General features: G+C 41.8%; 4 protein-coding genes across 14 annotated transcripts; all 4 read right to left on the reverse strand.

The window, feature by feature from the left end:
• Window positions 1-439: 439 nt before the first annotated feature.
• Window positions 440-11,094, reverse strand: LOC308661267 (uncharacterized protein). 4 transcript variants are annotated; one of them, XM_081316177.1, is made up of 6 exons: window positions 10,669-11,094; window positions 8,902-9,488; window positions 8,575-8,689; window positions 8,362-8,444; window positions 4,732-4,858; window positions 440-3,708 (listed from the first exon to the last, which is right to left on the reverse strand). In XM_081316177.1, the coding sequence occupies exons 2-6, from the start codon at window positions 9,418-9,420 to the stop codon at window positions 2,504-2,506; spliced, it is 2,049 nt and encodes a 682-aa protein (XP_081172303.1). In that variant the 5' UTR covers window positions 9,421-9,488; window positions 10,669-11,094; the 3' UTR covers window positions 440-2,503. The 4 variants fall into 4 exon arrangements, with proteins under 4 accessions (XP_081172303.1, XP_081172305.1, XP_081172304.1 ...); XM_081316179.1 differs by lacking the exon at window positions 10,669-11,094 and adding an exon at window positions 9,591-9,720; XM_081316178.1 differs by lacking the exon at window positions 10,669-11,094 and having other exon boundaries at window positions 8,902-9,855.
• Window positions 11,095-13,112: 2,018 nt separating this feature from the next.
• LOC308664474 (zinc finger protein 263-like) lies at window positions 13,113-21,775 on the reverse strand. Of its 3 annotated transcripts, none has more exons than XM_081321717.1 (6): window positions 21,714-21,775; window positions 20,496-21,086; window positions 19,502-19,604; window positions 19,173-19,243; window positions 18,716-18,845; window positions 13,113-15,545 (listed from the first exon to the last, which is right to left on the reverse strand). In XM_081321717.1, exons 2-6 carry the CDS (start codon window positions 20,988-20,990, stop codon window positions 13,912-13,914), a joined length of 2,433 nt encoding a protein of 810 aa, XP_081177843.1. In that variant the 5' UTR covers window positions 20,991-21,086; window positions 21,714-21,775; the 3' UTR covers window positions 13,113-13,911. The 3 variants fall into 3 exon arrangements, with proteins under 3 accessions (XP_081177843.1, XP_081177842.1, XP_081177844.1); XM_081321716.1 differs by having other exon boundaries at window positions 21,595-21,771; XM_081321718.1 differs by lacking the exon at window positions 13,113-15,545 and having other exon boundaries at window positions 18,592-18,845; window positions 21,595-21,771.
• A 7,011-nt stretch (window positions 21,776-28,786) lies between these two features.
• LOC308661703 (zinc finger protein 263-like) lies at window positions 28,787-37,642 on the reverse strand. Of its 4 annotated transcripts, none has more exons than XM_081316836.1 (6): window positions 37,581-37,642; window positions 36,364-36,954; window positions 35,822-35,924; window positions 35,493-35,563; window positions 35,040-35,169; window positions 28,787-31,880 (listed from the first exon to the last, which is right to left on the reverse strand). In XM_081316836.1, the coding sequence occupies exons 2-6, from the start codon at window positions 36,856-36,858 to the stop codon at window positions 29,749-29,751; spliced, it is 2,931 nt and encodes a 976-aa protein (XP_081172962.1). In that variant the 5' UTR covers window positions 36,859-36,954; window positions 37,581-37,642; the 3' UTR covers window positions 28,787-29,748. The 4 variants fall into 4 exon arrangements, with proteins under 4 accessions (XP_081172962.1, XP_081172961.1, XP_081172963.1 ...); XM_081316835.1 differs by having other exon boundaries at window positions 37,462-37,638; XM_081316837.1 differs by lacking the exon at window positions 37,581-37,642 and adding an exon at window positions 37,209-37,366.
• Window positions 37,643-44,572: 6,930 nt separating this feature from the next.
• LOC308663650 (zinc finger protein 263-like) lies at window positions 44,573-53,866 on the reverse strand. 3 transcript variants are annotated; one of them, XM_081320232.1, is made up of 6 exons: window positions 53,805-53,866; window positions 52,587-53,177; window positions 51,593-51,695; window positions 51,264-51,334; window positions 50,811-50,940; window positions 44,573-47,651 (listed from the first exon to the last, which is right to left on the reverse strand). In XM_081320232.1, exons 2-6 carry the CDS (start codon window positions 53,079-53,081, stop codon window positions 45,520-45,522), a joined length of 2,931 nt encoding a protein of 976 aa, XP_081176358.1. In that variant the 5' UTR covers window positions 53,082-53,177; window positions 53,805-53,866; the 3' UTR covers window positions 44,573-45,519. The 3 variants fall into 3 exon arrangements, with proteins under 3 accessions (XP_081176358.1, XP_081176357.1, XP_081176359.1); XM_081320231.1 differs by having other exon boundaries at window positions 53,686-53,862; XM_081320233.1 differs by lacking the exon at window positions 44,573-47,651 and having other exon boundaries at window positions 50,687-50,940; window positions 53,686-53,862.
• Between the last annotated feature and the right edge of the window lie 2,367 nt (window positions 53,867-56,233).

A 56,233-nucleotide genomic window follows, 5' to 3' on the forward strand; every position in this document is an offset into this window, starting at 1 on the left:
GAACACTGGTGTCATAGGAAGCTCAGAGGAAACTCACTTCCTGGTGTTCAGGATGCTGCTTATAAGGCCTATGTGCTTAGTGCTCAAAGCATTGTTAGAGACCCCACACACCTACTCTACCGTCTGTTTCTGTCGCTTCCCTCTGGGAGGAGGTTTTGAAGTATTTCTAGCAGGACTACCCAGTTCTGTAATAGCTTTATTCCCTATGTGCCACCCGTCCGGTAAACTTGCAAGATTTGTTTTTCTTGCCATGTACATCCAATCTAGACTGTGTTGTTTCCCTGTGTCATATATGTGGGTATATGCATAATTCTGTATATATTTATTTTTGAAATATTTATGTAGTGTACATTGGAGGTGGTGACCCTTTGAGAGCTGTAGGCAACGAAAATTCATTTTAATGTATGCTGATTAGTGTACATTCAAAGTGACATTAAAGTTATTATTCTATTCTATTCTATTCTATTCTATTCTACTCTACTCTACTCTGGATTCTATTCTTTCTCTGTTCTATTCTGAATACTATTCTATTCTAAAAGCTATTCTATTCTATTCTTTATTCTATTCTATTCTGTTCTGTTCTATTCTTTCTTCTATTCTCTATTCTATTCTACTCTACTCTACACTATTCTGGATTCTATTCTTTCTCTGTTCTGTTTTATTCTATTGTATTCTGAATTCTATTCTTTCTGTTCTATTCTGAATGCTATTCTATTCTATTCTTTATTCTATTCTGAATGCTATTCTTCTATTGTCTATTCTATTCTCCTATTCTCTATTCTATTCTTCTATTCTCTATTCTATTCTTTCTTCTATTTCTATTGTATTTTCTATTGTATTTTCTATTGTATTGTATTTTCTATTCTATTTTCTATTCTATTCTATTTTCTGTTCTATATTCTATTCTATTCTACATTCTATTCTACATTCTATACTATATTCTCCTCTCCTCTCCTCGTCTGCACACGGTGGGAATGCTGCATCTCAGCACCACTTGCACCTCCCTCCCTGCAACGTTTCCCTTCGTCTGCCAGTCGCAGGGAAAGGCGGGGAGGCAGCATCCCAGTCCTCGCAACAGGGGCCCCGGCCTTGCACCCAGGACCGCCAGGGTGACTTCCGGCCAGCCTTCCCCTCCCCCCGCCATGCAGAGGCTCCCCCAGGAAAAGGGGGAAAACGCCCCCTCCCTCCTGGCGCCCCCCCCCATTTCTCTCCTTTGCTCCACCCGCCCCCTTGCCTGGCCCCTGCCTGGGAAAGGGCGGCAGGGGAACATGGGACCCCGGACTCCCACCCCGGGGAAAGACTTGGCCCGTCTCCACACTCACCTCCAGCGCGGGACCCCTTTGCACGGGCAAAGCCGCCACTCACGGAACTCGGGAGTCTCGTCGGGATGCACCTCCACGCAAGGCTTCCCGGCAGCCTCTGCACCAAGCCCCCTTCTCCCCCCCCCGCCTCAAAGCGGAAGGAGGGGGGAAGAGAAAGAGCCTCTCTTATCCCGTCTCGGCTGGATAAATAAATGGCTCTCCCATCTTTTCTTAAAAACCCTGAGTGATGGAGCACCCACTGCTTTTGAAAGCAAGCCATTTCACTGATTGATTGTTCTAACTGGCTTTTTTCTATGTTGGATCTCTCATTGATTAGTTTCCATAAGACGGGTCTTCAAGCTTGGCCCTTTTACGACTTGTGGACTTCAACCCCCAGGATTCCTCAGACAGGCCCGCATTTTTGCACCCCTGGTTTTTGCGTGCCAAAGCGGCACTGAGAGATGCTTCCCTGCCCCCCCCCCAGGGCACCACAATGCTGATGCGGCCCTGGCACTTTGCAATAAATAAGTGGGGTTTGGGTTGCGGTTTTGGCACTCGGTCTCTAAAAGGTTCGCCATCACTGTCCTATATATTTCTGGAATGGTTTGTGATATTAGGACACACAAACTCTTTTGCTATTTAACTTTGCAATAAAAACAAGGAAAGAACACAAAAATCACCACAAAATTAGGATACATAGCCAATGAGCTCTATGTTAAAGTTCAGGTTGTATTTTCTAACCCTATGCTCCTTGTGGTTTTCTTTCTCAGATATTACTTTGCATTACATAATGAGAAGCAAGGATGGAAAGGCAGATTGTAACAATATTAAGCAAATGAAGAAATAGTGCAATCATAATAATTAAGGGTTGATTATCTGCCTGCAATTCTACTCAAGTGGATATATTCATCAGAGGGAATTCATAGAAATCTACATTTCTTAAATATTGTACTAGACACAATTAAGACACCATAAATACTCTTTAGCTGCACTTATTTCTTGCCTTGGAACCTCCTGAGTAAAAATTACAATTAGTATTGAAGATTCATCTTCCAGTCTGCTTTGGACTAGAAAGACAAAATATTCTCACATATTTGTATGTCTAATATTTATGTGCAATATTGCTCAACTGGACTCTTTCATGATATATTAGATTACTATTCTTGTTAAAAGCTCTTCTCTCATTCCTTGGACTGATATGGCTATTCTCCTGTGTGGATTTTTTTATGGTAAGTAAGAAGGCTACTCCTTCTAAAGCTCTTTCCACACTCTGTACATTGATATGGCTTCTCCCCTGTGTGGATCCGTTTATGGGCAGTAAGATAACTGTTGGTACTAAAACCCTTCCCACATTCCACACATTTATAAGGCTTCTGCCCTGTGTGGGTTCTTTTATGGTAAGAAAGATTACTGCTCCAAGCAAAGGTCTTTCCGCAGTCCATACACTTATAGGGTCTTTCTCCTCTGTGATTCCTTTGATGGCTTCTAAGGGAATAATTATCAGGGAAAATCTTTCCACACTCCAAGCAGGTATGCGGTTTCTCTTCTGAATGGGTCATTTCATGGGAAATGAGGTGATCAGATAGTGAAAAACCCTTTCCACAGTACATGCACTTATATGGTTTCTCCCCTATGTGGATCCTTTCATGTTCCATAAGAGATGGATTTTCACAAAAGCCCATTTCAAGTTCTCTACGTCTATATGGCTTGCCCCCTGTGTGGATTCTTTTATGTGAAGTAAGGTTACTGTTTTGACTAAAAGTCTTTCCACACTCCATGCATTTGTATGGTTTCTCCCCTGTGTGGATGAATTTATGAGAAGTAAGACGACTGCCCTGAGTAAAGCTTTTTCCACACACCATGCATTTATATGGCTTCTCCCCTGTGTGGATAAACTTATGAGAAGTAAGATGACTGCCCTGAGTAAAGCCCTTTCCACACTCCATACATTTATATGGCTTCTCCCCTGTGTGGATTCTTTTATGGGTGGCAAGAGCACCACTTTGAGTAAAGGTCTTCCCACACTCCATGCACTTATAGGGCCTTTCTCCATTGTGATTCCTCTGGTGGCTTCTGAGAGAACAATTATCACGGAAGGCCTTTCCGCACTCGATACAGATATATGGTTTCTCTTTTGAATGGGTCATTTTGTGGCGAATGAGGTGACTGGATTTAGAAAAGTTCTTTCCACACTCCAGGCATTTAAAAGGTCTGTCTCCTGCATGCATCTTTCTATGATAAGTAGGTCGAGTGATCCAAGAAAAGCTTTTCTTAATTCCACTTTGTGGTCGGTTTCTCCCATCACTTTTTGGTTCCAGCTGATTGGCAAACTTCCCTTTTTCCTCTTTTGGGTGCATTGCTTGTTGCTGTTCCTTGCAAGTCTTATTACCCTCTTGGACATTCTTTTCTTCAAAAAGAAACATAAGAAATTGTAGCAAGATTAGGAGCATGTTTAAAGATCTTTTTTTTTCTGAAATTTTGCCAAAGTATCATCAATATAATTTAGCGGTTTTGCTGGCTAATATGAAAGAACTTGATTTAAGCTTCTGCTAAAGATGCATTTGCAAGAGGGGTACTACCAAATTCATATATCCACAGCAGATCAGATTACAATTACCCTCAGAGAAAACACAGATCTAATCTTTGGCAACCAATGTGTGCAAGGCCCTTGATGACATGGGTCAGTTCCATGATGCCATGAACTCCTATGGTGCATTGTATCCTCTACCTGAGTTTCCTGCCTGACTAGATCTATTCTATTCTATTCTATTCTATTCTATTCTATTCTATTCTATTCTATTCTATTCTATTCTATTCTATTCTATTCTATTCTATTCTATTCTATTCTATTCTACTCTACTCTATTCTACTCTACTCTACTCTACTCTACTCTACTCTACTCTACTCTACTCTATTCTCAACCTATTTCCGAAATAATGGATGAAAAATAATCAAGGATTGAAGCAACCTAAACTAAGGAGAACTTTCCTAACGGTGAAAACAATTGACAGCTTATCTTCAGAAGTTGTCGGTTTTCAATCACTGGAGGCTTTTAAAAAGAGACTGGACAACCACTTGTCTCAAATGGTAGGGTTTCCTGCTTGAGCAAGGGGTTGGACTAGAAGACCTCCAAGGTCCCTTCCAACTCTGTCATTCTGTTATTCCTGGTCACTTCCTAATCATTCCTCTTGGGAATCTGCCAATTCATCATGGGCCAATTTGCTGCAGGACAAAACAGTGATAACTCACTGGGTGTTTGTGTTTTTTTGACATTATCTCAATTTTTGTCATTCACATTTGATTTAGTCCCTCCTTTAGTGATTTTTTTAATGATTCTAGTCCACCATTTCTTCAATATTAGTGTAACTCTTGTCCTGTGGCAAGTTGGCTGCGACGAATAAGAGATAAAACCACAGATAGAGGTTCTTACCCAGGGAAGCCAGAATCCTGGAATTCTCCTGCATGACCTCCCCATGAAGAGCTTTTTGGTCAGGATCCAGCTGAGACCACTCTTCCTCAGAAAAATACACAGCCACTTCTTCAAAAGTCACAAGATCCTAAACAAGGAAACAAATTTCCCCATTAACAAACAACCCCAAGAAGAATTTGAGACTTCTCTTCCATCAATGCCAGGGGAGATTCGCAATGAATGAAATGAGCAACGGCTGCAGAATTCCAAACAAGATCTCACGGCACAATATTTTATGAGGTTTACTGCAGGACTTTTCATGCCTTTCAGTGAAGCCAAGTCAAATAGTTTTATCAGCAGCTCCAATTCTTTCTATATGGGCAGAAGGTAATACTGGAGAAACCCATCTGACAAATGCCATGGTTCCGACAGATGAAACTCTTCAAAACAACTTCAAGGCATTGTTTACCTTAAAGCAGGAGGGTCAAACTGCGGGCCCGCGGGCTGGACATGTCATCTGGAAGCCACTCCCACCCCATTGCCGGCAATGGCAAAACAGTCCTGATACGTCTTGCAACATCACTGACATCGCAAGTTTGACATGTCTGCCTTAAAGAATCTTTTGAGAAACAAAGTATCAGCACTACATAGTGGAAACCAAAAACTAAATTCCCCTCCCCTGGATACAAGTATCAAAGCACAATTCCCTCCTCCAATCAACAGTCATAAATCACATTCCTCAATTAGCTTGAAGCATGGGCTTTCTGCCCAGCTCTCCAGACTGCCAAAACTCTATCAAGTCTAGGCCCAATGACCTTGGATTCCCATGGGTGAGTTATTATTGTTATGACTAGCTGGACTCTCATTCACATTCCCCCTCCCAGCATCAAGTAACTCTAGAAGCAACAGAGAAAAATGGCTGCATTTCCATCTGTTGCAGAGAAAGAACATCCAATGTTAGCAGTGTTGACAACATTTTTGCCAACTGCCTGCTTTATCCACTTAGGGCCACCAGGCTCACACTCTGCACTGCAATAAAAAATATTAAGAGAGCTTGTAATTGTGTATGGGATTGATCCTGGGAGACAGGAAGAAGAGCCTTAGCCGAACAACGGTATGCTCAATGAAATCTCAATTTCAGAAAACAAAAACAAGGGATGGGAGGGGGGATTTCCTTTAGACTTGCAACATTAAGTAGAGCTAGAATTCGTTGTCCTCGTTCTTGTCTGGACTATCTTGAAAGGCTAACAGAACTCATCCATGGATCTATGTGAGGAGTACCAAGAGGTGGGTGAGATGCAGCCCAAGATCTGGTTCTCCTTGATTTCCAGGGAAGCTGCTCACCTTCTGAACCACAGCAGTGAAGAACATTTCTTGAGAAGACGTGGTCAACACTGCTAACATCGGATGTTCTTGCTTTGACAACATATGGACATGCAACCATTTTCCTGCTTATGTTTTATTCTTAGAATTAGAGTTAGAATTAGATGATACTGGAGGGGAGGAGGAATGTGCATGGGAGTTGTTAGACATAACAATACTGCAACTAGTGTGAGAACCAAGGTTTTTGAAATAAAAAGATGATAAGAATTGGCAGGCTGAAGAACTGGAGGGAGAACCTGCATTTCATACTAATTGGAGAATGGGATTTATGACTGTAAATTAGAGGAGGGAATTGTGCTTTGATACTATGTGCTCAGGGGAGCGGAATTCAGATTTTGGCTTTGACTATGTACGTGCCAATGTTATGCTTCTCGAATAAAGATTCTTTAAGGTACACAATGCCTCGAGGAACAAATCAGGTTGTTAGAAATTCCTCACAAAGTTCTAAGTGCTTTGATTATGAACCACTTGGGCATACTCTTTATTCACAGATATTTTTGTTTGGCCATTTTATTAAACCTTTTTATAGTCTTGTATGCATCCATTCATTTTTATACACCAATATGGTTATGTGTTTAGGAAAAGAAGGTTGAATTCTTTCAAGGAAATAGAGAATGGAGGTTCCTTTTAATTGTTGCTGTCTAGTCACTTGAAATATTTTTTACACTAATTATAAGGAAAAAAAAGTTACAAAATGGTGGAGGGATTACAATATATTTTCTTTCCTGGTTCTCCACAACACTCTTGAGGCAGGCTAAAGTGGGTGTGAATGTTCAATGACTCAGTTGAAATTTTCCCATTTCATGTTGCTTTGAAACAGCAATATTGTGCCCTTTTTCTGGATTGTGAGGTTCTGAGCTGAATCATTCATACCCTAGTCATCTCTTGTTTGGATCTGAGCCGTGGTGGCGCATTGGTTCGAATACAACATTGCAGGCTATTTCTGCAGTTCAGCATTTTGATTCTCACCAGCTCAAGGTTTGACTCAGCCTTCCATCCAAGGTTGGTAAAATGAGGATTCAGACTGTTGGGGGCAATATGCTGACTTTGCAAACTGCTTAGAGTGGACTGTAAAGCACTGTGAAGCGGTATATAAGTCTAAGTGCTAGTGTTATTGCTATTACTGCAATATGCTTTATTTGGGGCTACTCTTGAAAAGTATTCGGAAACTAGAGCTGGAACAGAAATGCTTTGGTTGCTGGTTTGCTTCCAGATCCAATTTGAGCTGTTGGTTATCACCTCTAAAGCCCATCATGGTATGGGACCTGGGTTATCTGAAGAACCATCTTGCACCAATTAGATTGGCCCAACCCACTTTTTCAGATACACATCTGAAGTAATTTGGGCTAGTGGGGTCAAGGAGAACAGCATTTCCTGCTGTCATCCCTGCCATTTATAACATGGTAATCCTCAACATGAGATCGGTCCCACCCTTTTTTGCTTTCCTTAAAAACTTGTCTATGCTGTTCGGCCTGGGGCCTGAATGGGGACGTGTCATGCTGGAACTGACTGAATTAAAAACAAGATTTCCACCTCCACTCCTTTATAAAACTCCCTGTCTTAGATATTTCTTTGTTAACTTTAATGCTGTATCTATTGTTCTACTCTTTTAATCTTTCATAACATTTTAGCGGAGTGTATACTGCCCAAGTTGCATGTCAGTGAAATGGGTGGCGTATCAATGTAACAGATGAAAATAAAAACATTTTGCCGCTGGAGACGACATCTCCCTCCACTTTTCTGGCCGTTCAGAAAGGTCTGAAAACCTGACGCTGCCAATTGCCTTGGGGGTCTGATGGGGGCGGCGGAGGGGCGGCTATGCTGGAGGTAGTTGACTGAGTAAGAGACAAAGGTCCACCCCCCAAATGGTCCAGGCCACGGGTAGGCAACCTGGGCTCTTTTATGACTCGTGGACTTCAACTCCCAGAATTCCTGAATTTTGGGAGTTGAAGTCCATGAGTCATAAAACAGCCCAGGTTGCCTATCCCTGGTCCAGGCTCTTGGTTTTTAATCTTCATTTAATTGTTGTTAATTAGAATGGTTTTATATTTATGCTTTTATGCCATTCTGAGCTGCCCAGAGTCACACTGGACACCGAGACAAGAGGCATATAAATTTAATAAACTTTATTCATAAGAAAATTTATATAGCCATCCAATTCATTCTCAGGGATTCTGGATGGCTTACAAAATATATATATTGCCTTGAACTCCCTGACAAAATAAAACCCATCCAAGATTCATGGATCTTTTTCAATATTCCTCCTACCTGAGGCAGAGGTTCAATTGCTCTTTCAGCTACCTCACAAAGAGGAGGTGATTCAAAAAATATCAAGGAGTGCTTTTGGTTCTCTGTGAAAAGGAGAAAAAGTGTGATAGCAGATTCGTTAAAAAAAATGCGAGAAATCCCACCCAAGAACAGCAAAAGAATCAGTCAGCTTGATGTCCAAACCTCACATCACACAGCTGCAGCTTCCATTACCTGACATGGCATCCTGATTTTGATCTTTCTGAAAGATCTCCCCAACCAGTAGCTCTCGAGAGAGTTTGGATTCTTTCCTTCCCTTGACATACTCAGTGGCTGCTTCCAAGGATAGCTGGACATGATGTCCCAGTAGAAACAAGGAAGAGCAGAGAGAAAAAAATAAATTCTCATACTGTACCCTCAAGCTGGGAGACCCCCACTATGTGTATCATTGAAGGTGGAACATGGGGGTGGAACTGGCCTTAGCAGTTCACCATCCTAGAAAACTCTTGTCAGAGTGACACTGACAAATTCAGAGAGTTCGTTAGAGCTGTATTCTTATACCTGCAACTCTTCTTGCATCTTTTCCTCCTCCTGGCTCAGCAGGAACCCTTCGGCCAGGGCCACCGCCTGGGAACTCGTCTCTGCGCCACACTCCCGTACCCATTTCTCCATCTCTGGGGGAAGGACAGCCAGGAACTGCTCCAGGAGAACCAGATCCAACATCTGAGCCTTCGTGTGTCTCTCTGGCTGCAGCCACTGAAGGCAAAGGCGGTGAAGGTGACTGCAAACATCTCGGGGCCCAGTCACCTTCTGGAACTGTACTTTTCTGAAGCGGCAGCAATGGGCCTCTAAAGCGTTAGTTCCCACTTCCTGGACCTTCTGCCCAAGACTTGACCCATTCTTCCCACAGCTCCAAGCAAGAGGGTGTTTTCCAGTTCCTACATCTGCTGGTTGTTGTCCCTCCATCTTCTCTTTTTTCTCTAATCCTGTTGCAAAATGGGTCAATGGATCTCCAGAGGTCTTCCTATTCAGAAGAGTTGAATTTGACAATGAGGATCTGGTCAAGTTTCCCAAGGACATTCAGCCCTCCACACTTACAAGGTAGCTTTGTCTCTAGATGGAGCAGGAAAGGTTTCTAATTTTCATAGCTGAAAGGGAATACAACAGAAATTCCCATTAATTATAGAATAACTAATTTAACTACCGAGGATCCTTCTCCAAAGCAAAAATAAAAAATCTAATGAACCTACAAATGTCTGGAAAGAGGAAGGAGAATCTTATTAGGTGGGTTGATTTATATGGGTCTGGGGAAAATCCAGGAGAACCCTTCTGGATCAACTTCTACCAATGATTCAAAATACTGGAAAAAATACATAAAATATGAGGTTGAAGGTTTGTTCTCCAAGATTGTGGTTTGGCTTCCGAACGTTTCGTTACCAGGTTAGGTGACATCTTCAGAAATGTTCGGAAACCAATCCACAAGCTCGGAGAACAAACTTTCACCCTCATCCTACACCTGAGCTGCAGATATTCACCACTATTGCATAAATAAAATATGTTTTGGAGTCCCATCCCTGAGTTATTTATTCAACTGATTTCTGTCACAAACTCTTTAAATCGTGAATGTCACAAGTCACAACAAACAAAAATTTTGAAGCAAGCGCTACGTAAACCAATTTAATAAGTAAATAAATCAATATTTGAATGTATAATAAAAGCAACAGAAGCCCATCTGGCCCAAGCCCCTTTGGGAACTTCAGAATTAACAAGCCATCATCCAATGCATATGGCACTAACACCCATAGGAATAATCCACATACAATTTAACATGATCTTCGTACAAACACATTCCCCACTTCTTAGCTTAATCCAGTCTTTTTCCAACTTCCACTTCAAGAGTGTAAAGATGCCGACTTTGACAAACACTGGTGTCATCGGGCACACGGTGCGAATGCTGATTCTCAGCCCCGTTGGCATCTCCCTCCATGCAACGTTTCCCTCTGCCGGCAGAGCCCCTTTGCGGTCGTGGGGAAAGGCTGGGAAGCAGCTCCCTAGTTACGGTCCTTGCACACCCGTCCTTACACCTGGGTCCGGGAGTGGGGCTTCCAGCAATCCTCCCCCTGCCCCCATGCAGAGGCTCCCCCATGAAATGGGGGGAAACGGACTCTCCCTTCGGGCGACCCTCATTTCTTTCCTTTGCTTCCCGCCCCCGCCTGGGAAAGGGCGGTAGGGGAACATGGGACCCCGGACTCCGAAAGAAGACTTGGCCCTTCTCCAAGCATGCCTCCAACGCGGGACCGCTTTGCACGGGTAGAGTCTCCAACTCACGCAACTTGGGAGTCTCGTCTGGATCCGCATCCCCGCAAAGTTTCCCGGCAGCCTCTGTCTCCCGCAAAGGCTCCGCCCCCGCCTCCCAGCAAGTGGTGGGGAGGGGGGGGAAAGAAAGGGCAGACGCACCTCCAGCTTCTTCCCATTAACACCCCGGGCAACAGTGCCTTGTAGTAACTAGCGGAAGAGGCTGGCGCATGCTCAGTTCTGTCCTGAAGCTGAGAGCGCCCCCTAATGGGCTCTGCGCACGACACCCTTCAAGGGCGGGAAAGAGGAGAGCTTCTGAAGGGAAGGGGAGGGCAGGGATGATGGGCAAGGGAGTAAGAGGCAAGTGTTTTTCTGTCAGAGAAAGGCTTCGTCTTCTCCAGAGGTGGCAGTTTCTCCATCTTCTTCTCTGGGGTCTGTGGAGATGGAAGAAAAACTATGAAACATTTGAACTCGCTTCCCTCAAGAACAGCCGCTCTGAAGGCTCCGCAGAGATTGGAGGAGGCCTCAAAAGGGGCCAAATCCCAGGCAGTCAGGACCAGATTTCTATTGGTTTTTATTTCTTTAATCCAATATATGCAACTGCTTCTCAAATACTTGGCTCTGGTTTCCTGAGTGCCTAATAATAATTGGAAAGACCAAGTGATAGCTTATGAAAAAAATAAAAGAAAACCAGTTCCAAACTGGAGAAAAAGCTGAAACTAGTGGATGTTCCATAAATTTTACCTCACAAGTCTTGATGGAGAAATGAAGCGGGGAAAATGACACCTCATCAGGACAAAAAATAGAATTTTAAAGATGAAGGAAAGCAAATACTGAAAAAGGAACATAAAACTCAAACCATGTGGGATAAAACAAAAGAAAATCTGCTTTACATGGGGGCTGAGTAGGGAATTCACCTCAGGACACCAGAAAGCTGAAGGCCTTTGGAGATTTTAAAGCAATTGAAATATTTTTAGATGATGAATAAATAGAGAAAAAAATTGCTGTAACCAAAATAGTTGAAAACACCATCACTGAAGAGATTCCCATGTTTTGAGTTGACAAAACAAGAAAAAAATGGCTACCATTAGCAAAAAAAAAGTTGAAATTGTGAGGGAAAAGTAATGAAAAAGCTATTTCAAAGCAATGTTCTCTTCAACCCATTTCTTTCCCTGTCCTGTTTTTTTTCTAATTGTCTAATTTTGTACCTCTGCCTGTGCGGAAAAGAAGCCAGAGTTGCTGCCTGCACGTGGGAAGAGCCTCTGCAACCAGGCAGCACTGCTTTTGCCCCCATTTCTCCAAACTCCACACAGCCCCTGCTTTTCCCCAAAGGGCTCTACAAATTTCTAGCCCCAGAAACCAGAGATGGGCTCCAGCACTGAGGCATTCACCCTCCCACTCAGCATTTGCTCACAAGCATCCACACAGATGTTCCACCTGTCTGGCCAATTCAGCCACAGCTGTCGAGATCCAGAGGCAGCTACACTTGACAAGCAAGTACCAAAATAAAGTGTGGCTAGATGTGTACAAGAAAAGGAGATCAGAAAACGACAAGCAGAAGGGAACTGTTGTATGGAGATTAGCAACTATTTCAGGCAGGCAAGAGGGATGTCAGCTGCCAGAACCACCAGCTACAATGAGCAGTGTATCCCGGTGGATTCTTGCCTGGAGCTGGGCCACATTGAAACAGCCTTTCATCCCAACCAGTGCGAGGGTGGTATGGTACTTTACACTTTGGGACTTTTGTTAGGACTGAGTATTAAATACCTAATTACTTTATAATAGCAACTTGCAAGACCTAGAAAGATGGAATTAACCCTTTTGTTGGGGAAGAGGTGCGCCACAATAAATCATTGTGTACAGATCTGCTATGCTGTGGTGTATCCAATCCTAGAAAGCAAAATCCCCTCCAGCTGCCCATCTGATTTATGTGTCTGTAATGAGAAATTACAGTGGCTTGACACATCCAGACACATGCCACTTTCCCTTCCTTTATAAACAGTCTCCAGTGAAGATGAGACTGAGACTGTTCTAACTCTCCTCCCATGCAGCACCAAAACTCTGTATCCCACTAAGAAAAATGCTTATTCACTCTCAGGTGCTTATTTTAATACAGTGAGAAAGAGGATTTAATATGTCACCAGAAAGTAACTACACCAATGATATTTAATTAATTTTATTTAAAGCTAATTTAAACCTTTTCTTAGCCCTTGTGACACAATGAAAGGTATAATATGCTTGAAAAGTCTTTTGCAATGAGAGGCTTCTCATCTTTCTGGTTCCTTTTTAGTGACAGAATTCTACATCCTGAATCTCTTTGTACAGCCTATATAAGGGGTCAGCAACCTGAAACAGTGAAAGAGCCACTCGGAACTGGTTCCCTCACAAAAGGAAAAACTGGGAGCCGCAAAAAATGTGTGCGCATGTGCGCACATGCGCAGAACAGGGTTTGACTGAAGAGTGGAGCCAAGGCGAGATATGCACCTACCCTGCATATTTGAATTGATTGGTTGAACTTTTTTAGTCCCACTTTTTTTTTTTTGGACTGTACATGGCAGAGGACTGGGAGCCGCAGGAGACGGCTGAAAGAGCCGCATGTGGCTCTGGAGCCGCGGGTTGCAGACCTGTGGCCTATATCAACATGTATGTGAGGATTCTGTTATCCACACAGTCAGTTGGGAGGACAGAGAAGTGTCTGTCCGTTGATAAACTGTGAGCATATTAAGGAATGAGAAAGGGGGGGAAAAGACTAGGCAAAACTTCAAATTATGGGAAGTGGCTATGGATTAGCTGAGCTTCCATATGCATGTCTGCTATAGTGGAAGGAAGAATAGAGTTTCATTTTGCATCAAGGAGACTTTACTGCTTTTATTGCTGGGGGGAGAATACCTGTAAAATGCCCACCTGTTGATAACCCTCCCACAACGAGGATCAAGTAGAAAGAATAAACAATTTTTGAAAAGTTCCCTTGCAAAACCACAATATTGACATCTTTACAAAATTGCATAGTCCAGAATCTGAGATTATTAATAATCTTGGAACTGATCCCAGCTGGAAATGAAACATTAAAAAGATGTTCATTATTGATATAAAATAAAGTGTTGTCACTTTCAAACCCACACTTCAGAATTAAAACAGCTGTGCCCATTGTTTGTGTTTCCATTGGCAATTTTATCTCAGGGGTTTCCAGTTGTGAGCGCACTCAAAAAAACAAACAAACCCCACAACCCTTCCTAGTTCAGCATACACAAAAAGAAAATGCATAGATTTCACCAACTAAAGCTGGAATTTAAATGGATTTGAACCAAAATGGATCTGTGTATGGAAAAGTAAGCCATTTTCCCACTCCACACATTTATATGGCTTTTCCCCTGAATGGATTCTTTTATGTCTCATAAGGGATGACATTTGACAAAAGCCCTTTCCACACTCCATGCACTTGAACAGCTCCTCTTCTGTATGGATCCTTTTATGAGAGTTAAGATAACTGCTCGTAGTAAAACCCTTGCCACACTCCGCACATTTATACGGCTTCTCCCCTGTATGGATCCTTTTATGCGAAGTAAAGGAACTCCTTTGACTGAATCCCTTTCCACAATCCATGCATTTATATGGCTTTTCCCCTGTGTGGATCCTTTTATGAGAAGTAAAGGAACTATTATGACTGAAGCTCTTTCCACATTCCATGCATTGATACGGCTTCTCCCCTGTGTGTTTCCTTTTATGTGAAGTAAGTTGACTGCTCTGAATAAAGGTCTTGCCACACTCCGTGCATTGATATGGCTTCTCTCCTGTGTGGATCCTTTTATGAGATATAAGGGAACGGCTCTCTCTGAAGCTCTTCCCACACTCTGTGCACTTATATGGCTTTTCCTCTGTGTGGACTCTTTTATGGGAGGTAAGATGACTGCTTTTAATAAAGCCCTTTCCACATTCAGGGCATTTATATGGCTTCTCCCCTGTGTGGATCCTGTTATGGGAAATAAAAGAACTCCTTTGACTGAAGCCCTTTCCACACTCCATACAGTTATATGGCTTCTCCCCTGTGTGGATCCATTTATGGGAAGTAAGATGACTGCTCTGAATAAAGGTCTTTCCACACTCCATGCATTGATATGGCTTCTCTCCTGTGTGGATCCTTTTATGAGATATAAGGGAACGACTCTCTCTGAAACTCTTTCCACACTCCGTGCACTTATATGGCTTTTCCTCTGTATGGATTCGTTTATGGGAAGTAAGATGACTATTCTGAATAAAGGCTTTTCCACACTCCATGCATTTATAAGGCTTCTCCCCTGTGTGGATCCAGTTGTGGTAAATAAGATGACTGCTTGTTCTGAAGCTCTTTCCACATTCCAAGCACTTATAGGGCTTTTCCCCTGTGTGGATCCTTTTATGAACAGTAAGAGAGATGTTTTCGCAGAAGCTCTTTCCACACTCCAGGCATTTATAAGGCTTCTCCCCTATGTGGATCCAGTTATGGGAAGTAAGATGACTGCTTCTTCTGAAGCTCTTTCCACATTCCAAACATGTATATGGCTTCTCTCCTACATGGATCTTTTTCTGAGATGCAAAGGACTCATTTTCACAAGGAAGAGTCAATTTTTTTCCATTGTCTCTGCATATTTTACTTTCTCCTTTGGTTTGGGTTGGATAGTGTTCTTTCACATCTAATTTGTCTTTGAACAGTTTTACGTTTTTCATAATGTGTTTTTTCTTTATTTTTCCTTGTTGGGCAAGAAGGTCTTGCATTGGAGCATCAATGGAAGAACGTTCCCAATTCCAATTATTTGACTGGTTTGTCTCATGTCTCTGTACTTTCATTTGATTTGCAGGCTTCTCCAGTCTGTCTCCACGAGTCATCACTCGGAATGGTTCTGTGGAATTTTCATTTTCTTGTCCATTATTATCTTCAAAGAAAGGAGAAATAAAAATGATAGTAAGTTAGGGAAACAGTTCAAACTGCAGGAAGTTTGAACATAATTAAAGTCAAGCTGCACCAATCTTCTTAGATGCAGCAAAGGCGTTTGAGAATTTGAACTGGACTGTGTTGATTTAAATTTTTGAGAATTTCCTTAAATAGGTAAAATCGACCTAATCTTTGCATAAAGCACAACTAATTGGAAATTTAACAATCCTTCTAAAATACAAAAAACAGAACATAAGGATGCCCTTTTTTCATGCTGCATGTTGAATTTGAGAGATCTTCCAGAGCAGGGGTGTCAAACTCAATTTCATTGAGGGCCGCATCAGCATTGCGGTTGCCCTCAGGAGGCCAGGTGGGTATGGCCAGGGTGGGTGTGTCCTACTGCGTGGGCGTGGCTAGAGTGCATATGGCCTACTGGGTGGGCGTGGCCAGCTCTACATCGTTCACATCAAGGGTGACTATGGGGGCCTGGGCAGGAGTGGGACAGATCTGAGGGTCTCTGGCAGAAGGAGGGTCTCTGGGCCAGGGCCAAGGCAGTGGGGGCCGTTCCCTTACTGTTTACAGGATGGCTTCGCGGGCCACATGAAACCACTTTGCGGGCTGGATCCGGCCCCCGGGCCTTGTGTTTGACATGTCTGTTCCAGAGGGAATAGAAATACCAATGTGGAAAAATTTAAGGAATTTAGGATTTTAATGAGCTTTAATAATTTAAAGACGCTGTTAACAAAAAATACAAAAATGGAAGATCAAATAAAATTAATGGAAAAAATTGGTTTTAAAACTGAGAAATTAAAATCAACAAGTTCAGTATTATTATGACCAATATGAACTGATAAAGGAGAACATTTATAGCTCGGTGTTGTAATACTAGTGCTGATGATGTTTCCTAGTATGGATAATGAAACATCTGGAAGAAAACAACCAAGCTCAGAGAGCATCAAGGACCCTCTCCCCATGAACTGTATGTTATTTCAAAACAATTCTTTTAAAACGTGGAGTGAAAGAAGGATATGTTAAGCTAGGAGAAAATATGTACGTCATTGTTAGAAAGAATTTCCATGATAAAAATTAATGTTGGCCTAGAATAATATTTGTTTCAAATATCTTTTTAGACAACTGATGTGCCATTTAAACCAGATATATCCAACCTGCACGTTGCAGGCCACATGTGGGCGTGGACAGCTAATAATGTGGCCCCATAAGATATAAAAATATTTTTAAAAAAATAAAGTTTGTTATTTATATACATTAATTATATGTTTTATAGGTGGACCAAGACAATTTCTCTTCACTTAATGCGGCTCAGGGAAGCCAAAAGATTATACTGTGGCAGAATGATAGACATAGGTTTGTATGGCAAGGGAAAAAGGTTGAATATCAAATTCTCCAAGATGCAAAGGAAATAAGACCTGGTCTGCCTAATTTGAAATTGAACTTTGCATCCTGCTATGTGCTTTCAATGAAAGAATGTGGATGTCAACGGTGCTAACATCGGATGTTTTTGCATTTACAACAGATGGAAATATAGCCATCTTTTCCCTTTAGCTTTTAGAGTTAGATGATGCTGGGAGGGGGGATATGAATGAGAGTCCAGACATAACAACACTAAACTTAGCATGGGAATCAAGGTTATTGAGCCCAGAGCTAATACAGAATTGGAGAGCTGGAGAGGAAGCCCATGCTTCAAGCTAATTGGGGAATGTGATTTATGACTGTTAATTGAAGGAGGAAATTGTGCTTTGATACTATGTGCCCAGGGGAGGGGAATTCAGTTTTTGGCTTTGATTATGTAGTGCCGATATTATGTTACTTGAATAAAAGATCCTTTAAAGTAAACAATGTCTTGAAATTCTTTTGAAGAGTTTCATCTGTCGGAACCATGAGAGTGGGTTGCTGAGCAATAAAAGAATTTTAGAATTTAAAAAGCATGACCTAAGATTTCGGTAATGTAGATTTTTAAAACAATAATTTTAGAAGTGCCATATTGAGAATATGGAACAGATACAAATCCAGATTGTGCCATTACAGCTCTCAACATAATAAGCATTTTACAGAAGAGAAGCAGTCAGCAAAGACAATGAATAACATGTCAAGAACCATTAGAATTTGAGCAAGGGGAATATCAAATGAAATCAAGAGAGCAATTGATGGCAGAAGAATATAGTTGTTGCTGGTTTTCAAACTGTCATCAGAAAGATTCAAGGTAGATAAAAGGACCTATGGTATTCAACAACCTAAGACAGAATTTGAATTTTGGTTGTGTAGAAAGGACAAACATGTAACTGCTAAAACCTATAAACAAAAGAATGTATGATAAAATCGACAAAGAGGTTTTTCACAATATACAGATGTAACAAAATATGTGGTTGAAAGGAGTGAAATTTACATCATGTTACAATCTAAAAGGCAACTTTCATAAACTGTTGTAATACAAAAATTTTCAGAAGTGTATAAAGGTACCTGAAACTTATATTGGAAATGTGGGCAACATCAAGACTGTCGCATTTTGGTGGACAGGTAAAAAAGGCAGAAAATTTGAGATTCAAATACAGGGAACTTTAAAGATAAAATATCCAATTGAAATCAGAATACTTTGTTAGGACTAACGAACAAGCAGCTGGAAAACAGTCATAGAAGATTGCTTCTGACTTCATATGATAACTGCATCGAGACTATTATACCCCCAAAGCTGGAAGGACTCTATATAACTACAACGGTGGATGGCTGATGGAGATGACAGAATTATCAGAGATGACTAAATGACCTCTTTGATTTGAGGAAACACAATATATTGATTAATGATTGGAAAACCCTGATGGACTTCTTGCTAAAAAAAAGAAAAAAATGAACTTCTGGTCTATAAGTTTGAAGATTAGAAAGGATCCAATACGTAAGAGAAAGCTATCATGTAAACTTAGAGAAAGAAGCAAAATTTTAACATTTCTTAACTTTTTCTATTCTTCTGTTTCCTTTTTTCATTATACTTTTAAAAAATTCGTTTATCACCTTACTCTACCTTCGTTTCCTCTTCAAAACCTGTATTGTTTTTTGTCCTATACATTTGGTAAAATTATAATAAGAAAGACATAGTTGATATCATCTAATTACAGAATGTCTTCCCAAACACTCTATTGGAGAGTAGCAAACTCTTACCCAGAGAGGACACGTTCCTATGATTTTCCACCATGACTTCCCAATGCAGCGCCTTTTGGTCAGGATCCAGCTGAGACCACTCCTCCTCAGAGAAATACACAGCCACCTCCTCAAAGGACACATAGCCCTCCTGAACAAGGAAAAACACATCAGAATAAGACCATTCAGTGAAAGGAACCCCAGCTTCCTTCTGGGTTGGTCTGTCTGTCTGTCTGTCTGTCTATCAAGACTTTCTGCATCTGGAAAGCCCACTTCTCAGTGACTTCAGTCCATTTAGCATTTCATTAAAAAGCTTAATGAAAAGTCTTTTTTAAATGGTATTGTGCTAATGTGATTATTTCAGGTATTATCGAGCAGTCTGGCACAATTGCATGTCAAAGAATTTCTAAAATGATCACTCTCTACTTAACAGATGCTCACACCATGATAGCCTTATTTTTTATTATGCTTCTCTTACTTGAGTTGTAAGTTCAATGATTGTTTCAGTTCCAGCATAATAAGCAGGCGTTATCTTCATTCTATTTTTCACTGCATGGGAGACAGAATTTTAACACCCATAATTAACAAAATAGGACTAGGTATTCTACAGAAGATGAAAATGAGTCAGCTGGGATTTCTCTAGGGCAGACATGTCAAACCCGCGATGTCACCTGATGTCACGCAACGTATCGAAGCTTTTTTGCCATTGCCGGCAATGGGGTGGACGTGGTTTCCCAATGACGCGTCCGGCCCGCAGGCCGGCAGTTTGACACCCCTGCTCTAGAGAATGGAAGAACCATTAATTACCTCCTGAAGTATCCTGACTTGGACCCTCCTGTGAGATCCTCATCGCCTGAAGAGGATTTGATGGATTCCGCCTTCCCTCAGGACCTCTGATCTTCACAACAGACTTGAAATAGGAGAAAGGAGGGGGAAAAAAGATTTAATGTACACTCCAGAACAGGGGTCCCCAACCCCCGGCCTGTGGACCACTACCGGGCCACGGAATGCCAGCAACCGGTCCGCACAAACAAAGTCCCATCTGTGGGATGCAGGCAGCACACAAAACCATGCTCCCTCTGGTCCATGGAAAAACCTCTCTCCACGGAACTGGTCCCTGGTGCCCAAAAGGTTGGGGATTGCTCCAGAACATTAAGTTGATTCACGTTCTCTGAATGCAAACCTGAAAACCCCCAATATCCATCAGTGAGGCTGAATGAGACACTAATGGAACAATGTCCTACAAGGATTAGGAAAACGTCTCCATGTAATTTAAACGCCAGAGCACACAAAACCATGCTCCCTCTGGTCCATGGAAAAACCTCTCTCCACGGAACTGGTCCCTGGTGCCCAAAAGGTTGGGGATTGCTCCAGAACATTAAGTTGATTCACGTTCTCTGAATGCAAACCTGAAAACCCCCAATATCCATCAGTGAGGCTGAATGAGACACTAATGGAACAATGTCCTACAAGGATTAGGAAAACGTCTCCATGTAATTTAAACGCCAGAGCACACAAAACCATGCTCCCTCTGGTCCATGGAAAAACCTCTCTCCACGGAACTGATCCCTGGTGCCCAAAAGGTTGGGGATTGCTCCAGAACATTAAGTTGATTCGCGTTCTCTGAATGCAAACCTGAAAACCCCCAATATCCATCAGTGAGGCTGAATGAGACACTAATGGAACAATGTCCTACAAGGATTAGGAAAACGTCCCCATGTAATTTAAACGCCAGAGAAGTCTCAGAGGGAAGGGTGAAGAATTCAAACACATTCTTTATTTCCCCTTTGGGGCTCCCCACCTGCAACTTGACCTGCTCCTTTTGTTCCTCCACCTGACTCAAAAGGAAGGCTTCCAACAGAGCCACCGCCTGGGAGCTGGTCTCTGCTCCACACTCCCGCACCCAACTCTCCATCTCTGGGGGCAGAAGGATCAGGAGCTGCTCCAGAACAACTAGGTCCAGCATCTGGGTTTTGGTGTGCTTTTCTGGTCTCAGCCATCGCCTACAAATGTCATGGAGTCGGCTGCAAAGTCCTCGGGGACCCTCAGCCTCCTGGTATTGGATGCTCCTGAAGTTGCAGGGCTGAACTTCTGAATGGAGGGTGGGTTCCTCTTCCAGGATCTTCTGCCCGCTTCTTGCCCAGATCTCCCCACAGCTGCCAGGCTGAACAACTGAAGGACCTTTTCCAGTCGCTCCACTTGCTAAAAGTTGTGTCTCCATCCTGTCTCTGTCCTGTAAGGCAACTCCAGATGGGTACAAGGAATCTTCCGGCTCTCCTAAAGACATTTCATTCATAAGTCTGCTTCTTGAAATTCTGTTGCCGCCTGTCTTTAGCTAAGAAATAAATTTGTGTACGTGCAAAGATGTAGAAATCACTTCCAATTTGTGTACCTGAGATGGAAAAAAGAAAAAGAATTTCAAGAATTAGAAAGTGGAGAATTTAACCACCGAACAACAGTCATCCCCATGGAAGGAAAGGTTTTTCTGAGCTGGTCTATGATTGCAATAGGGTTCAGCAGATGGGGTTCTTGGGGGAGGGGGGGGCTTCATTTTGGAGCACTTTATATTTCTCTTGGTCACAAGAAAAAGCTTCCTTTTAAAAACTTGCCCTCTGCATTCCCCCCCCCAAGAAGGATTTACACAACCTGCCAAAGAAATGCCCCTGGCTGCGGATGCCCCATTTCCCTTCTTCTGGGGACACGCAAGCGAGTTCACACAACCCTGCTTCCTCGCCCAGCTTCTCTCCTCCCCTGCTGGACCTCCGCCAGGCCGGCCCTCCTCTCCCCCAATTCGGGCTCTTCTTCCCCGGACACGGGCAGGAAGGGACCCCAGGATCCCCGCCGCCTTCCTGGGATCCCCGGTTCTTCTTCTGCTGCTGCTGCTCTGGAGCTCCACTTACCCCCTGCATGGAGAGGGCGGCTGGGGAACATGGGACCCGGGATCGGACCCAGAGGAGAGCTGGGCACGGGTCTCCCCCTCCTCCGCCTCCCTTTACACGGGAAGAGCCCACCTCCCCACCTAAGACAGGTGTGAATCTCTTCCCCCGCGAGACTCTCCCGCCAATTCTTCGTCTCCCGCGGAGCTCCAGGGGTTAAGGAGCGAGAGTATGGTGTCCTAGAGCGGCAAGGCTCACAGCCGTCACTTCCTTCGCAGCCTCCTCTGGAAAAGACTTTCGCCCTCCAATGGCCCATTGGGGAAGCGCTTGGTGTTCCCTTCTCTTGCTAGAGTGCGCCCTCTGGAGGAGTCAATGCGGAATTCAGGTGCTCATGCTCAGGGAGTGTCAGGGAATTGCGCAGTAGGTGTCCACGTGAAGTCATATAGATGCTTAGCCAAACTTGTAGCGTTATATAAATATAAATACTGCTATCATGTCACATTATAATATATATATAATATATATGAGGCATTTTATATATGTGTGTGTGTGTGTACACACACACACACACACATATATATACATATACATACATATACATACACGCATACATACATATATATATATTGTCCTCGGACAAGCGCTGGCTCTTCGGCTTTGAGCACTATATAAAAAGGTAAAGGTTCCCCCGCACATGTGTGCTAGTCATTTCCAACTCTAGGGGCCAGTGCTCATCTCCATTTCAAAGCCGAAGAGCCAGCGCTTGTCCGAGGACGTCTCCGTGGTCATGTGGCCGGCATGACTAGACACCAAAGGCGCACGGAACGCTGTTACCTTCCCACCGTAGTGGTCCCTATTTTTCTACTTGCATTTTTATGTGCTTTCGAACTGCTAGGTTGACAGAAGCTGGGATGAGTAACAGGCGCTCACTCTGTTACATGGCACTCGGGATTCGACCCACCAAACTGACAACCTTCTGATCAACAAGCTCAGCGTCCTAATCCACTGAGCCACCACATCCCTCTGTGTGTGTGTGTGTGTGTGTGTGTGTGTGTGTGTGTGTATAATTTTATTTCTAATCTGTCTTTTACACTTGGACTACAGTTTCTTTTCGCATAAAGACTGATTCAAAGAATGAGTTAAGCATCTCTGCCTTCTTTCTACTGCCTGTTACTTCCTTGCCATCTTCTCTCTTTAGTGGACCGACTGTTTTCTTGACCGTTTTCTTTTTATTTATATGTTGAAATAAACTTTTATTGCAAATCTTCATTCATTTTGAGCTTTTGCTTTCCTGACTTCATCTTTGCAGATGCCGGCTATCTGCTGATATTCTGCCTTAGTTATGTATTCCTTTTTTCATGTTTTGCACTTATCCTTTTTGTCTTTCAGTTCATCAGAAAGATCTTTGTGCAACTATGCTGGTTTCTTCTTCGATTTCTTGTTTTTCTTTTAAAGTAGTATTGTGTTGGACTGGGCTTTTATGATTTTTTATATTTTATGATCATATTTTTCAGAGTTTCCCATGCTTCTTGAGTTGTTTTCCCCTTTAGGATTTTTATCCATGGAATTTTTCTTAGGCTCTGAGTTTGTTAAAATCAGCTCTTATAATGTTTAAGACACTGGTTGGATTATATTCTATTGCTTGTGTTTGCATTATATTGAATTCCAATATGATGTGATCACTCTCGCCCAAGAATCCAGCAACTTCTACTCCCTCTATCACTTCTTCTCTATTAGTAAGAACTTTAAACCTCATGCACACAACCTGTTATTCTTTATGACCTTGCATGTACCATTGGCAAAAATTACTTTATATCCTTCATTTTATAAGCAAGACATACTCAGCCAATTGTGATCTAAATCTGGTACACATAAAAACTTAATGAATGATTTACCGTACATATATTGTTCGTAAATATATTGTTCCTTCCTCCTATACAAATGATTACCATTTGCCAGGCTTACATATTCTTGGGCAGCTGATTCCATACTGAAAAAAGTTTTGGTTTATTTACAACAGTGGTCCCCAACCTTTCTGGCTTCACGGCCCAACAGGGGCGGGGTAACGGGGATGGTTTTGTTTGAATGGCAGGCATGCGCGCAAGCGTGCATAGCTCCATTTGCAGAAACATAGAGCTTTGTATGCACATTGCTCACGCAAGTGGAACTGCATGCATGCACTGCATGTACACACATGCTTGCCCACTACTCGCGCGGCCTAGTTCTGAATGGGCCGACCAATAGTATGCCACATGGGCCTGGGGACCCTTGATTTACAGTATTTTCTCCACTGCCAAACAACCAAATATCTTTAGTATGTTTGCCTTCATCACAGAAATTTGTGTCTTCCTTCTTCCATTGTTGTGCTGTTTTACTCCTGTTTGTAGCTTTTAATCTTACTGGACAATTTATCTGGATATGTTGAATGGATCCACATGCAGAGCATCATTTTACTACACAGATTTTCTCTCCCACCTTGTTATCTCACTGGAATGCAGCTCCTGACTGAGATGTAAATTACTATTGTTTCTCCCACCTGCAGTGTTTCTCTCTAATCTTTTCTGTTCTTCTTCTAAAAGCCTCCCAGTTACATAACTCATAAATAATGCTAGTCCATGGACTCAAGACTTGTTATTAACACGTGTCAAGTATCGTCAAGGAAACTCAGCACAGCATATACTTTTGTGTGCTTCTGAAAACACTATTCCTCATTCTTTTAATTCAAGTAAGGTTTTCCTCATAAATTGAAGGTGATCTGACCAACTTTCTCCAGACTTTAGCCTTGCTCTATAAAGTTTTCTGGTAAGAGTTACTATACTGCTTCCTGTTTCTCTTTTATAAATTCTGTGTAAGGCAAGCCAGCATTTTCTAGCACATTAGCCCCCCTACACACACCTATCTTCCAAGCACAAAATTATGCTGGCTGATGTGGTTTCATTTTGTCTTTGTCCCTTCTTATTAAGATCTGCTGGAGGATTGTTTACAACTGTCCGCAAATCCTCCCTCCTCCGTAGAAACACCTCTATCTTTAGGCTCCATGAGAAATAATAAATAAATAAATTCCTCTCATTAAAATGAGCCACAGGAAATCCTCCTCCCATTTCTGTAACAGATAGCATTGTGCTGTCCTCAGCCTCCTTCAGATTCATAGAGAAACTTTTACTGGTGCTTCATTTCTGGGCCCTAGACATAGAGGACACAGAAGAAAAAGGCAGGAAAAAAGGGAAACTCCACCCTCCACAACAACCAATCACAGTGCAGAATGCCACTCGCAGGAGCCAGCACTCTCCAACCAATCAAGAAGAAGAAGAAGAAGAAGAAGAAGAAGAAGAAGAAGAAGAAGAAGAAGAAGAAGAAGAAGAAGAAGAAGAAGAAGAAGAAGAAGAAGAAGAAGAAGAAGAAGAAGAAGAAGTAGTTGGAAGGGACCTTGGAGGTCATCTACTCCAACCCCCTGCTCAGGCAGGAAACCCTATACCATTTCAGGCCAATGGCTGTCCAGTCTCTTCTTAAAAACCTCCAGTGTTGGAGCATTCACCACCTCTGGAGGCTTCCACTGGTTAATTGTTCTAACTGTCAGGAAGTTTCTCCTTAGTTCTAGGTTGCTTCTCTCCTTGACTAGTTTCCATCCGTTGCTTCTTGTCCTGCTTTCAGGTGCTTTGGAGAATAGCTTGACTCCCTCTTCTTTGTGGCAGCCCCTGAGATATTGGAACACTGCTATCATGTCACCCCCTCACCCTTCTCTTCATTAAACTACACATACCCAATTCCATCATCCGTTCCCTATAACTGTGTGTTCTGGCTCACTACTCCAGCTACTACATTTAAATATCATCTATCTATCTATCTATCTATCTATCTATCTATCTATCTATCTATCTATCTATCTATCTATCTATCTATCTATCCTATGTATCTTCAAATAAATAATCAATGCAGGTGATCATGCAGAGAGGGTAGCAAAGGGAGATTTTCCAGGAGGAGGGGGGGGAAGGAAGCTGTCTCCCCCAAATCAAGAACCTTCTCAACCCAACTACTTTTAACAGTATTCTTCTTACTCCAGAGACTCAAAATAATCTTGACTTTTCCCCAATCCATTGCAGTGGCTTCTCTCTCTCTCTCTCTCTCTCTCTCTCTCTCTCTCTCTCTCTCTCTCTCTCTCTCTCTCTCTCTCTCTCTCTTTCTCTTTCTCTCTCTCTCTCTCTCTTTCTCTCTCTCTCTCTCTCTCTCTATCTCTCTCTCTCTCTCTCTCCCTTTCTTTCTCTCTCTCTCTCTCTCTCTCTCCCCCCCCCTCTCTCTATGTATGTGTTACACAGAAATTTACACTTTATCATTAGCATTTTTTCCAATAATTTTATTGAAGGTTACAGTATGCAAATAAAACTAATTGTTGTTGTTAGTTGCGAACTCGTGTCCGACCCATCACGACCCTATGGACAATGTTCCTCCAGGCCTTACTGTCCTCTACCATCTTCTGGAGTCCATTTAAGCTCATGCCTACTGCTTCAGTGACTCCATCCATCCACCTCATTCTCTGTCGTCCCCTTCTTCTATTGCCCTCAATCTTTCCCAGCATTAGGCTCTTCTCCAGTGAGTCCTTCCTTCTCATTAGGTGGCCAAAGTATTTGAGTTTTAGCTTCAGGATCTGGCCTTCTAAAGAGCAGTCAGGGTTGATCTCCTCTAGGACTGACCGGTTTGATCACCTTGCAGTCCAAGGGACTCGCAGGAGTCTTCTCCAGCACCACAGTTCAAAGGCCTCAATTCTTTGGCGCTCAGCCTTTCTTATGGTCCAACTTTCACTGCCATACCTTGCAACTGGGAAGACCATAGCCTTGACTATACACACTTTTGTTGACAGGGTGATAGAGTTACATAATACAGAAATATTTCTTAAAGTTAAAAAAAGTGCAGAAAATGGAAAAAGAAAGTAAAATAAACCTTTCACACTGAACGGAGTTGAAGGTTGTTCTTAGCTTAGCAGGGGTGTCAAACTCAATTTCATTGAGGGCCGCATCAGCATTGCGGTTGCCCTCAGGGGGCCGGGTGGGTATGGCGAGGGTGGGCGTGGCCTACTGGGTGGGCGTGGCTAGAGTGCATATGGCCTACTGGGTGGGCATGGCCAGCTCTACATCGTTCGCATCAAGGGGGCCTATGGGGGCCTGGGCAGGAGTGGGACAGATCTGAGGGTCTCTGGCAGAAGGAGGGTCTCTGGGCCAGGGCCAAGGCAGTGGGGGCCGTTCCCTTACTGTTTCCAGGATGGCTTCGCGGGCCACATGAAACCACTTTGCGGGCCGGATCCGGCCCCCGGGCCTTGTGTTTGACATGTCTGGCTTAAGGGAACAGGTTGGGCAGGACTAACACTATATAAATAAAAATGCATATATTTCAACAACTAAATCTACAATTTAAAAAGATTCTTGTTCAAATGGATCCATATATAGGAAATTCTCTAAGTGCTGACTTGAAGGTTTTTTTTTTCCAGATTTATATGGCTTTTACCCTGTACGGCTCCTTTTATGGAAGTTAAGATAACTGTTTCAGCAAGGAAGAAGGCTACTAAGGCAAGCCAAAATAAAGAAGTACGGAGCAAAAGAAGAAAAAGATAAACTGATGGAGAAACATAAAGACTGAACGCTGTGGTTTTAGCTTATTATTATAGTAACTTGTAGCTTTGTCTGCTTTGCTATGCGTGGTTAAAAGTTTCTGATTTTTATGATTTCTGAACTGTTAGCAATTCCTAAGTGACATTTAAAAACAAGCTAGTCTTTGACCAAAGAGGGAGTCAAGATGGAGGAGCAAATTATTAGAGATATTATTAGATATATGAGGACCCAGATTGTTGGGGGCAATTAAGCTGACTTTGTAATAATGCCGCTTGGGGTGTGTGTGAAAGCCCTAATAAGCAGGCATAAACATAGAATGAAGGCTACTGCTAAGCTTGTAAGCCGCCCTGAGTCTTCGGAGAAGGGCGGGATATAAATGGAATTAAAATAAATAAAAATAAAAAATATTTGAAAATTCTCTAAATAAAATCCACCAGTTCATTGATCAGCTGTGCTCCAAGGATGATTTTTAAAAAAATCTGTAGAAAGTTACCAGCTACTGAGGCAACTTTACAAGCAACTGAAAGTGTAGAGGAGTTAACTGCAATTTTGAAATATAAACCTGACATTAACTTTTATTATGGTTTAAACATAAATCTCTCAACACAACTGAAAGAAGAGCTTCAATGAATGAATGAATGAACTTTATTATCAAAGTACAAAATTACTTCATAAAAGAAAAAAATATTATTCTATAATATTGGAAGGAGGGATCTAAATTTAATAATGGTTCAAACCCTGTATGTTAAGAAATTAAAGTTATATTAGAAAGTTTTGATTTTAGAAATGTGTTTAAAGAAAAGTTTAACATTTTAAAAAAGGGTGAAAAAGATGAGTATTTTTCCCTGTAAGGTCAAAGAATCTGAAATGAACCTTGTTAATAAAAAAGATAATTCAAGGTTTATTAGGTGCAAATAGAACCTAATACTGCAACGCTCTCTACATGGGGCTGCCCTTGAGGACCACCCGGAGGCTTCAGCTGGTGCAGAATGCGGCCGCGCGAGTTGTGATGGGGGTCTCCCGATACTCCCATGTAACACCTCTACTCCGCGAGCTGCATTGGCTTCCGGTTGCCCTTCGGGTGAGATTCAAGGTGCTGGTGATGACCTATAAAGCCCTAAATGGCTTGGATCCGGGATATCTGAGGGAACACCTGCTGCCAGCATCAAGCTCCCTTCGTCCAGTGCGCTCCCACAGGGAGGGTCTTCTCAGGGTGCTGGCGGTTAAAGATTGCCGGCGGGTAACACCCAGGGGTAGGGCCTTCTCAGTGGGCGCGCCTGCCCTTTGGAACCAGCTGCCCGCGGAGCTTAGGACTGCCCCCGACCTCCGTTCAATCCGCCGGGACCTGAAGACCTGGCTCTTCGAGCTCTCTGGCCCAGGCTGAGAATTTTTTAATTTTTAATTTTAACTGGGTTTTTATTTTTTCTCAGGGTTTCATTTAATCTTTTTAAATTTGTTTTAACTTTTGTATTGATTTTCTTTTAAATATCCTGTAAACCGCCCTGAGTCCTTCGGGAAAGGGCGGTATATAAATCTAAATAAATAAAATAAATAAATAAATAAATAAATAAATAAGTAAGTACACACCATTTCCATAGCAAGGAAGATAAAGCAGGACTGGTTAAATTGATCATTTTATTTAAAGAGGAGAATGTATTTAAATACATTTTATACTTGGAGATCACTTCTGGATTTTGTGCTTGTGATTAAAAAAAATGAAATTTTCACTTTGATTTTGCCAATTAGATAGATCTGTCGTGATAGAAATGGCTAGTTAATACACTAAAATGTAAAAGCAAAAACTTGGGGTTGGAGTGTTTTCATCTTGTTTGATACAAAAGTCAGAAGTCAACACCTTTTTAATTTACCCTCTATTTTTCCTTCCCCTAATTTCTTATTTCTATTTGTATTTTATATATTAAATATAAAGCCTTTTTTAAATGAGATAAACATGAGGGGAAAAAGATGGTCTCTTATTTATGTGAAATGGCAATGATAGTAGATAATAATAATAATAATAATAATAATAATAATAATAATAATAATAATAATAATAATAATAATAATAATAATAATAATAATAATAAAAAAGTTGGAAGGGATCTTGGAGGTCATTTAGTCCAACCCCTGCTCAGGCAGGAAACCCTATACCATGTTAGACAAATGGCAGTCCAGTCTCTTCTTAAAAAACGTCCAGTGTTGGAGTATTCACCGCTTCTAGAGGTAGGTTGTTCCAGTGATTAATTTTTCTAACTGTCAGGAAATTTCTCCCTAGTTCTAGGTCAATTCTCTCTTTGATTAGTTTCCATCCGTTGCTTCTTGTCCTGCCTTCAAAAATCCACTTGTGCCTAGCGTTTGGTTTCCATTAGTAAATTAATCTCTCTGGGGCCTCCAGTTGTGAAGTTTAGACTCAAAAAAACCTCTTTCCTAATTCAGTAAATGTAATAAGGAAATGCATATATTTTAACAACCAAACCTAACAGTTAAACAGATTCCCACCCAAATGTATCTGTATATGGAACATTCAGCCATTGGTCCTCTTCAAATTTTCCCATATTTCACAAGACTTATAGGGCTTCTACACTGTGTGGGTCCTTTTATGAGAGTTAAGATATCGCTTTGTAATAAAATCTTTCCCACACACCATACATTTATAAGGCTTCTCCCCTGTGTGGATCCTTTCATGGGTGTTAAGATAACTCTTTGTAGAAAAACTTTTTCCACATTCCATGCATTTATGCGGCTTCTCCCCTGTGTGGGTTTTTGTATGCGTGTTAAGATAACTGTTTGTAATAAAAGCCTTACCACACTCCATGCATTTATAAGGCTTCTCCCCTGTGTGGATCCTTTTATGGATGTTAAGATAACTCTTCGTTGAAAAACTCTTTCCACACTCCATGCACTCATATGGCTTCGCCCCTCTGTGGATCCTTTTATGGGTGTTAAGATAACTTTTTTTAATAAAAGCCTCGCCACACTCCGTGCATTTATATGGATTCTCCCCTGAATGTATCCTACTATGGTAAATAAGTTGGCAGTTCTTAATAAAGCTCTTTCCACACTCCATGCATTTATGCGGCTTCTCCCCTGTGTGGATCTTTTTATGGGAAATAAGGTCACTGCTCTTACGGAAGCTCCTTCCACATTCCGTGCATTTATAGGGCTTCTCTCCTGTGTGGATCCTTTTGTGAACAGTAAGAGACGAATTTTCACAGAAGCTCTTTCCACACTTTGTGCACTTATATGGCTTCTCCCCTGTATGGATCCAGTAATGGGAAGTAAGAGAAGTACTAAAAGTGAAGCTCTTTCCACACTCCATGCATTTATAGGGTTTCTCTCCTGTGTGGCTCCTTTTATGGGAAATAAGACCATTGCTCTGAGCATAGCTCTTTCCACACTCCATACATTGATAGGGCTTTTCCTCTGTGTGGACTCTTTTATGGGAGGTAAGATGACTGCTTTTAATAAAGCCCTTTCCACATTCAGGGCATTTATATGGCCTCTCCCCTGTGTGGATCCTGTTATGGGAAATAAAAGAACTCCTTTGACTGAAGCCCTTTCCACACTCCATGCATTGATATGGCTTCTCTCCTGTGTGGATCCTTTTATGAGATGAAAGGGAACAACTCTCTCTGAAACTCTTTCCACACTCCGTGCACTTATATGGCTTTTCCTCTGTATGGATTCGTTTATGGGAAGTAAGATGACTATTCTGAATAAAAGCTTTTCCACACTCCATGCATTTATAAGGCTTCTCCCCTGTGTGGATCCAGTTGTGGTAAATAAGATGACTGCTTGTTCTGAAGCTCTTTCCACATTCCAAGCACTTATAGGGCTTTTCCTCTGTATGGATTCGTTTATGGGAAGTTAGATGACTATTCTGAATAAAGGCTTTTCCACACTCCATGCATTTATAAGGCTTCTCCCCTGTGTGGATCCAGCTATGGGAAGTAAGATTACTGCTTCTTCTGAAGCTCTTTCCACATTCCAAACATGTATATGGCTTTTCCTCTGTATGGATTCGTTTATGGGAAGCAAGATGACTATTCTGAATAAAAGCTTTTCCACACTCCATGCATTTATAAGGCTTCTCCCCTGTGTGGATCCATTTGTGGTAAATAAGATGACTGCTTGTTCTGAAGCTCATTCCACATTCCAAGCACTTATAGGGCTTTTCCCCTGTGTGGATCCTTTTATGAACAGTAAGAGAGATGTTTTTGCAGAAGCTCTTTCCACACTCCAGGCATTTATAAGGCTTCTCCCCTATGTGGATCCAGCTATGGGAAGTAAGATGACTGCTTCTTCTGAAGCTCTTTCCATATTCCAAACATGTATATGGCTTCTCTCCTACATGGATCCTTTTCTGAGATGCAAAGGACTCATTTTCACAAGGAAGAGTCAATTTTTTTCCATTGTCTCTGCATATTTTACTTTCTCCTTTGGTTTGGGTTGGATAGTGTTCTTTCACATCTAATTTGTCTTTGAACAGTTTTACGTTTTTCATAATGTGTTTTTTCTTTATTTTTCCTTGTTGGGCAAGAAGGTCTTGCATTGGAGCATCAATGGAAGAACTTTCCCAATTCCAATTATTTGACTGGTTTGTCTCATGTCTCTGTACTTTCATTTGATTTGCAGGCTTCTCCAGTCTGTCTCCACGAGTCATCACTCGGAATGGTTCTGTGGAATTTTCATTTTCTTGTCCATTATTATCTTCAAAGAAAGGAGAAATAAAAATGATAGTAAGTTAGGGAAACAGTTCAAACTGCAGGAAGTTTGAACATAATTAAAGTCAAGCTGCACCAATCTTCTTAGATGCAGCAAAGGCGTTTGAGAATTAGAACTGGACTGTGTTGATTTAAATTTTTGAGAATTTCCTTAAATAGGTAAAATCGACCTAATCTTTGCATAAAGCACAACTAATTGGAAATTTAACAATCCTTCTAAAATACAAAAAACATCATGCTGCATGTTGAATTTGAGAGATCTTCCAGAGCAGGGGTGTCAAACTCAATTTCATTGAGGGCCGCATCAGCATTGCGGTTGCCCTCAGGAGGCCAGGTGGGTATGGCCAGGGTGGGCGTGGCTTACTGTGTGGGCATGGCTAGAGTGCATATGGCCTACTGGGTGGGTGTGGCCAGCTCTACATCATTCACATCAAGGGTGCCTATGGGGGCCTGGGCAGGAGTGGGACAGATCTGAGGGTCTCTGGCAGAAGGAGGGTCTCTGGGCCAGGGCCAAGGCAGTGGGGGCCGTTCCCTTACTGTTTCCAGGATGGCTTCGCGGGCCACATGAAACCACTTTGCGGGCCGGATCCGGCCCCCGGGCCTTGTGTTTGACATGTCTGTTCCAGAGGGAATAGAAATACCAATGTGGAAAATTTTAAGGAATTTAGGATTTTAATGAGCTTTAATAATTTAAAGACGCTGTTAACAAAAAATACAAAAATGGAAGATCAAATAAAATTGATGGAAAAAATTGGTTTTAAAACTGAGAAATTAAAATCAACAAGTTCAGTATTATTATGACCAATATGAACTGATAAAGGAGAACATTTATAGCTCGGTGTTGTAATACTAGTGCTGATGATGTTACCTAGTATGGATAATGAAACATCTGGAAGAAAACAACCAAGCTCAGAGAGCATCAAGGACCCTCTCCCCATGAACTGTATGTTATTTCAAAACAATTCTTTTAAAACGTGGAGTGAAAGAAGGATATGTTAAGCTAGGAGAAAATATGTACGTCATTGTTAGAAAGAATTTCCATGATAAAAATTAATGTTGGCCTAGAATAATATTTGTTTCAAATATCTTTTTAGACAACTGATGTGCCATTTAAACCAGATATATCCAACCTGCACGTTGCAGGCCACATGTGGGCGTGGACAGCTAATAATGCGGCCCCATAAGATATAAAAATATTTTTTAAAAAATAAAGTTTGTTATTTATATACATTAATTATATGTTTTATAGGTGGACCAAGACAATTTCTCTTCACTTAATGCGGCTCAGGGAAGCCAAAAGATTATACTGTGGCAGAATGATAGACATAGGTTTGTATGGCAAGGGAAAAAGCCACAGGTTGAATATCAAATTCTCCAAGATGCAAAGGAAATAAGACCTGGTCTGCCTGATTTGAAATTGAACTTTGCATCCTGCTGTGTGCTTTCAATGAAAGAATGTGGATGTCAACGGTGCTAACATCGGATGTTTTTGCATTTACAACAGATGGAAATATAGCCATCTTTTCCCTTTAGCTTTTAGAGTTAGATGATGCTGGGAGGGGGGATATGAATGAGAGTCCAGACATAACAACACTAAACTTAGCATGGGAATCAAGGTTATTGAGCCCAGAGCTAATAAAGAATTGGAGAGCTGGAGAGGAAGCCCATGCTTCAAGCTAATTGGGGAATGTGATTTATGACTGTTAATTGAAGGAGGAAATTGTGCTTTGATACTATGTGCCCAGGGGAGGGGAATTCAGTTTTTGGCTTTGATTATGTAGTGCCGATATTATGTTACTTGAATAAAAGATCCTTTAAAGTAAACAATGCCTTGAAATTCTTTTGAAGAGTTTCATCTGTCGGAACCATGAGAGTGGGTTGCTGAGCAATAAAAGAATTTTAGAATTTAAAAAGCATGACCTAAGATTTGGGTAATGTAGATTTTTAAAACAATAATTTTAGAAGTGCCATATTGAGAATATGGAACAGATACAAATCCAGATTGTGCCATTACAGCTCTCAACATAATAAGCATTTTACAGAAGAGAAGCAGTCAGCAAAGACAATGAATAACATGTCAAGAACCATTAGAATTTGAGCAAGGGGAATATCAAATGAAATCAAGAGAGCAATTGATGGCAGAAGAATATAGTTGTTGCTGGTTTTCAAACTGTCATCAGAAAGATTCAAGGTAGATAAAAGGACCTATGGTATTCAACAACCTAAGACAGAATTTGAATTTTGGTTGTGTAGAAAGGACAAACGTGTAACTGCTAAAACCTATAAACAATTAAAGAATGTATGATAAAATCGACAAAGAGGTTTTTCACAATATACAGATGTAACAAAATATGTGGTTGAAAGGAGTGAAATTTACATCATGTTACAATCTAAAAGGCAACTTTCATAAACTGTTGTAATACAAAAATTTTCAGAAGTGTATAAAGGTACCTGAAACTTATATTGGAAATGTGGGCAACATCAAGACTGTCGCATTTTGGTGGACAGGTAAAAAAGGCAGAAAATTTGAGATTCAAATACAGGGAACTTTAAAGATAAAATATCCAATTGAAATCAGAATACTTTGTTAGGACTAACGAACAAGCAGCTGGAAAACAGTCATAGAAGATTGCTTCTGACTTCATATGATAACTGCATCGAGACTATTATACCCCCAAAGCTGGAAGGACTCTATATAACTACAACGGTGGATGGCTGATGGAGATGACAGAATTATCAGAGATGACTAAATGACCTCTTTGATTTGAGGAAACACAATATATTGATTAATGATTGGAAAACCCTGATGGACTTCTTGCTAAAAAAAAGAAAAAAATGAACTTCTGGTCTATAAGTTTGAAGATTAGAAAGGATCCAATACGTAAGAGAAAGCTATCATGTAAACTTAAGAGAAAGAAGCAAAATTTTAACATTTCTTAACTTTTTCTATTCTTCTGTTTCCTTTTTTCATTATACTTTTTAAAAATTCGTTTATCACCTTACTCTACCTTCGTTTCCTCTTCAAAACCTGTATTGTTTTTTGTCCTATACATTTGGTAAAATTATAATAAGAAAGACATAGTTGATATCATCTAATTACAGAATGTCTTCCCAAACACTCTATTGGAGAGTAGCAAACTCTTACCCAGAGAGGACACGTTCCTATGATTTTCCACCATGACTTCCCAATGCAGCGCCTTTTGGTCAGGATCCAGCTGAGACCACTCCTCCTCAGAGAAATACACAGCCACCTCCTCAAAGGACACATAGCCCTCCTGAACAAGGAAAAACACATCAGAATAAGACCATTCAGTGAAAGGAACCCCAGCTTCCTTCTGGGTTGGTCTGTCTGTCTGTCTGTCTATCAAGACTTTCTGCATCTGGAAAGCCCACTTCTCAGTGACTTCAGTCCATTTAGCATTTCATTAAAAAGCTTAATGAAAAGTCTTTTTTAAATGGTATTGTGCTAATGTGATTATTTCAGGTATTATCGAGCAGTCTGGCACAATTGCATGTCAAAGAATTTCTAAAATGATCACTCTCTACTTAACAGATGCTCACACCATGATAGCCTTATTTTTTATTATGCTTCTCTTACTTGAGTTGTAAGTTCAATGATTGTTTCAGTTCCAGCATAATAAGCAGGCGTTATCTTCATTCTATTTTTCACTGCATGGGAGACAGAATTTTAACACCCATAATTAACAAAATAGGACTAGGTATTCTACAGAAGATGAAAATGAGTCAGCTGGGATTTCTCTAGGGCAGACATGTCAAACCCGCGATGTCACCTGATGTCACGCAACGTATCGAAGCTTTTTTGACATTGCCGGCAATGGGGTGGACGTGGTTTCCCAATGACGCGTCCGGCCCGCAGGCCGGCAGTTTGACACCCCTGCTCTAGAGAATGGGAGAACCATCAATTACCTCCTGAAGTATCCTGACTTGGACCCTCCTGTGAGATCCTCATCTCCTGAAGAGGATTTGATGGATTCCGCCTTCCCTCAGGACCTCTGATCTTCACAACAGACTTGAAATAGGAGAAAGGAGGGGAAAAAAAGATTTAATGTACACTCCAGAACAGGGGTCCCCAACCCCCAGCCTGTGGACCACTACCGGGCCACGGAATGCCAGCAACCGGTCCATACAAACAAAGTCCCATCTGTGGGATGCAGGCAGCACACAAAACCATGCTCCCTCTGGTCCATGGAAAAACCTCTCTCCACGGAACTGATCCCTGGTGCCCAAAAGGTTGGGGATTGCTCCAGAACATTAAGTTGATTCGCGTTCTCTGAATGCAAACCTGAAAACCCCCAATATCCATCAGTGAGGCTGAATGAGACACTAATGGAACAATGTCCTACAAGGATTAGGAAAACGTCTCCATGTAATTTAAACGCCAGAGAAGTCTCAGAGGGAAGGGTGAAGAATTCAAACACATTCTTTATTTCCCCTTTGGGGCTCCCCACCTGCAACTTGACCTGCTCCTTTTGTTCCTCCACCTGACTCAAAAGGAAGGCTTCCAACAGAGCCACCGCCTGGGAGCTGGTCTCTGCTCCACACTCCCGCACCCAACTCTCCATCTCTGGGGGCAGAAGGATCAGGAGCTGCTCCAGAACAACTAGGTCCAGCATCTGGGTTTTGGTGTGCTTTTCTGGTCTCAGCCATCGCCTACAAATGTCATGGAGTCGGCTGCAAAGTCCTCGGGGACCCTCAGCCTCCTGGTATTGGATGCTCCTGAAGTTGCAGGGCTGAACTTCTGAATGGAGGGTGGGTTCCTCTTCCAGGATCTTCTGCCCGCTTCTTGCCCAGATCTCCCCACAGCTGCCAGGCTGAACAACTGAAGGACCTTTTCCAGTCGCTCCACTTGCTAAAAGTTGTGTCTCCATCCTGTCTCTGTCCTGTAAGGCAACTCCAGATGGGTACAAGGAATCTTCCGGCTCTCCTAAAGACATTTCATTCATAAGTCTGCTTCTTGAAATTCTGTTGCCGCCTGTCTTTAGCTAAGAAATAAATTTGTGTACGTGCAAAGATGTAGAAATCACTTCCAATTTGTGTACCTGAGATGGAAAAAAGAAAAAGAATTTCAAGAATTAGAAAGTGGAGAATTTAACCACCGAACAACAGTCATCCCCATGGAAGGAAAGGTTTTTCTGAGCTGGTCTATGATTGCAATAGGGTTCAGCAGATGGGGTTCTTGCGGGAGGGGGGGGCTGCATTTTGGAGCACTTTATATTTCTCTTGGTCACAAGAAAAAGCTTCCTTTTAAAAACTTGCCCTCTGCATTCCCCCCCCCAAGAAGGATTTACACAACCTGCCAAAGAAATGCCCCTGGCTGCGGATGCCCCATTTCCCTTTTTCTGGGGACACGCAAGCGAGTTCACACAACCCTGCTTCCTCGCCCAGCTTCTCTCCTCTCCTGCTGGACCTCCGCCAGGCCGGCCCTCCTCTCCCCCAACTCGGGCTCTTCTTCCCGGACACGGGCAGGAAGGGACCCCAGGATCCCCGCCGCCTTCCTGGGATCCCCGGTTCTTCTTCTGCTGCTGCTGCTCTGGAGCTCCACTTACCCCCTGCATGGAGAGGGCGGCTGGGGAACATGGGACCCGGGATCGGACCCAGAGGAGAGCTGGGCACGGGTCTCCCCCTCCTCCGCCTCCCTTTACACGGGAAGAGCCCACCTCCCCACCTAAGACAGGTGTGAATCTCTTCCCCCGCGAGACTCTCCCGCCAATTCTTCGTCTCCCGCGGAGCTCCAGGGGTTAAGGAGCGAGAGTATGGTGTCCTAGAGCGGCAAGGCTCACAGCCGTCACTTCCTTCGCAGCCTCCTCTGGAAAAGACTTTCGCCCTCCAATGGCCCATTGGGGAAGCGCTCGGTGTTCCCTTCTCTTGCTAGAGTGCGCCCTCTGGAGGAGTCAATGCGGAATTCAGGTGCTCATGCTCAGGGAGTGTCAGGGAATTGCGCAGTAGGTGTCCACGTGAAGTCATATAGATGCTTAGCCAAACTTGTAGCGTTATATAAATATAAATACTGCTATCATGTCACATTATAATATATATATAATATATATGAGGCATTTTATATATGTGTGTGTGTGTACACACACACACACACATATATATATACATATACATACATGCATACATACATACATATATATATATTGTCCTCGGACAAGCGCTGGCTCTTCGGCTTTGAGCACTATATAAAAAGGTAAAGGTTCCCCCGCACATGTGTGCTAGTCATTTCCAACTCTAGGGGCCAGTGCTCATCTCCATTTCAAAGCCGAAGAGCCAGCGCTTGTCCGAGGACGTCTCCGTGGTCATGTGGCCGGCATGACTAGACACCAAAGGCGCACGGAACGCTGTTACCTTCCCACCGTAGTGGTCCCTATTTTTCTACTTGCATTTTTATGTGCTTTCGAACTGCTAGGTTGACAGAAGCTGGGATGAGTAACAGGCGCTCACTCTGTTACATGGCACTCGGGATTCGACCCACCAAACTGACAACCTTCTGATCAACAAGCTCAGCGTCCTAATCCACTGAGCCACCACATCCCTCTGTGTGTGTGTGTGTGTGTGTGTGTGTGTGTGTGTGTGTGTGTGTGTATAATTTTATTTCTAATCTGTCTTTTACACTTGGACTACAGTTTCTTTTCGCATAAAGACTGATTCAAAGAATGAGTTAAGCATCTCTGCCTTCTTTCTACTGCCTGTTACTTCCTTGCCATCTTCTCTCTTTAGTGGACCGACTGTTTTCTTGACCGTTTTCTTTTTATTTATATGTTGAAATAAACTTTTATTGCAAATCTTCATTCATTTTGAGCTTTTGCTTTCCTGACTTCATCTTTGCAGATGCCGGCTATCTGCTGATATTCTGCCTTAGTTATGTATTCCTTTTTTCATGTTTTGCACTTATCCTTTTTGTCTTTCAGTTCATCAGAAAGATCTTTGTGCAACTATGCTGGTTTCTTCTTCGATTTCTTGTTTTTCTTTTAAAGTAGTATTGTGTTGGACTGGGCTTTTATGATTTTTTATATTTTATGATCATATTTTTCAGAGTTTCCCATGCTTCTTGAGTTGTTTTCCCCTTTAGGATTTTTATCCATGGAATTTTTCTTAGGCTCTGAGTTTGTTAAAATCAGCTCTTATAATGTTTAAGACACTGGTTGGATTATATTCTATTGCTTGTGTTTGCATTATATTGAATTCCAATATGATGTGATCACTCTCGCCCAAGAATCCAGCAACTTCTACTCCCTCTATCACTTCTTCTCTATTAGTAAGAACTTTAAACCTCATGCACACAACCTGTTATTCTTTATGACCTTGCATGTACCATTGGCAAAAATTACTTTATATCCTTCATTTTATAAGCAAGACATACTCAGCCAATTGTGATCTAAATCTGGTACACATAAAAACTTAATGAATGATTTACCGTACATATATTGTTCGTAAATATATTGTTCCTTCCTCCTATACAAATGATTACCATTTGCCAGGCTTACATATTCTTGGGCAGCTGATTCCATACTGAAAAAAGTTTTGGTTTATTTACAACAGTGGTCCCCAACCTTTCTGGCTTCACGGCCCAACAGGGGCGGGGTAACGGGGATGGTTTTGTTTGAATGGCAGGCATGCGCGCAAGCGTGCATAGCTCCATTTGCAGAAACATAGAGCTTTGTATGCACATTGCTCACGCAAGTGGAACTGCATGCATGCACTGCATGTACACACATGCTTGCCCACTACTCGCGCGGCCTAGTTCTGAATGGGCCGACCAATAGTATGCCACATGGGCCTGGGGACCCTTGATTTACAGTATTTTCTCCACTGCCAAACAACCAAATATCTTTAGTATGTTTGCCTTCATCACAGAAATTTGTGTCTTCCTTCTTCCATTGTTGTGCTGTTTTACTCCTGTTTGTAGCTTTTAATCTTACTGGACAATTTATCTGGATATGTTGAATGGATCCACATGCAGAGCATCATTTTACTACACAGATTTTCTCTCCCACCTTGTTATCTCACTGGAATGCAGCTCCTGACTGAGATGTAAATTACTATTGTTTCTCCCACCTGCAGTGTTTCTCTCTAATCTTTTCTGTTCTTCTTCTAAAAGCCTCCCAGTTACATAACTCATAAATAATGCTAGTCCATGGACTCAAGACTTGTTATTAACACGTGTCAAGTATCGTCAAGGAAACTCAGCACAGCATATACTTTTGTGTGCTTCTGAAAACACTATTCCTCATTCTTTTAATTCAAGTAAGGTTTTCCTCATAAATTGAAGGTGATCTGACCAACTTTCTCCAGACTTTAGCCTTGCTCTATAAAGTTTTCTGGTAAGAGTTACTATACTGCTTCCTGTTTCTCTTTTATAAATTCTGTGTAAGGCAAGCCAGCATTTTCTAGCACATTAGCCCCCCTACACACACCTATCTTCCAAGCACAAAGTTATGCTGGCTGATGTGGTTTCATTTTGTCTTTGTCCCTTCTTATTAAGATCTGCTGGAGGATTGTTTACAACTGTCCGCAAATCCTCCCTCCTCCGTAGAAACACCTCTATCTTTAGGCTCCATGAGAAATAATAAATAAATAAATTCCTCTCATTAAAATGAGCCACAGGAAATCCTCCTCCCATTTCTGTAACAGATAGCATTGTGCTGTCCTCAGCCTCCTTCAGATTCATAGAGAAACTTTTACTGGTGCTTCATTTCTGGGCCCTAGACATAGAGGACACAGAAGAAAAAGGCAGGAAAAAAGGGAAACTCCACCCTCCACATCCACAACAACCAATCACAGTGCAGAATGCCACTCGCAGAAGCCAGCACTCTCCAACCAATCAAGAAGAAGAAGAAGAAGAAGAAGAAGAAGAAGAAGAAGAAGAAGAAGAAGAAGAAGTTGGAAGGGACCTTGGAGGTCATCTACTCCAACCCCCTGCTCAGGCAGGAAACCCTATACCATTTCAGGCCAATGGCTGTCCAGTCTCTTCTTAAAAACCTCCAGTGTTGGAGCATTCACCACCTCTGGAGGCTTCCACTGGTTAATTGTTCTAACTGTCAGGAAGTTTCTCCTTAGTTCTAGGTTGCTTCTCTCCTTGACTAGTTTCCATCCGTTGCTTCTTGTCCTGCTTTCAGGTGCTTTGGAGAATAGCTTGACTCCCTCTTCTTTGTGGCAGCCCCTGAGATATTGGAACACTGCTATCATGTCACCCCCTCACCCTTCTCTTCATTAAACTACACATACCCAATTCCATCATCCGTTCCCTATAACTGTGTGTTCTGGCTCACTACTCCAGCTACTACATTTAAATATCATCTATCTATCTATCTATCTATCTATCTATCTATCTATCTATCTATCTATCTATCTATCTATCTATCCTATGTATCTTCAAATAAATAATCAATGCAGGTGATCATGCAGAGAGGGTAGCAAAGGGAGATTTTCCAGGAGGGGGGGGAAGGAAGCTGTCTCCCCCAAATCAAGAACCTTCTCAACCCAACTACTTTTAACAGTATTCTTCTTACTCCAGAGACTCAAAATAATCTTGACTTTTCCCCAATCCATTGCAGTGGCTTCTCTCTCTCTCTCTCTCTCTCTCTCTCTCTCTCTCTCTCTCTCTCTCTCTCTCTTTCTCTTTCTCTCTCTCTCTCTCTCTTTCTCTCTCTCTCTCTCTCTCTCTATCTCTCTCTCTCTCTCTCTCCCTTTCTTTCTCTCTCTCTCTCTCTCTCTCTCTCCCCCCCCCTCTCTCTATGTATGTGTTACACAGAAATTTACACTTTATCATTAGCATTTTTTCCAATAATTTTATTGAAGGTTACAGTATGCAAATAAAACTAATTGTTGTTGTTAGTTGCGAACTCGTGTCCGACCCATCACGACCCTATGGACAATGTTCCTCCAGGCCTTACTGTCCTCTACCATCTTCTGGAGTCCATTTAAGCTCATGCCTACTGCTTCAGTGACTCCATCCATCCACCTCATTCTCTGTCGTCCCCTTCTTCTATTGCCCTCAATCTTTCCCAGCATTAGGCTCTTCTCCAGTGAGTCCTTCCTTCTCATTAGGTGGCCAAAGTATTTGAGTTTTAGCTTCAGGATCTGGCCTTCTAAAGAGCAGTCAGGGTTGATCTCCTCTAGGACTGACCGGTTTGATCACCTTGCAGTCCAAGGGACTCGCAGGAGTCTTCTCCAGCACCACAGTTCAAAGGCCTCAATTCTTTGGCGCTCAGCCTTTCTTATGGTCCAACTTTCACTGCCATACCTTGCAACTGGGAAGACCATAGCCTTGACTATACACACTTTTGTTGACAGGGTGATAGAGTTACATAATACAGAAATATTTCTTAAAGTTAAAAAAAGTGCAGAAAATGGAAAAAGAAAGTAAAATAAACCTTTCACACTGAACGGAGTTGAAGGTTGTTCTTAGCTTAGCAGGGGTGTCAAACTCAATTTCATTGAGGGCCGCATCAGCATTGCGGTTGCCCTCAGGGGGCCGGGTGGGTATGGCGAGGGTGGGCGTGGCCTACTGGGTGGGCGTGGCTAGAGTGCATATGGCCTACTGGGTGGGCATGGCCAGCTCTACATCGTTCGCATCAAGGGTGCCTATGGGGGCCTGGGCAGGACTGGGACAGATCTGAGGGTCTCTGGCAGAAGGAGGGTCTCTGGGCCAGGGCCAAGGCAGTGGGGGCCGTTCCCTTACTGTTTCCAGGATGGCTTCGCGGGCCACATGAAACCACTTTGCGGGCCGGATCCGGCCCCCGGGCCTTGTGTTTGACATGTCTGGCTTAAGGGAACAGGTTGGGCAGGACTAACACTATATAAATAAAAATGCATATATTTCAACAACTAAATCTACAATTTAAAAAGATTCTTGTTCAAATGGATCCATATATAGGAAATTCTCTAAGTGCTGACTTGAAGGTTTTTTTTTTCCAGATTTATATGGCTTTTACCCTGTACGGCTCCTTTTATGGAAGTTAAGATAACTGTTTCAGCAAGGAAGAAGGCTACTAAGGCAAGCCAAAATAAAGAAGTACGGAGCAAAAGAAGAAAAAGATAAACTGATGGAGAAACATAAAGACTGAACGCTGTGGTTTTAGCTTATTATTATAGTAACTTGTAGCTTTGTCTGCTTTGCTATGCGTGGTTAAAAGTTTCTGATTTTTATGATTTCTGAACTGTTAGCAATTCCTAAGTGACATTTAAAAACAAGCTAGTCTTTGACCAAAGAGGGAGTCAAGATGGAGGAGCAAATTATTAGAGATATTATTAGATATATGAGGACCCAGATTGTTGGGGGCAATTAAGCTGACTTTGTAATAATGCCGCTTGGGGTGTGTGTGAAAGCCCTAATAAGCAGGCATATACATAGAATGAAGGCTACTGCTAAGCTTGTAAGCCGCCCTGAGTTTTCGGAGAAGGGCGGGATATAAATGGAATTAAAATAAATAAAAATAAAAAATATTTGAAAATTCTCTAAATAAAATCCACCAGTTCATTGATCAGCTGTGCTCCAAGGATGATTTTTAAAAAAATCTGTAGAAAGTTACCAGCTACTGAGGCAACTTTACAAGCAACTGAAAGTGTAGAGGAGTTAACTGCAATTTTGAAATATAAACCTGACATTAACTTTTATTATGGTTTAAACATAAATCTCTCAACACAACTGAAAGAAGAGCTTCAATGAATGAATGAATGAACTTTATTATCAAAGTACAAAATTACTTCATAAAAGAAAAAAATATTATTCTATAATATTGGAAGGAGGGATCTAAATTTAATAATGGTTCAAACCCTGTATGTTAAGAAATTAAAGTTATATTAGAAAGTTTTGATTTTAGAAATGTGTTTAAAGAAAAGTTTAACATTTTAAAAAAGGGTGAAAAAGATGAGTATTTTTCCCTGTAAGGTCAAAGAATCTGAAATGAACCTTGTTAATAAAAAAGATAATTCAAGGTTTATTAGGTGCAAATAGAACCTAATACTGCAACGCTCTCTACATGGGGCTGCCCTTGAGGACCACCCGGAGGCTTCAGCTGGTGCAGAATGCGGCCGCGCGAGTTGTGATGGGGGTCTCCCGATACTCCCATGTAACACCTCTACTCCGCGAGCTGCATTGGCTTCCGGTTGCCCTTCGGGTGAGATTCAAGGTGCTGGTGATGACCTATAAAGCCCTAAATGGCTTGGATCCGGGATATCTGAGGGAACACCTGCTGCCAGCATCAAGCTCCCTTCGTCCAGTGCGCTCCCACAGGGAGGGTCTTCTCAGGGTGCTGGCGGTTAAAGATTGCCGGCGGGTAACACCCAGGGGTAGGGCCTTCTCAGTGGGCGCGCCTGCCCTTTGGAACCAGCTGCCCGCGGAGCTTAGGACTGCCCCCGACCTCCGTTCAATCCGCCGGGACCTGAAGACCTGGCTCTTCGAGCTCTCTGGCCCAGGCTGAGAATTTTTTAATTTTTAATTTTAACTGGGTTTTTATTTTTTCTCAGGGTTTCATTTAATCTTTTTAAATTTGTTTTAACTTTTGTATTGATTTTCTTTTAAATATCCTGTAAACCGCCCTGAGTCCTTCGGGAAAGGGCGGTATATAAATCTAAATAAATAAAATAAATAAATAAATAAATAAATAAATAAGTAAGTACACACCATTTCCATAGCAAGGAAGATAAAGCAGGACTGGTTAAATTGATCATTTTATTTAAAGAGGAGAATGTATTTAAATACATTTTATACTTGGAGATCACTTCTGGATTTTGTGCTTGTGATTAAAAAAAATGAAATTTTCACTTTGATTTTGCCAATTAGATAGATCTGTCGTGATAGAAATGGCTAGTTAATACACTAAAATGTAAAAGCAAAAACTTGGGGTTGGAGTGTTTTCATCTTGTTTGATACAAAAGTCAGAAGTCAACACCTTTTTAATTTACCCTCTATTTTTCCTTCCCCTAATTTCTTATTTCTATTTGTATTTTATATATTAAATATAAAGCCTTTTTTAAATGAGATAAACATGAGGGGAAAAAGATGGTCTCTTATTTATGTGAAATGGCAATGATAGTAGATAATAATAATAATAATAATAATAATAATAATAATAATAATAATAATAATAATAATAATAATAATAATAAAAAAGTTGGAAGGGATCTTGGAGGTCATTTAGTCCAACCCCTGCTCAGGCAGGAAACCCTATACCATGTTAGACAAATGGCAGTCCAGTCTCTTCTTAAAAAACGTCCAGTGTTGGAGTATTCACCGCTTCTAGAGGTAGGTTGTTCCAGTGATTAATTTTTCTAACTGTCAGGAAATTTCTCCCTAGTTCTAGGTCAATTCTCTCTTTGATTAGTTTCCATCCGTTGCTTCTTGTCCTGCCTTCAAAAATCCACTTGTGCCTAGCGTTTGGTTTCCATTAGTAAATTAATCTCTCTGGGGCCTCCAGTTGTGAAGTTTAGACTCAAAAAAACCTCTTTCCTAATTCAGTAAATGTAATAAGGAAATGCATATATTTTAACAACCAAACCTAACAGTTAAACAGATTCCCACCCAAATGTATCTGTATATGGAACATTCAGCCATTGGTCCTCTTCAAATTTTCCCATATTTCACAAGACTTATAGGGCTTCTACACTGTGTGGGTCCTTTTATGAGAGTTAAGATATCGCTTTGTAATAAAATCTTTCCCACACACCATACATTTATAAGGCTTCTCCCCTGTGTGGATCCTTTCATGGGTGTTAAGATAACTCTTTGTAGAAAAACTTTTTCCACATTCCATGCATTTATGCGGCTTCTCCCCTGTGTGGGTTTTTGTATGCGTGTTAAGATAACTGTTTGTAATAAAAGCCTTACCACACTCCATGCATTTATAAGGCTTCTCCCCTGTGTGGATCCTTTTATGGATGTTAAGATAACTCTTCGTTGAAAAACTCTTTCCACACTCCATGCACTCATATGGCTTCGCCCCTCTGTGGATCCTTTTATGGGTGTTAAGATAACTTTTTTTAATAAAAGCCTCGCCACACTCCGTGCATTTATATGGATTCTCCCCTGAATGTATCCTACTATGGTAAATAAGTTGGCAGTTCTTAATAAAGCTCTTTCCACACTCCATGCATTTATGCGGCTTCTCCCCTGTGTGGATCTTTTTATGGGAAATAAGGTCACTGCTCTTACGGAAGCTCCTTCCACATTCCGTGCATTTATAGGGCTTCTCTCCTGTGTGGATCCTTTTGTGAACAGTAAGAGACGAATTTTCACAGAAGCTCTTTCCACACTTTGTGCACTTATATGGCTTCTCCCCTGTATGGATCCAGTAATGGGAAGTAAGAGAAGTACTAAAAGTGAAGCTCTTTCCACACTCCATGCATTTATAGGGTTTCTCTCCTGTGTGGCTCCTTTTATGGGAAATAAGACCATTGCTCTGAGCATAGCTCTTTCCACACTCCATACATTGATAGGGCTTTTCCTCTGTGTGGACTCTTTTATGGGAGGTAAGATGACTGCTTTTAATAAAGCCCTTTCCACATTCAGGGCATTTATATGGCCTCTCCCCTGTGTGGATCCTGTTATGGGAAATAAAAGAACTCCTTTGACTGAAGCCCTTTCCACACTCCATGCATTGATATGGCTTCTCTCCTGTGTGGATCCTTTTATGAGATGAAAGGGAACAACTCTCTCTGAAACTCTTTCCACACTCCGTGCACTTATATGGCTTTTCCTCTGTATGGATTCGTTTATGGGAAGTAAGATGACTATTCTGAATAAAAGCTTTTCCACACTCCATGCATTTATAAGGCTTCTCCCCTGTGTGGATCCAGTTGTGGTAAATAAGATGACTGCTTGTTCTGAAGCTCTTTCCACATTCCAAGCACTTATAGGGCTTTTCCTCTGTATGGATTCGTTTATGGGAAGTTAGATGACTATTCTGAATAAAGGCTTTTCCACACTCCATGCATTTATAAGGCTTCTCCCCTGTGTGGATCCAGCTATGGGAAGTAAGATTACTGCTTCTTCTGAAGCTCTTTCCACATTCCAAACATGTATATGGCTTTTCCTCTGTATGGATTCGTTTATGGGAAGCAAGATGACTATTCTGAATAAAAGCTTTTCCACACTCCATGCATTTATAAGGCTTCTCCCCTGTGTGGATCCATTTGTGGTAAATAAGATGACTGCTTGTTCTGAAGCTCATTCCACATTCCAAGCACTTATAGGGCTTTTCCCCTGTGTGGATCCTTTTATGAACAGTAAGAGAGATGTTTTTGCAGAAGCTCTTTCCACACTCCAGGCATTTATAAGGCTTCTCCCCTATGTGGATCCAGCTATGGGAAGTAAGATGACTGCTTCTTCTGAAGCTCTTTCCATATTCCAAACATGTATATGGCTTCTCTCCTACATGGATCCTTTTCTGAGATGCAAAGGACTCATTTTCACAAGGAAGAGTCAATTTTTTTCCATTGTCTCTGCATATTTTACTTTCTCCTTTGGTTTGGGTTGGATAGTGTTCTTTCACATCTAATTTGTCTTTGAACAGTTTTACGTTTTTCATAATGTGTTTTTTCTTTATTTTTCCTTGTTGGGCAAGAAGGTCTTGCATTGGAGCATCAATGGAAGAACTTTCCCAATTCCAATTATTTGACTGGTTTGTCTCATGTCTCTGTACTTTCATTTGATTTGCAGGCTTCTCCAGTCTGTCTCCACGAGTCATCACTCGGAATGGTTCTGTGGAATTTTCATTTTCTTGTCCATTATTATCTTCAAAGAAAGGAGAAATAAAAATGATAGTAAGTTAGGGAAACAGTTCAAACTGCAGGAAGTTTGAACATAATTAAAGTCAAGCTGCACCAATCTTCTTAGATGCAGCAAAGGCGTTTGAGAATTAGAACTGGACTGTGTTGATTTAAATTTTTGAGAATTTCCTTAAATAGGTAAAATCGACCTAATCTTTGCATAAAGCACAACTAATTGGAAATTTAACAATCCTTCTAAAATACAAAAAACATCATGCTGCATGTTGAATTTGAGAGATCTTCCAGAGCAGGGGTGTCAAACTCAATTTCATTGAGGGCCGCATCAGCATTGCGGTTGCCCTCAGGAGGCCAGGTGGGTATGGCCAGGGTGGGCGTGGCTTACTGTGTGGGCATGGCTAGAGTGCATATGGCCTACTGGGTGGGTGTGGCCAGCTCTACATCATTCACATCAAGGGTGCCTATGGGGGCCTGGGCAGGAGTGGGACAGATCTGAGGGTCTCTGGCAGAAGGAGGGTCTCTGGGCCAGGGCGAAGGCAGTGGGGGCCGTTCCCTTACTGTTTCCAGGATGGCTTCGCGGGCCACATGAAACCACTTTGCGGGCCGGATCCGGCCCCCGGGCCTTGTGTTTGACATGTCTGTTCCAGAGGGAATAGAAATACCAATGTGGAAAATTTTAAGGAATTTAGGATTTTAATGAGCTTTAATAATTTAAAGACGCTGTTAACAAAAAATACAAAAATGGAAGATCAAATAAAATTGATGGAAAAAATTGGTTTTAAAACTGAGAAATTAAAATCAACAAGTTCAGTATTATTATGACCAATATGAACTGATAAAGGAGAACATTTATAGCTCGGTGTTGTAATACTAGTGCTGATGATGTTACCTAGTATGGATAATGAAACATCTGGAAGAAAACAACCAAGCTCAGAGAGCATCAAGGACCCTCTCCCCATGAACTGTATGTTATTTCAAAACAATTCTTTTAAAACGTGGAGTGAAAGAAGGATATGTTAAGCTAGGAGAAAATATGTACGTCATTGTTAGAAAGAATTTCCATGATAAAAATTAATGTTGGCCTAGAATAATATTTGTTTCAAATATCTTTTTAGACAACTGATGTGCCATTTAAACCAGATATATCCAACCTGCACGTTGCAGGCCACATGTGGGCGTGGACAGCTAATAATGCGGCCCCATAAGATATAAAAATATTTTTTAAAAAATAAAGTTTGTTATTTATATACATTAATTATATGTTTTATAGGTGGACCAAGACAATTTCTCTTCACTTAATGCGGCTCAGGGAAGCCAAAAGATTATACTGTGGCAGAATGATAGACATAGGTTTGTATGGCAAGGGAAAAAGCCACAGGTTGAATATCAAATTCTCCAAGATGCAAAGGAAATAAGACCTGGTCTGCCTGATTTGAAATTGAACTTTGCATCCTGCTGTGTGCTTTCAATGAAAGAATGTGGATGTCAACGGTGCTAACATCGGATGTTTTTGCATTTACAACAGATGGAAATATAGCCATCTTTTCCCTTTAGCTTTTAGAGTTAGATGATGCTGGGAGGGGGGATATGAATGAGAGTCCAGACATAACAACACTAAACTTAGCATGGGAATCAAGGTTATTGAGCCCAGAGCTAATAAAGAATTGGAGAGCTGGAGAGGAAGCCCATGCTTCAAGCTAATTGGGGAATGTGATTTATGACTGTTAATTGAAGGAGGAAATTGTGCTTTGATACTATGTGCCCAGGGGAGGGGAATTCAGTTTTTGGCTTTGATTATGTAGTGCCGATATTATGTTACTTGAATAAAAGATCCTTTAAAGTAAACAATGCCTTGAAATTCTTTTGAAGAGTTTCATCTGTCGGAACCATGAGAGTGGGTTGCTGAGCAATAAAAGAATTTTAGAATTTAAAAAGCATGACCTAAGATTTGGGTAATGTAGATTTTTAAAACAATAATTTTAGAAGTGCCATATTGAGAATATGGAACAGATACAAATCCAGATTGTGCCATTACAGCTCTCAACATAATAAGCATTTTACAGAAGAGAAGCAGTCAGCAAAGACAATGAATAACATGTCAAGAACCATTAGAATTTGAGCAAGGGGAATATCAAATGAAATCAAGAGAGCAATTGATGGCAGAAGAATATAGTTGTTGCTGGTTTTCAAACTGTCATCAGAAAGATTCAAGGTAGATAAAAGGACCTATGGTATTCAACAACCTAAGACAGAATTTGAATTTTGGTTGTGTAGAAAGGACAAACGTGTAACTGCTAAAACCTATAAACAATTAAAGAATGTATGATAAAATCGACAAAGAGGTTTTTCACAATATACAGATGTAACAAAATATGTGGTTGAAAGGAGTGAAATTTACATCATGTTACAATCTAAAAGGCAACTTTCATAAACTGTTGTAATACAAAAATTTTCAGAAGTGTATAAAGGTACCTGAAACTTATATTGGAAATGTGGGCAACATCAAGACTGTCGCATTTTGGTGGACAGGTAAAAAAGGCAGAAAATTTGAGATTCAAATACAGGGAACTTTAAAGATAAAATATCCAATTGAAATCAGAATACTTTGTTAGGACTAACGAACAAGCAGCTGGAAAACAGTCATAGAAGATTGCTTCTGACTTCATATGATAACTGCATCGAGACTATTATACCCCCAAAGCTGGAAGGACTCTATATAACTACAACGGTGGATGGCTGATGGAGATGACAGAATTATCAGAGATGACTAAATGACCTCTTTGATTTGAGGAAACACAATATATTGATTAATGATTGGAAAACCCTGATGGACTTCTTGCTAAAAAAAAGAAAAAAATGAACTTCTGGTCTATAAGTTTGAAGATTAGAAAGGATCCAATACGTAAGAGAAAGCTATCATGTAAACTTAAGAGAAAGAAGCAAAATTTTAACATTTCTTAACTTTTTCTATTCTTCTGTTTCCTTTTTTCATTATACTTTTTAAAAATTCGTTTATCACCTTACTCTACCTTCGTTTCCTCTTCAAAACCTGTATTGTTTTTTGTCCTATACATTTGGTAAAATTATAATAAGAAAGACATAGTTGATATCATCTAATTACAGAATGTCTTCCCAAACACTCTATTGGAGAGTAGCAAACTCTTACCCAGAGAGGACACGTTCCTATGATTTTCCACCATGACTTCCCAATGCAGCGCCTTTTGGTCAGGATCCAGCTGAGACCACTCCTCCTCAGAGAAATACACAGCCACCTCCTCAAAGGACACATAGCCCTCCTGAACAAGGAAAAACACATCAGAATAAGACCATTCAGTGAAAGGAACCCCAGCTTCCTTCTGGGTTGGTCTGTCTGTCTGTCTGTCTATCAAGACTTTCTGCATCTGGAAAGCCCACTTCTCAGTGACTTCAGTCCATTTAGCATTTCATTAAAAAGCTTAATGAAAAGTCTTTTTTAAATGGTATTGTGCTAATGTGATTATTTCAGGTATTATCGAGCAGTCTGGCACAATTGCATGTCAAAGAATTTCTAAAATGATCACTCTCTACTTAACAGATGCTCACACCATGATAGCCTTATTTTTTATTATGCTTCTCTTACTTGAGTTGTAAGTTCAATGATTGTTTCAGTTCCAGCATAATAAGCAGGCGTTATCTTCATTCTATTTTTCACTGCATGGGAGACAGAATTTTAACACCCATAATTAACAAAATAGGACTAGGTATTCTACAGAAGATGAAAATGAGTCAGCTGGGATTTCTCTAGGGCAGACATGTCAAACCCGCGATGTCACCTGATGTCACGCAACGTATCGAAGCTTTTTTGACATTGCCGGCAATGGGGTGGACGTGGTTTCCCAATGACGCGTCCGGCCCGCAGGCCGGCAGTTTGACACCCCTGCTCTAGAGAATGGAAGAACCATTAATTACCTCCTGAAGTATCCTGACTTGGACCCTCCTGTGAGATCCTCATCGCCTGAAGAGGATTTGATGGATTCCGCCTTCCCTCAGGACCTCTGATCTTCACAACAGACTTGAAATAGGAGAAAGGAGGGGAAAAAAAGATTTAATGTACACTCCAGAACAGGGGTCCCCAACCCCCAGCCTGTGGACCACTACCGGGCCACGGAATGCCAGCAACCGGTCCATACAAACAAAGTCCCATCTGTGGGATGCAGGCAGCACACAAAACCATGCTCCCTCTGGTCCATGGAAAAACCTCTCTCCACGGAACTGATCCCTGGTGCCCAAAAGGTTGGGGATTGCTCCAGAACATTAAGTTGATTCGCGTTCTCTGAATGCAAACCTGAAAACCCCCAATATCCATCAGTGAGGCTGAATGAGACACTAATGGAACAATGTCCTACAAGGATTAGGAAAACGTCTCCATGTAATTTAAACGCCAGAGCACACAAAACCATGCTCCCTCTGGTCCATGGAAAAACCTCTCTCCACGGAACTGGTCCCTGGTGCCCAAAAGGTTGGGGATTGCTCCAGAACATTAAGTTGATTCACGTTCTCTGAATGCAAACCTGAAAACCCCCAATATCCATCAGTGAGGCTGAATGAGACACTAATGGAACAATGTCCTACAAGGATTAGGAAAACGTCTCCATGTAATTTAAACGCCAGAGCACACAAAACCATGCTCCCTCTGGTCCATGGAAAAACCTCTCTCCACGGAACTGATCCCTGGTGCCCAAAAGGTTGGGGATTGCTCCAGAACATTAAGTTGATTCGCGTTCTCTGAATGCAAACCTGAAAACCCCCAATATCCATCAGTGAGGCTGAATGAGACACTAATGGAACAATGTCCTACAAGGATTAGGAAAACGTCCCCATGTAATTTAAACGCCAGAGAAGTCTCAGAGGGAAGGGTGAAGAATTCAAACACATTCTTTATTTCCCCTTTGGGGCTCCCCACCTGCAACTTGACCTGCTCCTTTTGTTCCTCCACCTGACTCAAAAGGAAGGCTTCCAACAGAGCCACCGCCTGGGAGCTGGTCTCTGCTCCACACTCCCGCACCCAACTCTCCATCTCTGGGGGCAGAAGGATCAGGAGCTGCTCCAGAACAACTAGGTCCAGCATCTGGGTTTTGGTGTGCTTTTCTGGTCTCAGCCATCGCCTACAAATGTCATGGAGTCGGCTGCAAAGTCCTCGGGGACCCTCAGCCTCCTGGTATTGGATGCTCCTGAAGTTGCAGGGCTGAACTTCTGAATGGAGGGTGGGTTCCTCTTCCAGGATCTTCTGCCCGCTTCTTGCCCAGATCTCCCCACAGCTGCCAGGCTGAACAACTGAAGGACCTTTTCCAGTCGCTCCACTTGCTAAAAGTTGTGTCTCCATCCTGTCTCTGTCCTGTAAGGCAACTCCAGATGGGTACAAGGAATCTTCCGGCTCTCCTAAAGACATTTCATTCATAAGTCTGCTTCTTGAAATTCTGTTGCCGCCTGTCTTTAGCTAAGAAATAAATTTGTGTACGTGCAAAGATGTAGAAATCACTTCCAATTTGTGTACCTGAGATGGAAAAAAGAAAAAGAATTTCAAGAATTAGAAAGTGGAGAATTTAACCACCGAACAACAGTCATCCCCATGGAAGGAAAGGTTTTTCTGAGCTGGTCTATGATTGCAATAGGGTTCAGCAGATGGGGTTCTTGGGGGAGGGGGGGGCTTCATTTTGGAGCACTTTATATTTCTCTTGGTCACAAGAAAAAGCTTCCTTTTAAAAACTTGCCCTCTGCATTCCCCCCCCCAAGAAGGATTTACACAACCTGCCAAAGAAATGCCCCTGGCTGCGGATGCCCCATTTCCCTTCTTCTGGGGACACGCAAGCGAGTTCACACAACCCTGCTTCCTCGCCCAGCTTCTCTCCTCCCCTGCTGGACCTCCGCCAGGCCGGCCCTCCTCTCCCCCAATTCGGGCTCTTCTTCCCCGGACACGGGCAGGAAGGGACCCCAGGATCCCCGCCGCCTTCCTGGGATCCCCGGTTCTTCTTCTGCTGCTGCTGCTCTGGAGCTCCACTTACCCCCTGCATGGAGAGGGCGGCTGGGGAACATGGGACCCGGGATCGGACCCAGAGGAGAGCTGGGCACGGGTCTCCCCCTCCTCCGCCTCCCTTTACACGGGAAGAGCCCACCTCCCCACCTAAGACAGGTGTGAATCTCTTCCCCCGCGAGACTCTCCCGCCAATTCTTCGTCTCCCGCGGAGCTCCAGGGGTTAAGGAGCGAGAGTATGGTGTCCTAGAGCGGCAAGGCTCACAGCCGTCACTTCCTTCGCAGCCTCCTCTGGAAAAGACTTTCGCCCTCCAATGGCCCATTGGGGAAGCGCTTGGTGTTCCCTTCTCTTGCTAGAGTGCGCCCTCTGGAGGAGTCAATGCGGAATTCAGGTGCTCATGCTCAGGGAGTGTCAGGGAATTGCGCAGTAGGTGTCCACGTGAAGTCATATAGATGCTTAGCCAAACTTGTAGCGTTATATAAATATAAATACTGCTATCATGTCACATTATAATATATATATAATATATATGAGGCATTTTATATATGTGTGTGTGTGTGTACACACACACACACACACATATATATACATATACATACATATACATACACGCATACATACATATATATATATTGTCCTCGGACAAGCGCTGGCTCTTCGGCTTTGAGCACTATATAAAAAGGTAAAGGTTCCCCCGCACATGTGTGCTAGTCATTTCCAACTCTAGGGGCCAGTGCTCATCTCCATTTCAAAGCCGAAGAGCCAGCGCTTGTCCGAGGACGTCTCCGTGGTCATGTGGCCGGCATGACTAGACACCAAAGGCGCACGGAACGCTGTTACCTTCCCACCGTAGTGGTCCCTATTTTTCTACTTGCATTTTTATGTGCTTTCGAACTGCTAGGTTGACAGAAGCTGGGATGAGTAACAGGCGCTCACTCTGTTACATGGCACTCGGGATTCGACCCACCAAACTGACAACCTTCTGATCAACAAGCTCAGCGTCCTAATCCACTGAGCCACCACATCCCTCTGTGTGTGTGTGTGTGTGTGTGTGTGTGTGTGTGTGTGTATAATTTTATTTCTAATCTGTCTTTTACACTTGGACTACAGTTTCTTTTCGCATAAAGACTGATTCAAAGAATGAGTTAAGCATCTCTGCCTTCTTTCTACTGCCTGTTACTTCCTTGCCATCTTCTCTCTTTAGTGGACCGACTGTTTTCTTGACCGTTTTCTTTTTATTTATATGTTGAAATAAACTTTTATTGCAAATCTTCATTCATTTTGAGCTTTTGCTTTCCTGACTTCATCTTTGCAGATGCCGGCTATCTGCTGATATTCTGCCTTAGTTATGTATTCCTTTTTTCATGTTTTGCACTTATCCTTTTTGTCTTTCAGTTCATCAGAAAGATCTTTGTGCAACTATGCTGGTTTCTTCTTCGATTTCTTGTTTTTCTTTTAAAGTAGTATTGTGTTGGACTGGGCTTTTATGATTTTTTATATTTTATGATCATATTTTTCAGAGTTTCCCATGCTTCTTGAGTTGTTTTCCCCTTTAGGATTTTTATCCATGGAATTTTTCTTAGGCTCTGAGTTTGTTAAAATCAGCTCTTATAATGTTTAAGACACTGGTTGGATTATATTCTATTGCTTGTGTTTGCATTATATTGAATTCCAATATGATGTGATCACTCTCGCCCAAGAATCCAGCAACTTCTACTCCCTCTATCACTTCTTCTCTATTAGTAAGAACTTTAAACCTCATGCACACAACCTGTTATTCTTTATGACCTTGCATGTACCATTGGCAAAAATTACTTTATATCCTTCATTTTATAAGCAAGACATACTCAGCCAATTGTGATCTAAATCTGGTACACATAAAAACTTAATGAATGATTTACCGTACATATATTGTTCGTAAATATATTGTTCCTTCCTCCTATACAAATGATTACCATTTGCCAGGCTTACATATTCTTGGGCAGCTGATTCCATACTGAAAAAAGTTTTGGTTTATTTACAACAGTGGTCCCCAACCTTTCTGGCTTCACGGCCCAACAGGGGCGGGGTAACGGGGATGGTTTTGTTTGAATGGCAGGCATGCGCGCAAGCGTGCATAGCTCCATTTGCAGAAACATAGAGCTTTGTATGCACATTGCTCACGCAAGTGGAACTGCATGCATGCACTGCATGTACACACATGCTTGCCCACTACTCGCGCGGCCTAGTTCTGAATGGGCCGACCAATAGTATGCCACATGGGCCTGGGGACCCTTGATTTACAGTATTTTCTCCACTGCCAAACAACCAAATATCTTTAGTATGTTTGCCTTCATCACAGAAATTTGTGTCTTCCTTCTTCCATTGTTGTGCTGTTTTACTCCTGTTTGTAGCTTTTAATCTTACTGGACAATTTATCTGGATATGTTGAATGGATCCACATGCAGAGCATCATTTTACTACACAGATTTTCTCTCCCACCTTGTTATCTCACTGGAATGCAGCTCCTGACTGAGATGTAAATTACTATTGTTTCTCCCACCTGCAGTGTTTCTCTCTAATCTTTTCTGTTCTTCTT

The sequence above is a fragment of the Vipera berus genome (assembly GCF_964194415.1).
Source record: "Vipera berus genome assembly, chromosome: 2".
Classification (NCBI taxonomy): Eukaryota; Metazoa; Chordata; class Lepidosauria; order Squamata; family Viperidae; genus Vipera; species Vipera berus.

Bases quoted from the DNA above. Each gene is read 5' to 3' on its own strand.
- LOC308664474 (XM_081321717.1), bottom strand. From the start codon at position 20,990: ATGAATGAAATGTCTTTAGGAGAGCCGGAAGATTCCTTGTACCCATCT. The intron at 19,244-19,501 runs GTAATTAATGGT...TCTCCCATGCAG, and splicing joins AAGTCAGGATACTTCAGGAG to TGAAAAATAGAATGAAGATA. The intron at 15,546-18,715 runs GTAAGAGTTTGC...CTTTCTTTGAAG, and splicing joins TAGGAACGTGTCCTCTCTGG to ATAATAATGGACAAGAAAAT.
- LOC308663650 (XM_081320232.1), bottom strand. From the start codon at position 53,081: ATGAATGAAATGTCTTTAGGAGAGCCGGAAGATTCCTTGTACCCATCT. The intron at 51,335-51,592 runs GTAATTAATGGT...TCTCCCATGCAG, and splicing joins AAGTCAGGATACTTCAGGAG to TGAAAAATAGAATGAAGATA. The intron at 47,652-50,810 runs GTAAGAGTTTGC...CTTTCTTTGAAG, and splicing joins TAGGAACGTGTCCTCTCTGG to ATAATAATGGACAAGAAAAT.
- LOC308661703 (XM_081316836.1), bottom strand. From the start codon at position 36,858: ATGAATGAAATGTCTTTAGGAGAGCCGGAAGATTCCTTGTACCCATCT. The intron at 35,170-35,492 runs GTAAGAGAAGCA...TTCCTTGTTCAG, and splicing joins TCATTGAACTTACAACTCAA to GAGGGCTATGTGTCCTTTGA. The intron at 31,881-35,039 runs GTAAGAGTTTGC...CTTTCTTTGAAG, and splicing joins TAGGAACGTGTCCTCTCTGG to ATAATAATGGACAAGAAAAT.
- LOC308661267 (XM_081316177.1), bottom strand. From the start codon at position 9,420: ATGTCCTTGGGAAACTTGACCAGATCCTCATTGTCAAATTCAACTCTT. The intron at 8,690-8,901 runs GTATAAGAATAC...CATCATGTCCAG, and splicing joins AGATGCAAGAAGAGTTGCAG to CTATCCTTGGAAGCAGCCAC. The intron at 8,445-8,574 runs GTAATGGAAGCT...TCCTTTTCACAG, and splicing joins AAATCAGGATGCCATGTCAG to AGAACCAAAAGCACTCCTTG.